General features: G+C 40.8%; 4 protein-coding genes and 1 non-coding gene across 5 annotated transcripts; 3 read left to right on the top strand and 2 right to left on the bottom strand.

The window, feature by feature from the left end:
* Window positions 1–29,414: 29,414 nt before the first annotated feature.
* TRNAN-GUU (transfer RNA asparagine (anticodon GUU)) lies at window positions 29,415–29,488 on the bottom strand. The gene has a single exon. It is a non-coding gene; the product is annotated as a tRNA-Asn (tRNA).
* Window positions 29,489–41,461: 11,973 nt separating this feature from the next.
* LOC130724907 (protein FAR1-RELATED SEQUENCE 5-like) lies at window positions 41,462–42,527 on the top strand. Its single transcript, XM_057576173.1, has 3 exons — window positions 41,462–41,765; window positions 41,871–42,219; window positions 42,308–42,527. Exons 1-3 carry the CDS (start codon window positions 41,462–41,464, stop codon window positions 42,525–42,527), a joined length of 873 nt encoding a protein of 290 aa, XP_057432156.1.
* Window positions 42,528–46,140: 3,613 nt separating this feature from the next.
* LOC130724906 (uncharacterized) lies at window positions 46,141–48,620 on the bottom strand. Its single transcript, XM_057576172.1, has 5 exons — window positions 48,574–48,620; window positions 48,210–48,384; window positions 47,802–47,886; window positions 47,586–47,677; window positions 46,141–47,229 (listed from the first exon to the last, which is right to left on the bottom strand). The coding sequence occupies exons 1-5, from the start codon at window positions 48,618–48,620 to the stop codon at window positions 46,897–46,899; spliced, it is 732 nt and encodes a 243-aa protein (XP_057432155.1). The 3' UTR covers window positions 46,141–46,896.
* Window positions 48,621–48,628: 8 nt separating this feature from the next.
* Window positions 48,629–50,318, top strand: LOC130724905 (protein FAR1-RELATED SEQUENCE 5-like). Its single transcript, XM_057576171.1, has 5 exons — window positions 48,629–48,821; window positions 48,930–49,631; window positions 49,747–49,805; window positions 49,891–49,959; window positions 50,058–50,318. The coding sequence occupies exons 1-5, from the start codon at window positions 48,629–48,631 to the stop codon at window positions 50,316–50,318; spliced, it is 1,284 nt and encodes a 427-aa protein (XP_057432154.1).
* Window positions 50,319–61,470: 11,152 nt separating this feature from the next.
* LOC130722901 (probable E3 ubiquitin-protein ligase RHC2A) lies at window positions 61,471–63,546 on the top strand. The gene has a single exon (XM_057573785.1). The coding sequence runs from the start codon at window positions 61,761–61,763 to the stop codon at window positions 62,949–62,951; it is 1,191 nt and encodes a 396-aa protein (XP_057429768.1). The 5' UTR covers window positions 61,471–61,760; the 3' UTR covers window positions 62,952–63,546.
* The last annotated feature ends 8,543 nt before the right edge of the window (window positions 63,547–72,089 follow it).

Below are 72,089 nucleotides of genomic sequence, written 5' to 3'. Positions count from 1 at the left end.
GATGTTTGAAATGTTGATCAAGAGTTTGGGAAAAGATTAGAACATCGTCAATGTAGACAATAGTGAATTTGGAATAAGGATTGAAGATTTCGTTCATAATCCTTTGGAATTCAGAAGGGGCGTTCTTTAGCCCAAAAGGCATAACATTCCACTCATACTGCCCAAAAGGAACAGTAAAAGCAGTTTTATACCTATCCTTCTCTTGCAATTGGATTTGCCAAAATCCAGATTTCATGTCGAATTTTGAAAAGACCTTAGCATCATGCAGTCTGGCTAAGAGATCTTTCTTGTTGGGGATAGGATATCTAATCCAACAAAGGGCTTGATTGAGAGGTTCGTAGTTAATAACCAGCCTAGGGGTTCCTCGTTCTATCTCAGCTTGTTTGTTGACATAGAAGGCTGCACAGGACCAAGGGCTCTTACTCCTGCGAATAAGTTTCTTTTCAAGGAGATCATTGATTTCCTTTTGGCAGAAATGAAGAAGTTCTTCATTCATTTGAATAGGTCTAGCCTTGGTTGGGATCTGTTTGTCTGAAAATTCCTTTTCATAAGGAAGTTCCACCATATGGCTCTTCCTTTCCCAAAAAGCGTTGGGTAGATCAGAACAGATGCTGGATTGAATATTTTCCAAAATATCCTCAATCCTTGACTTAACAGAAGGTTGTTGCAATTGTTCCTCAATGGTTCTGTAAGAGATTTCTTCCTTGAGGAAGTTGATCTGCTTCTCCTTGTAGGATATGACGTTCAAAGTCTTATCTATGGGAGGTTCAGAGAATTTGAACAAGATAGGTTGTCCAAGATGCTGAACAGTGATGCCGTTTTCGTCAGTATTATAGGGGAAGAGTTTCTTAATGAAAGGGGTCCCTATAATGATTTTTTGACTCAAATTTCTGACTAACAGAAATGGAGTTTCGATTTCAAGACTACCATTTTTGATGATAGCTGAGGGGATTTTATACTTGATCTTTAGTCTAGATCCTTCAGCAGCGCTGAGCTTCTCAGTTGTTTTCTCAAAATATCTGGTGGGAATGAGTCCCTCCGAGATACAACTGGAATCTGCCCCTGTGTCAAAGCGGGCAGGGATTTCGAGAATAAAATCTCCAATGAGGATTTTAACATGGATAAAGAATTTCTGAATGGTGACCTGGTTAATATTCTCCAGAAAGTCTTCGCAATTGTCGTTAGGAGCAGGATTGGAATCAGGTATAGAAGAATCATCTTCTTCATAATTTTTAGTCAGTTTCTCCAAAATAAGTTGCTGACTTTTTTGGATTTGCTTGAGACTTTTGACCTCAGTCTTGAGGGAATTGACTTCAAATTGAAGGTCTTGAATAGTAACGGGCTTGACCGTAGATTTCTCAAGAAGCTTGAAAGTATCTCTAAGATTGAATTTATTGGTGGTTATAGGACTTTTGGGAGGCCTATCTTCAAGAGTAGATCTGAGGCGTTCCAAATAGATTTTCTTTTCCTCAGGATCAGGGATAGAATTAATAGCTCTGAAGAGAAGATCTTGTTCATTGGTCAAAGTGTTGATGGACAAGGTATTGACGGAAGATGATGATTGAGAATCATCATTCTGAATTTGATTTAGGTCTTCAGAGACCTCAGAATCCAAAGGATTAGATTGTTCTTCATCAGAAGTTTGAATGAGAAGATTGTTGATCTTGTCTTCAATTTCAGGTTCAAGATGAAGCTCAGAGATTCTCTTCTTGAGTCTGCAATACCTGCTAATATGGCCCGGCTTGCCACAGTTGTAGCAGGTAACATCTTTTCCTTGAGAGGGTCTAGTCTCAGGAGGATTCTTTGGAATTTGCGAAGATTGGGGTTTTGATCTAGGCTTGGGTTTCCTATGATCATTCTTGCTAGATCTCTTTCTCCATTGTTGTTTGGGAGGAGGATCTTGCTTTCTGGGTTTAGGTTTCTTGGGACAACCTTGAATTCCAAATTGTTCGCAGAAAGTACCCAAATCCCTGCGATTTTGAGACTTCTCCTTAGTGAGTTGCTGTTGGATATTGTCATCCTGACAGATTTTGAGAGCAACTCTTTGAATGATAGCTATGAGCTGTCCATAACTAAGGGTGTGATATGGGATTTCTCCCCCCGGATTTTGGCTTCTAAGTTTCTCACGAACTTTGTCGCCAAAAGATTTAGGAAGACCAGCCAGGAATTTCTCTTTCCAGAAGGCTTGTTGGCTGTCTTCACGGGTGTAAACTCTGGTTAGGAAGGTATCTTTATACCACCTGAAATCACCCAAAGATTTGCACTTAAGATTGGACAAAATATCACCAGATCTGTCCTTGATGAGGGAAGGATCTCCAACAAAATGTTGGGCTATGGTGAAGATTAAGGAGTTGACGGCATCAGGGATGAATTTTCCATCTTCCATGATAGGATTACCTTCTTCATCAGTCTTGACAGCAGTCAAGATCTGATCCTTCTCGTCTTGAGTGAGATAATTATCCCACCAACCTTTGAGCTGGCCACAGAAACCAGCAACCAAGACTTCAACGATAAGAGATTCAGGACAATTATTGGCGGTAACATAGGCAGTGGCTACCATAGTCATATTTTGGAGGATTTTGGTGATACCATACTCATTTTCACCATCAATGTTCCATTCATAGACATTTTTGGCACTGAAGCTTTTGAAGTTTGAAGATTCTTCTAAAAGAAGATCAGGAGCAGTAGCTCTAGGATAGTAGAGCTTGGTTTCTTTTCTCCACTGATTCTTAGAATTGTGAATGACAGTATTGACAGGAATACTTTTGATAGATTGAACGTCAGATTGTGTATCAGAATCAGACTCAACCTTACCATCTTCAATATTATTTAAAGAAGTAGAGGTATTACGAGTAGAAGTACGAGTTTTTGGAGGAGGAGGAGCAGTAATAGTGGGATTAGAAACTGCTTCCGGAGTAGGTTCCGGAGTCTCAGGAGGTTCCGGAGTCTCAGGAATAACTTGTTTGAGAAGCTGAAGTTGCTCTACCACTTTTTGGAGGAGCTCATTGTCAGATTCCTTTTTTGCTCGAAGAGTTTGAGCCGAGTGTTTGGAACGGCTACTGATTTGAAAAGGTTTGAAAAGGGGTTTCTCAAGTTGACATCCTTTAGGGATATCAAGATTAGAAGAGGAAGGTTCAATCTTGACCTTTTCTTTTCCTTTCTTGGAAGAGGAATCCTGTACTTGGGATTCTCCAAGAATTTGAAGATACTTATTGGTGTAATTGGATTGTTCCATGAGGTCTTTGATGTCTTTTCCAATGACATCCCCTTCTTCTTTTCTAGTCTTGAAGGGAGAAGCTAGGACAGGTGTAGATTGAGCTCCTTTAAGAAGGAAAGGAGTTTTAGGTGGCAGGTTAGAAAGGGTTTCTTTTCCATCTTTATGCTGCCATTTAACCATGTCAATTTGGAAGGGGTAAGATTTCCAATTCTTGTTGGCATAATCTTGAAACCATTCAAAAAAGAAGATGTTTTGCTGGGTTTTTTCAAGGAACCCATAGAATTTTTCTTGGATCTTCTTTCTCTTTTCACCCTGATATTTTGCAAAGAACCATTTTCTTTGCTTAGTCCATCGGTCAGAGTAGAAATCTGCTTTGATACTTTCTTTGTCGATGACAAATTCAGTAGTGATAACTCCAATGAAATCAGAAGTTTCTCCAAGGGTTTCTAGAGAAGAATACGTTGGATATAAGTTGGATTGATGATCTTCATCACCCTTGTCATAGGTAGTCTTGACAGGAGTGGTATTGACATATCCAGCCAAATGGATAGTAGATCCGTCATGTGAGAGGGAAGGTCGAGCGCTAGACTCAGGCTGGTTCCTTCTAGTCATAGAAAAAGATCTTCTGGACATGGCAGATTGGAAATCATTTGAGGAAGTCCTAATAGATCTAGGGATAGAGAAGGAATTTCTCCTATCAAAGATAAGATCTACTTGACCAGATTGGTGTTGGACGATTTCACGAAACTCAGGAGTTTCAACAGGTTGGGCTGGAGTAGCCTTTTCCAAAGACCATTTCTCTGGAAGGGTGATATCACTCCATTGGATGGTTTTGGGCACAATAACATTGGCCTTATCATAATCTGTGAGGAAGAGGGTAGTTTCTCCAGATTTCTCACAATTGGTTCGCAAGAAATAAGATTTGATAGAGTTCATTACCTTGTATTGAACCCTGTAGATCAAAGAGATTGGTATGGAATCTTCTTTCATATCAAGGCCGTGAAGCTTGATATTTAGGAAGAGAACGTCAAGGATGTTTTTGTCTTCCAGACTGACAGTTAGGTCTGGAAAGCAATTGAAAAAGATTGGTCCATTACTCAGGCTGGTTTCAACCGTTCCTAAGAGGGAGTCATGGAATTGATTATGTCTAATATCCCTAAGACAAAGAAGAACAGAGATGTCCAGAGACTTCCTAGTTAGGGGTTTGAGACCAACTTGAACACTACCTATGTGAAGATAGTTGAAGTTCTTGCTGATATGCTCTTTGACGTTTTTCTCAGAAAGCAGATGGATTTCTTCATTATCAGATCTGAGCTTGTAGGTTTGCTCAACGGTTTTGATGATGAAGTTTGATCGTTTGAAAAAGGATCCGTTTGGTTTGTAGATCTCAGCATGAGAGATTTTAGGGATTTCCCAGTTGTCGAGATCTAGATTGATATCTTCAAAATGAATTTCTTCTTTGAAGACAGATTTGGATAATTGATTGGATTGATGAGGATGATCGATAGAAGAAGAAGAGGGTTGGGAAGATTTGAAAGAAAGCTTGGAGGAAAAAGAACGAAGCATCATGAAGATAAATCTTCCTCACCCGTAAGTATCATCGCCATCACCTGGTTCTATAGAAACAGATAATTAAATTAGAAATATAAGTTAGGTTCTGCGTTGTTCTTAATAGTTGAGCAGTATAGATCTGGATCAGACTTAAGCCACCACAAAGAAACTAAACAAGGACATTAAAAATATTCAGAACTTAATATCATGTGTGTAGTATGGCCAATATAGACTTACTGCCACACAGGGACTTACTGCCTTCAACGCCTCCGCTGCAGAGATGATCATAAGTCTGAATAGTAATAATCCTAGAAGGTTTTCAGAAGAGCTTTCAATTTAGTTTGGTTTAAAAGTGTACTACCAGTCCAGATCCCGACCATAGTGCTTAATTATATAAGAACAGAACAGAGAAATAACTTATATCTAACATATTTAGCATGTTCCTACTTCCCCATCAGGCTCTGATACCAAAATATCAGGGTGAAAAGAGAAAGAAGATCCAAGAAAAATTCTATGGGTTCCTTGAAAAAACCCAGCAAAACATCTTCTTTTTTGAATGGTTTCAAGATTATGCCAACAAGAATTGGAAATCTTACCCCTTCCAAATTGACATGGTTAAATGGCAGCATAAAGATGGAAAAGAAACCCTTTCTAACCTGCCACCTATATATATATATATATATATATATATATTAATACATCACTTATCTTAAATGTCATTGGTTTATTTACAATTATAATGATTTAACTCAAACTTTGTCCGGGTGATTTATACCCTTTTAGTTTAATACTATCAAGAGAAACAACTTTTTTTTTTAAAAAAGAAAAACAACTTAGAACATCAATAAATTAAGTAAACTTGGGATTAGTCTCAATATCGATATCAACGAAAATCACGATTAAAAGTAATAGAGGAAGCAGAATTTAATGGGATTAAGTTGAAACCATTGTATCCATGATAGGATTAGGATATCAAACCTTAAAATTAAAATTTATTAATTTGCATTCTAATTACGCATACATTCTTTTTAACCTGGTCATCCATGACTAACATTCAGTTTGTTCTGGGACGACCAGAGAAAGGGTGTCACCGAGCGAGACGACCAGGTAAGGGAATCAGCCGAGTGGGGCCAATTGGGACGACCAGGAGAAGGGAATCACCCGAGTGGACTCGACCACGAGCGGGACGGCGCTCACCCCCAGCCCGAGGACATGGACCCCACCACCTAGGGGTTGACCTAAGCCAACCACCCTACGGAATTAGGGTGGTTGGATGGTGGGCCCCCTAGGCAATCTAAACCGTTGGATCACTGCAAATCGCAGAGGGAGCAGAGGGATCCAACGGCCCTCGACCCACCAGTACGAGCCATGCATGACGTTGCATGGCTCCAACCCTAATACTCCAACTTGTATATAAGGGGGGCAGCTCACTCATTCTAAGGTACGTTATTCTCTCCAATTTCAGCTACCCCTTTACTCGATTCCCCTACTCACTTTGGCATTGGAGTCCCTTGCAGGAGCCCCTCCCGGGTCCGTTCAACAACCCAGCTCACCGGCTTCACTTCTTTGATCAGCAGCCCCGCTCTCGTGATCCGCCCAATCATTTGGCGCCGTCTGTGAGAAGCGAGTAAACTTTTCCTTCACCACGTGCCGTCAGAGACAAGTGCAGCAGCAACGAGCAATGGTAGAAACCCGACAGACCTCTCGCCGTTTCAACCGAACCCCCGAGGGTCATGTGGAGACTCTGGACGAATCCATGAACCACCAACACTCCCCCCGGCCCCAGAGGACTACCCCTCCGACTCCCCCCCGGGGACGATCCCCGGAGGCAGGGATCCTTACCCCCCATGCCGCGCACGAAGCCCTGTGCAGGCTGGAGGCCCGGGTTAGGGCGATGGAGGAGGAACATCCTCTTGAGGAGGGGCAGGAGCGCAATGTCCAGGCCCGCAACACTCGTGACGAGATCCGCGCCCTTCGAGCGCGCCTCCGCCAGCTGGAGGAACTGGAAGATCTCTCTAGACAAGAACCGGCGTTCTCTCAGGAGGGGGAAACGGGAAGGAGGCCACCTCCCCCGTCAGACTACCACAATGGTCATGGCCGAGAACAAACCGCTGAAAGGGCCGTGAATCAACCCCCCCATCACCGCAGGTACCACTCCCCGCGCAGAAGTTACTCCGGACGGAGGAGCCCCGTTTCCACCAGGGAACCCCTCAGGGACCCGGTCCGCCCACATGGCACCCTGGTGACTTTACCTCAGACGATCAATGGTCCACTCTCTCCAGACATCATGGCGACTCCTTTCCCCCCAGGGTGGTCAAGGCCCAAAATGAAGCTCTATGAGGGTGACTCCGACCCGACGGAGCACATCAACTTCTTCGTGGGAGCCATGCAGTACGCCGGGGCTACTAACCCGATCTACTGCCGCTGCTTCCCGATGAGCTTGGGGAAGGGCCCGATGAACTGGTTCCAAAACCTCCCCAACAACTCCATCCACAATTGGGAAGGGGTCATGTCCAACTTCTTGACCCAGTATTCCTCGGTAAGAAACATTCCGAAGTCAGAAGAAACTCTGGCTCTGATCAAGCAAGGCGAGAAGGAATCCCTGAAGGCTTTTCTTAACCGCTTCAACAAAGAAGTAGGAGACATTCCGGACCTCCTCCCTCAGGTCCGCCTGATCTTGGTACGACAAGCACTTAGGCCAGGTCATTTCCTAACTTCTTTGGATGGAAAGAAGGCCCGGACGCTGGAGGAATTCCAGGCCCGATCAGAGAAGTATATTAACATGGAGGAGGCTGCAACATTAAGGTCCACCAATCAAAACCCAGGCCATCGACCCTTTGAGAAAACCCGAGACCCGGGTGAACCTAAGCGCGATCGCGAACAGCGACGGAAGAGCCAGGATGAGAAAAAGCAGAAGCGGAAGAGGTTCGATAGTTACACCCCCTGAACTCTTCCTTCTCCCGCATCTTGCGGGAGAGAGCCTCTACTGACCTCAGGGACAAACCCCCCCCCCCCCGCTACTCACACGGGGGGATAAGCTGGATTCCAAGAGGTTTTGCGAATTTCATGACAGCCCCGCTCACAACACGGACGAATGTCTGAATCTGAAAGACAAGGTGGAAGAGCTGGTTAGAATCGGGAAATTGTCAAAGTATGTTGCCATCTCCTCAGGCAACCCCCCTCGTCCGCATTCGCCACCTACCAGACGATCACCCACCCCACCCAGGGCCCGGGCCAGGACCCCCCCAGGAATCGTGCACGAACACCGCCTCGAGAAAGGAGCCCCCGTCATAAAACCCCCGACCGGCGCAGGAGTCCCGAACGCCGTCGAAGTCCGAATCGGCGCCGCTATCCAGACCGGCGGGACCAAGATGATGTACGACGACGCCACGGGACCAACCTGGTCGACGTCGGCTCGATTGCTGGAGGATGGGAAGCAGGTGGACCATCAAACAACAGTCGGAAGAAAAGCACGCGAGTTATCATGTCAGCCGCTGGGAGACCTCGTCCTAACTCCCTTCGTACGCCGCAGCAGAAAGTTCCCATCACCTTCACAGAAGACGACTACGGCACAGACACCGGCGAGGAGGACGACCCGATCGTCGTAGAAGCCCTCATCGCAAACGGTAAGGTACGGAGAGTACTCATCGATACAGGTAGTTCTGCTGACATTATGTTTTATGATGCTTACAAAATCCTAGGCTTATCTGTGAAAGACCTGATCCCCTATGACCATGACCTGATCGGTTTCACTGGGGACAGAGTTCTACCGTTAGGATATTTTGATGCATACCTCTCCCTAGGAGACCCTAATGTTTGCAGGACTATCAAAGCCCGGTTCTTAGTGGCGAAATGCCCAACAGCCTACAACGCCATCATCGGCAGACCAAGCCTTAATGTCTACCGAGCCATCATCTCCACCCACCACCTGATGCTGAAATACCCGTGGGCCGGTAGGGCAATTTCCGTACGCGGAAACCTAACCATGGCCAGAGGGTGTTATAACTCTAGCTGCAGATTGGCGCGAGAGGATCGCAAGAGGAAAGAGCCCGACCGAGGCAAAAGGGTCGAAAACTTCCATCTTCGAGCAGGAGCGTGCTTGACGGACATCGATCCGCGAGTAGACCAATCCAGAGAGGACCAACGTCTTAAGCCGGACGGGGAAGCACGACCAGTCCAGATCGGTCGTGGCCTCGAGCAAACCACCAAACTGGCGCGAGACCTCCCTCAGGATCTGTCCAACCGACTGGAGACCCTTCTGAGAAGTAACGGACACCTATTTGCGTGGTCGTCCGAAGATATGCCGGGCATCGACCCAGCATTCTGCAGTCACAAGCTATCAGTAGACCGTAGATTCAAACCAGTGGCCCAGAAGAAGAGGCAGATGAGCGCGGAGAAACAGGAAGCAATCAAGGAACAGACAGCGGAACTTCTGAAAGCCGGGATCATTCGCGAAGTTAAGTACACCATTTGGCTTTCGAACGTGGTCCTGGTTAAAAAATCCAACGGGAAGTGGAGGATGTGCGTGGATTACACGGGTCTGAACAAGGCCTGCCCTAAAGATCCCTTCCCCCTCCCCAGCATCGATGCCTTGGTGGACAACTCCTCTGGGTACGAATACTTGTCCCTCATGGACGCATATTCTGGGTACAACCAGATTCCGATGTACAGAGACGATGAAGAGAAGACCGGTTTTATAACCGATCGAGGGACATATTGCTATACTATGCTCCCATTCGGCCTGAAAAACGCAGTGGCCACCTACCAACGAATGATGACCAGAATCTTCGGGGCGCTGATCGGGAAGTCGGTCGAAGTCTACATTGATGACATCATCGTGAAAACACCAAAGGGGGGCGATCATGCAGCCGATCTGGCCGTCGTGTTTGAACGGCTGAAGAAGTACAACATGCGCCTCAACCCCGAAAAATGCACCTTCGGAGTCAAGAGCGGGAAGTTTCTGGGATATATGCTCACCAATCGTGGGATTGAACTAAACCCCGAAAAGTTCCAGGCTATTGTAGAAATGAAAAGCCCTAGGACGGTCAAGGAAGTCCAACAATTGGCGGGGCGGATGGCAGCAATTGGACGGTTTCTCCCGAAGGCTGCCCTACGAGCCTTACCACTCTATGCCCTGCTAAAGAAAGGAGCGAACTTTACTTGGTCAGAAGAGGCCGAACAGGCTTTCTCCCGGCTGAAAGAGGTTCTCACCTCCCCACCGATCCTATCAAGTCCAAAGCCAGGGGAGCCCCTATACTTATACTTAGCTGTCCGAGACAAGGCTGTGAGCTCTGTGCTGGTACGAGAGGAAGCGGGAGCCCAACTACCGGTCTACTTCGTCAGCCGCTCGCTCAAAGGAGCTGAGCTAAGATATCAGATGCTCGAAAAAGTGGCACTCGCCCTCCTAACCACGGCCAGGCGGCTCAGAAGGTACTTCCAGTCTCATAGCATCATTGTCCGCACAGATCAACCGGTCAGGCAAGTCCTCCATAAGCCGGATCTAGCCGGTCGAATGGTGGGTTGGTCGATTGAGCTTTCCGAGCATGATATTCGATATGAGCCCAGACGGGCGATCAAGGCGCAAGTCCTAGCAGATTTCCTGGTCGAACTCACGAGCGAGAAAGACCCGCCGGCGGAAATCTTCTGGGTCGTCCACGTGGATGGCTCGAGCAACAAAGAGGGGGCGGCGCCGGGATCGTCCTACAAAGCAACTCAGGGATGATCGTAGAACAGTCGCTACGCTTTAATTTCCCGGCCACTAACAACCAAGCTGAGTATGAAGCTTGCATCGCCGGTCTGGTGACAGCGCGGGACCTGGGGGCGCAGGACATACTTGTCTGCTGCGACTCCTTACTAGTGGTCTCACAGGCTAACAGGGAGGCGCAGGCCAAGGACCCAATTCTGGAACAATATCTCTCCCACCTGAAGCGGTTGGCTGCCACCTTTCGTAAGGTGGAGTTCCGCCACGTCCCAAGAGCTGAAAATGACCGCGCGGACACCCCAGCAAAGCTGGCTAGCACCGGGAAACCCGGACTGAACAGGACAGTCATTCAGGGCACACTGGCCCTCCCGTACGTCGCGGGCCCCGACCGGTCCACCGGAATCCACACCTTGAGCGTTGGCACGGACGACGATTGGAGGACCCCTATTGTTAAGAACCTCACAACGGGCTGGCTACCACCCGACAAGTCGGAAGCCAAGAAGCTGACTAGGAACGCTTCCTGGTACACCTTGGTGAACGGAGACCTCTTTAAGAGAGGATTTTCCACTCCTCTTCTTAAGTGCTTATCAAAGGAACGAGCAGAGTATGTGCTCGCCGAGATCCACGAGGGCAGCTGTGGCCACCACCCCGGCGGGCGTTCTCTGGCGAGAAAGGTCCTCCGGGCCGGCTACTACTGGCCCACCCTGGAGAAAGACGCAGCCGACCACGTTAAACGCTGTGACCCATGCCAGAAACACGCCGACCACCGCTTAGCCCCACCCGAACGGCTCTCGACTATGGTCTCCCCTTGGCCTTTCCACCAATGGGGAATAGACCTCTTGGGACCTTTTACAACCGCGCCAGGACAGCTGAAACACCTAGTCGTCGCGGTAGACTACTTCACCAAGTGGATTGAAGCAGAACCCCTTGCAACTATCACTTCGGCCCGCATACAACGCTTCTTTTTCAAGAACATCATCAGCCGATTCGGGGTACCTGGAGTACTTATTACCGACAATGGCACACAGTTTGCCTCCCAAGGGTTCAAGGAGCTCGTAGACGGGCTCCACATCAAGCACCACTTCACCTCTGTGGAGCACCCCCAGACGAACGGACAAGCCGAAGCGGCAAACCGAGTAATCCTTAGAGGGCTCAAGAAAAGACTGGACGACGCTAAGGGCAACTGGGCAGAGCAACTCGATCATGTCCTTTGGGCATACCGCACAACGCCGCACTCTACGACTGGGGAGAGCCCCTTTCGCCTAACTTTCGGCACAGAGGCGGTGATCCCAGCAGAGATTGGAGAGCCGAGCGCTCGTACCATGGGCCACGACCCGGGACAGAACGACCAACTCATCAATGAAGACCTGGACTTTCTCGCCGAAAGGAGAGCCGTTGCCAATTGCAGGGAGTTGATCGCGAAGCAGCATGCAGCCATCCGCTACAGCAAGAAGGTCGTCCACCGCATGTTCCTACCAGGGGACTTAGTCCTCCGCAACGCCAGCATCGGAGCCCGAGGAACCGAGCGAGGCAAGCTGGCCGCCAACTGGGAAGGCCCATACAGAATAACTGAAGCAACCGGCACCGGCGCCTACAAACTGGAGAAGCTCTCGGGCGAAAAAATCCCCCGCACTTGGAATGCCGCCAACTTGAACCGCTACTACAGCTAGCGCGGTCAATCAAATGTTTGGAATCGGTTTTCTGTTTTTCTTTCATTTTCTTAAGTCTAGGATCAAGGAGCTACTTTCAATCCTCCTCTTGTAACCGACGGGCATACTTGCGTTATTTAATGAATCAAGCAGGAGCGTTTTGTTTAGTTATTTTCATCGAACCGATCGGAACAAAATAAAAGACCCACCGGGCACGAAAATTAAAGACCCACCGGGCACCAAATTAAAAGACCCACCGGGCACCAAATTAAAAGACCCACCGGGCACGAAAATAAAAGACCCACCGGGCACCAAACTAAAAGACCCACCGGGCACGAAATTAAAAGACCCACCGGGCACAACAAATCAAAAGACCCGTTGGGCACGAAGGGACCCACGGGCATGGAATCTTAAAGCCCTCGGGGCACCATGACCATACGACCGCACAAAAAAAAAATAATGATAAAAAATAAAAAGTCCTACCGGGACAATAACAAGACCCAACCGGGCGCGTCAAATAATATAGATCGAAACTAAAGCAAACCAAGTAGTGCATTCATTAACATTGATTGTCATTACAAACGATTACAATAGCCCCGCACGGCTCAGAACACTTAAAAAAAAAAAAAAATAATTACAACCCCCTCAAGGGGCATTCTCCTCCGGGAAGGTTGGGGTAAACTTCCCCTTGGAATCCACAGTTCCGATCCGGCCGTCGGAGACCACCTTTCGATACCCGACCGGACCGGTCTCCAAGCCCGGGTTAACAACTGAAAGCTGACTCACCGCATTGTTGAAAGAAGCCTTGTTAATCTTGGACACGGTGGTCGTCAGCTTTTTCTTGTCAGCTTCCAAAGAGGCGATCCTGACCTCAAACCCTTTCTTTACGGCCGCACCCTGTTCTCGCTCTTTCAGCAAGGCAGCCTCTACCTCCTTCACACGAGCCGCGCCGGTCTCAGCTTTCCCCTCCGCAGACTTCAGTCGCCCTTCCAGATCTTCACGAGCCTTCTCATCGTCCTGAACCTTTTTCTTCAGCTGCTCATTCTCAAGCTTCAGGCTGTCCAGCGACTTGCTTAGCTCTTCGATGGCAGAGCACCCCTCTTCCAGCTCCTTGTTCATGGAGGATATCAGTTGATCATCCTTCTCAACTTTCTCCCTGAGCTCCTCCAGTTCCGGAATGGTTGACAACTGGAGATACCTGACAGCAGATGCGGTCTTGAGCGAGGCACGGAGAACGTAATTAAGGAGTCCGGCAGGCTCCCGATCGCCCAAGTACTTTTGGTCATTCTCCGTCAGCACGAGTTCGTCGATCTGCGCCAGGTGCTCCCGGCAGTTGCCAGCCCTAGGACCCCAAATGGAAAGCCTTTCAGGTGGGGGTACCACGGTGACGGGCACTGCCTGCTCCGGGTCGGAGCCCTGCACTTCACCATCAGCATGATCTTGATGGTCATCCACTCGGCGCTTCTTCGAGGCCGGGCCCTGGGTACCCTCTTCCTCAGAAACCGATCGTCCTTGCTCCTGGACGGGATCGGAGGTCCCCCCAACTACGGCCCCGCCCCCATCCTCCCGGTCGGGCTGGGGTTGATTTTCAGCATGCCCCTCTTCCCCCTGGACAGCATCAGTCCCTTGTTCCGCCTCCTCGTCTGTGGACTGCCCGTCTTCAACTTGCAGCGCGTCCAGCAAGGTCCTGTCAATGTCCGCCATGCCACTTGCCCAACGATGAAAACAACATTAGCACTCGAAATGGGAAAAAGCAACGGGAAAGGGCATTACAAATAAGTAGCTTACGTAGCAACTTAGCGTTCCTTCGAACGCTGTAGGTACACAGGTCATAGCATCGAAAGGGACGAACCGGGACCTTCTTGTCCCCTTCCATGACATAACGAATGGCGCCCATCAACAACCGCTTGAATTCCAAATCGGCCGCCGATAGAGCCCCCTCGTCCGAGAAACTGAATGAGGTCACCTTTTCCCGATAGTGGGCCGCGTTCCAGGCCAGTGGGAACCGCGCCCGCATCCCACCCGTTGGTCCCGGCTCGAACCACCAGAACGGAGGCGGCGAGGTCGGCGCCACCCGGTAGAATTGGTCCTTGAAGTCTTTATACGAATCGGCAAAGGCTTTGAAGATCGGGAACACCGTCCTCAGAGTTACCATGCCATGACCACCGTGACCCTGGGTATGGGCGACCGCAAAAAGATGAAAAAAGAGGGGCAGGGACGGCACCTGCCCAAAAAGCGCGCAGGCGGTCTCATAACCGCGCACGAAACCCCAGCCCTCGGGGTGAAGCTGGGAGGGCGCCACCATCATATGCCGCAGCACGGAAACCTGAAAGTCGGTTAACGGCATCCTTACCTTCACCTTCTTCATGGTATAAATATGCATGTAGATGCCGAATGGGGGGGTCTGCGGGAGCCTCTCTTTCTTGCCAGGCGCAAAAACGTCATGCCCTGGACCGATCTGCTTCTCGGACAGATAATACTGTCGCCGGAAGTGCCCCTCGTCCTCATTAGCGTAACAAGACTCGATCCCCAGTATCTCCCGACACCAGTCGTCTAAATGCGCTCGGTCACCTTCCAAGTGAGGCCACTTTTCTCGATCGATCTTTTTCTGTTTCGGAGCATCTTTGCTCATCTTCGGCTTGGAGCCTCCCCCGACCGCTTTGCCTTTTTTCTTTTCGGCTCCGGTCATGCTTAAACCTGCACAGGGGAAAGCGACGTTTCAATATCTCAAGTTATTGACCACGACTCAAAGGGGAAAACCAATAGGATCCGCCTTTGTCCCCGGCAGGGAGAGCACACCCAGTGCCGGAGGACCGGCCCACGGACCGTCCCTCCGCCGCACGGGGGGGAAGAGACAACTCTCTCCCACCCGCAAAGACGCACCCTAAGAACCCCTAGAGGACGAGACGAGAAGAAGAAGAAGAAGAAAATAAAATGCGGAAGAAGTCGAGAAGAACTCACCAAGTAACAAGAAGAGGACGATCACCGGGGAATAAGGGACGACCGCCGGGAAGCTGCGCCTTACGACGTCGGAATGGAGAGCTTCAAAGGATGAAAAGATGAGAGCTTGAGGTGCAGAAGAATGGGAAAAACGCAAATGAAACCCCTTCTGCCCCCTTTTTATAAGGGAAGTTAGGAATGGGAAGCGACGCTTCACCAAACCCTACGTCTGTAATGATGACGCTAGGGGAGGCGGGAAAGCTACCACCCAATCAGCTTCCGCCACGTCAGCAAGGGAGATGAAACGACGTAACGCGTGCCATTTCTTGTCAGAAGCATTAATGACGCCGCCAAAACGTCGCTTCATGTTACTGTTACGAAACGTTTGGATTCGGGGCCACCTCGCCGTCCCAAGACCATGGGTGGGCCGGTCGTCCCACTAGGCCTTCCCGGGGTCCATGGGGGGTTCCGACCGTCCTATATCAAAGGGGATGACGATCGTCCCCCACGTCCGTACGTGCAGATTCTGAAGCTCACGCCTCACTCATGCAGTGAGGCAGAGCTGGGAGGCAACTGTTCCGGTAAGGGCTGACAGGGGCCGACCCAAAGGGCGTAGGGAAATCCACGAGGACCTGACCGGAAGCTTCTAGCCCACTACCTCAGTGGACTAGAGCTGGGGGGGCTACTGTTCTGGGACGACCAGGGAAAGGGTGTCACCGAGCGAGACGACCAGGTAAGGGAATCAGCCGAGTGGGGCCAATTGGGACGACCATGAGAAGGGAATCACCCGAGTGGACTCGACCACGAGCGGGACGGCGCTCACCCCCAGCCCGAGGACATGGACCCCACCACCTAGGGGTTGACCTAAGCCAACCACCCTACGGAATTAGGGTGGTTGGATGGTGGGCCCCCTAGGCAATCTAAACCGTTGGATCACTGCAAATCGCAGAGGGAGCAGAGGGATCCAACGGCCCTCGACCCACCAGTACGAGCCATGCATGACGTTGCATGGCTCCAACCCTAATACTCCAACTTGTATATAAGGGGGGCAGCTCACTCATTCTAAGGTACGTTATTCTCTCCAATTTCAGCTACCCCTTTACTCGATTCCCCTACTCACTTTGGCATTGGAGTCCCTTGCAGGAGCCCCTCCCGGGTCCGTTCAACAACCCAGCTCACCGGCTTCACTTCTTTGATCAGCAGCCCCGCTCTCGTGATCCGCCCGATCACAGTTCAAATGTCTATCTATTATTAACAGAAACCATTTCTTGCTAGCTTTTGTTTCGTAACCAATTAGCATTTATAGATAGAAGATCACATTCATTCCTGATGCACCATACTTGCTTTCACATTACTTGATTTCACACTCTAAACTCCGTGATAATGGCTTCAATCTTCTCCCTCAACGACTGCAACAAAAAACATTGTTCTTCTTGGACAGAAAAACAGAACAAACAATTTGAAATGGCATTAGCTTTGTATGATGAAGATTCATCAGATCGCTGGAAAAATATAGCCAAAGCAGTTGATGGAAAATCAGAAGAGGAAGTGAAGACGCACTATGCGATTCTTCTCGAAGATATTAATAACATAGAGTGTGGACATATTCCAATCCCCAACTATGGTGAGCCTATGGAAAATACTATTGATGTGCAGAGGTAACATTACTACATGGTTTTATTTCAGTACTACAGTACTATACTACTACAGTACTACTATTCTCATTTACTATTTTTATAATCCATACATATACATTTTCATTAATAATTTCTTTTTTCGTTCTGCCATTCTTTAATTTAAGAATTAATTTGTTTGAAGAAAGCAAAAGCATGCAATATGTGAGTTTATTGGCTGACTCCATTTTTTTTCATAAATACAAACTAAAATTAGACGTTATTAGATAAACTGAAAAAAAACTAAGGAAGATAGGCTCTTATAGGGTTTTGAACCCTTGGAGAGTGAAGCCGCCGAATAGGGGGTGGCCGGCTGCTAGCCGGCAGCGGGACAACCAACGACATTGGCCAGAGTGGCGCGATGAGGGCTCCTATCCTTGACTGGCGCGGTCAGATCCATGCGATGTTGCTCGTACATGACAGAATATCAGGTCAAGTTCATGGCGTAATGTGGTTGTGGGAACGAAGAACACTACGTGGCAGGAAAACTCGTAGGGATGTGGTTTTGTGACAACATCTTCGTGTTCTTTGGCTTTATCATTGTAGGCTTTACTACAGGCGCGATCATAAGAGGGTTCGAATGAACATGTCTATGGATTAGAGTCCTTCTCAGTTTTTATTGATGACTTGGGTGAAAGGGTGACGGTGCAAATGATTTGATCCATATTCTCAACAGCAGGGCGCTTACAACATGTATTTGTTAAGAAGTGACGCAGACAATGAAGGAAATTTGAAGTTGGGTCGTGTGCTTCATCACGAATCGGGAGGCACAAGATGTCATTCAATGGCATGTGGTTGGAAGGGACCCTGTATCAAGGGAGTTCAAGTAGTGGTTATTCCTATTGGCCTAATCAAAATTAGGAGCTGAGATATGAGGTACGACCTAAGAGGTACCATGAGCGCAAGGATAGCCACAAGCAAGACCAACACCAGAAGAACTATCTTTCAAAGGAGGTGATGAAGTAACAGCTTCGACACAAGGATCTCAAGAAGAATTGAGTTCGTACGAGCGTGGAGTTTCTCATTTTTGCACTGGTGATGATGAGATGAGTTGGGTGGAGAGGTGTGCATATGCATCCTTGAGTGGTGTTCAAAGCATTGAATGTCTTAATGACTATTTTTGCTCCAATAGGTTATCCAACTTTGAAGCTTAAACTTATGGGCACCAAGGAATTTGTTTTGGAATTTGAGACAAAGGATATGAAATTCACTCTTTAGAGGCTTGAAGTTTTTTGCAGGAGCGTATTTCACGGGTTAAGCTGTGTCATCAGTGGCGGAGGGAGGGGGTGGCCATAGGGGTCATGGCCCCACCCTGAATAAATAGTTTATTTATAACCATAGTATGTAATTTTATAAAGGATTATTATGTGTGTTGCTTTTATCCCCTTACTGGATAATTTTTTGAAGTAATTGATGATGACTTATTGGATTTTCAACCAAATACGCTGGCATTTTCGTAGAACTTAATAATTAGCTACCTCAATGTGATGTTATTTAAAACCTTCCTCAGCTTATAACAAAATGAAATGTTTAGTTGGCTGTAGCCAGTGGCGGAGGTAGCATTTTAATTTTAGGGTGGCCGAGATTAAAAAATAATTTAGAGTAAAATTTAAAACCTTCACATAAATATAATATGTACAATCAATTTAAGAGCAATTTTCATATCCCTCTTTTATCTCATTTTCTCTTCTCATTTGTCTTCTTTTTTCATCATATTACTTATCAATTATCATATTCCTCACTTTCTTCTATTTATACATTGATCTATTTAAAAATGGAAGTAGAACTAGTGCAAACAAAATATTTTCCGAATACAATATCTAAACTCTATAAATCTTTCATGATAATTGCTACAGCCAACTAAACATTTCATTTTGTTATAAGCTGAGGAAGGTTTTAAATAACATCACATTGAGGTAGCTAATTATTAAGTTCTACGAAAATGCCAGCGTATTTGGTTGAAAATCCAATAAGTCATCATCAATTACTTCAAAAAATTATCCAGTAAGGGGATAAAAGCAACACACATAATAATCCTTTTTAAAATTACATACTATGGTTATAAATAAACTATTTATTCAGGGTGGGGCCATGACCCCTATGGGCCACCCCCTCCCTCCGCCACTGGCTGTAGCAATTATCATGAAAGATTTATAGAGTTTAGATATTGTATTAGGAAAATATTTTGTTTGCACTAGTTCTACTTCCATTTTTAAATAGATCAATGTATAAATAGAAGAAAGTGAGGAATATGATAAGTAATATGATGAAAAAAGAAGACAAATGAGAAGAGAAAATGAGATAAAAGAGGGATATGAAAATTGCTCTTAAATTGATTGTACATATTATATTTATGTTAAGGTTTTAAATTTTACTCTAAATTATTTTTTAATCTCGGCCACCCTAAAATTAAAATGCTACCTCCGCCACTGTGTGTCATGCTCTTACTATGGGCTCTTTCCATTTGATATGGGTGATTGGTAGCATCATGTGCTTGGTGCAATGCAATACCTACTAGTTACTGATCAGTGGGTCTAGACCATGAAACTCGTGATCAGTCCTCTCGCACACTACAATTGGGTGTTGAGAAACATAGCTAGATGGAGATCGATCAAGCTCACGATTGGGTGGAAGAATCATTTCCTATTGGCGAAGGAACTGGTGAGCAACGAGTTATAGGAACAAAGGTGGCTAATGGTCAAGCTCAAGGTGGAATAGAGGAGCCGAAAGAGGGTCAATCTCAGACACCGGGTGTAGAAGAGTCTTTGGAAACGACGTCTATTTCATCTTTGAGGGTTAGTGGGTCGCGACATGGTTACGCGAAAGGGAGCCACAATAAGAAGGACAAGCCGCTAAAGGATTTCCTAGGCTCGGTTCTAGTTAAGGATGGTGTAACACCCCGATTTCGGTGGCGTCACTTTAGTAACCAAAAGAAAATACTTTAAGCGGAAAAACGTGAATTATTTTTTTTCGACAAGATAACTAAAGACAGAAAGCAATAAAACTCCCCAACAAAAGATAAAAGGAACTACTATACAACTATATATACATGCCTCGCTAAACACTACCACGTCACGAGTAACCTCCAGTGACGGGTGACAGAAAAAGAGTAACGCCCGAAGGCAATATGTACAGTCCGAGATAAAGATACTGTGTCCGCAACACTAAACTACAAAATCTGAGAGCAAGTTGGCCCAGCGGCCTAAGAAAGACCCCCTAAATCCAACCAGCTCTCTGTGATCTCCATAGGAAACCACACAAAAGCTACCGGTAGGAAAACTACCCTGTCCCCAAAAACGGAAACATGACGGTCAGAGCATCGACACTACTCCTACACTATCCCTACCCGAGGAGCCCACACTAGCACTCAATCCTACACGCTAGCGCGATCGTCATCCGAATCTGCATCCAGGACGACTAGGTCGACGTACTCAACACTGCCCTCTCTGTCCACCCTAATGCGCTCCTGCACTGGACTCTCGGGCTCGGGGCCCGGAACGAGATCCGCGACGACAGCAGCAGCAGTAGACGGACTAGACTCCGTCGAAGCCCCACCTACTGGCACCTCCTCAGAGGGGTCCTCATCATCTGAAGGGGATGGTGGCGGTGGAGGTACTCCCAAGCCGGGTCCACAGTGTACTCCTGGAGGCAGGTTGAAGCTCACTATGTGCCTCCTCATCACTCCCTCCGTCAAGCGTCCAAATCGGTCGACACGGTCCTCCATGATCCGACCGGTGTAGGTCGCACGGTGGCCCTCGGGATCGACCACCCATGCACCTGGGTCGTCTTGATCAAGCATCTCGTACCTGGTCCCCCCCGACGGGCTGACCATGGTAAACCAATCCCCCATACTCATCTGACAAATGGCGTAGTCCGCCCAAACACACACAGCAGACGCGAGGGTCAACTCCAAAGAATTATATAATTAATAAAACCAGATATAATTATAGGATAATAAATACTCGCCTCTCAGGCTTATAAGTTTTGGGATAGCTTCCTAGGGTTGCATGTATCACAATGAATATAAAGAGCCATAAAAACAAGTAGCATGCCTCAAAAATAGGATAAACAGTTACCAATCACACTCAGCAACTAAGTCAGCATGTATGTTGCATGAAATGCAATGCTGGGTAACAAAATGCATTCCGGAAGAAGGATGGACATCAACGAGGCGGCCCTAACACCAGCCACGGTGGGTACCTTCCTGCTCGCGTGTCTCTTACACCACACAAAAGTAGTCAGATCAGCAGTGAACCCGTAGGTCTGCCATTCCGTCTGCTACTGAGGACCACCGTAGTGTCCTAAATATGGAAATCCGGGTCTTATGACCATTTTGGAATCCACCGAGGTCCGGTATCACGCCGTGTATTAACCTCAAAATGAGTGCATGAATGCAAGTGATTAGCCAAACAACGTCTCCGACCTCACCCGACACGTCGCCACGTGTTCTAGATAACTTAAAGTCTCTAAAAGAATACCCTAAGGTAAATGTCGATTCTGCGACAAAATACAATTAATCATAAACAAAAGAGTGCAACCACTCACGACAACTCTTCGAGTCATCAATGCTCTCACGAAGTCTCTCGCTTCTGTGGAGTCTTACACATTCACAAAGTCTCACGCTTCAGTGAAGTTTTATGCTTTCACAAGGTCTCACGCCTCAGTGAATTTACACACTTGCACGAAGTCTCACGCTTCAATGAAGTTTCATGCTGTTCACGAGGTCTCACGCCTCAGTGAAGATCCATGCTTTCCACAAGGTCTCACGCCTCAGTGGAGTATCACGCATTCACAAGGTCTCACACCTCCGTGAAGCTTCTCGGCTCATCCCTTGGATGGCTAAACAAACTGCTCCCAGAGCGAATGAGTATCAACATACCCAGAACTCGAAATCTTCTCAACACTTGGATCCGACGACACTTCTCGTTTTCCAAAACTAAACTTCAATCCAAAGCTTGCATCCGAGATTGTTATCTTTATTTAAAGGTTTAGAGGTTGTTTAATATCTTATGAATTTTCTTTATAAAAATAGCTCTTTTTAGTCTTATCGTATTCCCTATGAGTTTCAAAGTTCCCATAAACCCAAGTAATTCCCTGAGAAGGTCTCGATCCATTGGAGCATGACAAGGTCCGAACTCCGTTCGTCCTTTTAAAACTCTCTCAAAATCTCATAAAAATTCGGCATGACCTGCCCGTAAACCTCACTCTTCAGAATCTCAGGTACAAGTGGAATAGCATAAATTAAACAGCTCAGTCAAAAGCATAAACAGCATATTCCAACACATCCTAAGTTAACCATGTAGCACATAGCATGTGAATCATTTAGCACACAATATCATGGCCTCAAGTACTCAACAAGGTCGGCCGAAGCCTCAGAGAACAATTCAGACATTTAGCAATTAAGTGCATAACACATAGATCAAGTCGAACTTGTCGACACCTAAAGCATTATCTAGTAATTCAGAGAGTAGCCCTCACCGGTGGGTCTTCCAGCTTCTTCCTCAAGATGTTCTCCAAACTCTTCTCCTTGATTTCTGGGAATCTCCTCAAACGAACCTTAAGCAAAAATCACAGAAATCAACACCAAGAGTCAGAAACTCAGCAATCAAAGAGTCCTAGGGTTACACAGTACACTACTACCTCCTTGGTACGACAATCTAACGCGTTAAGACAAGTTTTCGAAAAATCGGATTCTCCTCCCCCCTTGATATAGCTCTCGGCCACTTTCCTTAATTGGGAGGGTCGATTTTTCTTCGATCAAACTTGGTTCCTAGGTTAACATAAGCCGTAACTAAGACGGTTCTAGGCTCGGAAAAATTTTCGGATCGAAAACTGATATAGGGGCAGTTTGATCATTATTTTTAGCTCAGAATTTCAAAATTGGATTTTTGAAAAACAAATTGGATGGGGACGTCCACAACGACGTTTATGACGACAAATCCTACTAGCACTAAGCCAAGTCGATAGATTAGAGCGTAAAGGTTGCGACTTTGCCGAAAAATGGGTATTTAGGGTAGAAATTGATCCCGGCGGCATTTCGTCGACATTTGACAAAATCTAATCCGCAGAACACGCTCAGGAGCATGCAGGGAAGAAGTTTAGACGCTGAAATCAGCTGATTTGAACAGTTTTTCAAAAACCTCAAAATTTTGAACTCAGAAAGTCGCAGGAGAAATGGACAGAAACGACGATTCGAAGGAGAGTATAGATTACCTACCTCGAGGTCTTCGATTAGTGACGATCGGTGAAGCAAACGGGCAAGAAACGACGAAGATCCGGATCTCTCTCTCTCTCTCTAGGAACTCGCGGTTTTGGGGGTGGGGAAAATGGGTTTTTTTCTCAAAAATCTAATTTTCAAGCTATTTATAGGTTTTGGAAAAAACGGAAAAATGATTTTTTTGCGATTCCGATTTTTCCTGCGCGTTCCTCTGCGCATTCTAAGATAGGTTCTGGCGACAGAATTCCAGAACTCAAAATAGGATTCTTGGAATTAAACCAAAAGATCCAAAATCGGCATAAGTCGGTGTAAGTCGGTTTATCCCGAAAAACTACTTTTTGCAGTGATCGTCGGATGAGAAAACTTCCTTCTGAAGAAAGATTAGGAATGATGAGAGAAGTAGGAGAACGCGGGTGGAATCTTCATTTGAGTTTCCGGATAGAAAAAGTCTTCATCGTCTGTCGATCTTAGGTTTTTCGAACTATCAGGGATTCCGTTTCGGCAAACTTCCGAGAATTGGAATTTGACGTTCGTACTTTCCAGGATTTCGCATCGAAATGGTTGTTTAAGGACGGAAAAGAGAAGTTCTAACATTTCTCTGAGGATTTTTGGAATTAGTTTCCATCGTGTCCTAAAGCGTAAATTAACTATTCACTAATACCTTCGACCTAGGATTAAGCGTATGTTAGTTGTGCTATAACTCTTTCGGTTTTTTTTTCGATACATTCTTGGACTTTTCCTGAACCTCTTTCCTTCCCAAATTTATCTTAATCAAATAACTCTTTTATTTTATTCACTTATCCAAAGCGTTAAAACTTGGGCCTTACAGATGGGGTTACTACTAGGGAGAAGATAGTTTGATTAGTGGGTAAGGAATTAGGGCTAACACCCTAGAAGCTTAGAGACACTTATGCTTAAGGGTTCAAAATCCCATATTAGGCGAGATCACCCTAATTTGTCTTGAGGATATGCATGTGTTATGGGGTTGTCTAATGGGTTTTTGGCATTTTGATTTGTTTGTTTCGCGAGTTTTGTACATACTTTTATTTTGATCATTAATAAAGTTTTGTTTTCAAAAATAAAAATATTCCCCGCACAAGCACACATATATAGTGTATGTAAATATATATTGAAAGAAAAAAATTATATTTTATCAAAAAAAGCTTAGAAACCCTTCTCAAGGGATAAAATTAATGGGAGGCAAAATCTTCTAAAAAGAAGAACATAAAACATCCAAGAACAATTAGAACATAAACAAAGGTCCACTAGAAAAACACCAACAACCACAAGGCCCAATCAAAAAGACTTGCAAAAGCTGCAAAAGATAGAAATCCCCAAAAAGCTGCGAAATAAGCACCCAAATCAACACCACCAAGTCTCTACGAAGAGAACATCACCCTAAGTTCTTCCTCCAACCCGTGAATATCTTCTAAGTCACTGCCATCATATTCAGGACCCAAGACTTTTCCTAGAAGCCATGATTTCTTAGCTCTAGTAAAATATTTATCAAAAGATCCAGCGCCTAAGAGCGAAGGAGATAATATCTATAAAGGAGAAAAAACAGATACTGATCATTTTCCTCTCGGGCAAAAACAAAAGCACAACACTAGTAGAGGATGGGGATATGGTGAAATTGAGGTCTTGGCTGTGGCTCAAATCTTTGATGCAAAGTTTCAAATCATCTTTCTACGAGTGGGACAAGGAGCCTCTGATCTGTATGATGGGGAGCTAAGGTTTACATTAATTATATCTTCCTTGGCCTTAAGGGATGTCCTACAAATGGGCTGGTGTTATTGTATAGTGATGAGCTATTAGTATAGCTCACTGCTCCTTTATTTTGGAAACCTTCTGCATGCTATGTCTGTTATGATTTTCGTTTTTTCCTTGGCTGCCTGTGGTTCTTAATGCTATTAGAACATGGGGGTCATGAACAATGTAAACTTTCTTCTTGCACACCTTGTGCTGTTTTAATGCATCTTTTCTTTGGCTTGTCAAAAAAAAAAAAACTAGTAGAGGAGACCACCACAGACCGGAAGGCAGCCCCTTCTTTTGCTTCTTTTGTCGCCCACGAGACCTCGGAAAACCTCCTATTAAACTCTGAAAACCCATTTGCATGCATGACATGACCTTTTTCCTGGGGTGGCCACTAGGATTATAACTGGAATCCTCTAAAGAAAGAGGATCAGAAGCTTCGCCTATAGAAAGAGCTTCTAACCGATGATATATATATATATATATATATATATATATATATATATATATTTTTTTTTTTTTCTAAACGTTATTTAAAAGGTTAAATGTATTCATTTAACGTCATTTTCAAGAACATTAATTTTCTTGTTTTTTAGATAAGATTATGAGAAAAAAAAACTTACTATGTGAAAAAATATATAACTTGTTTTATGAATAACTTCTAAAAAAAATATATTGTGAAATATGAGAGAATGTAGTACTTATTTTATATTCATTTAGCTTAAATCATGAACATATTTAGAGTTAATGGTTAAATTAGTTTTTGATTTTATATAAGCGAGTTTGGTTTTTGTCGCTCGGCTAAAAAATATGTTTAATGGCGGGTTTTTTTTATAATTACTGGTTGTTTTTTACCGCCACTGAACGTTATTTTTCCGTTGAATAACTAAAATCAAACTTGTTTACAAAATCAGAGACTAATTTAGCTATTTTCATTTTGAAAAATAATTTATGAAACTAATTTTCACTTTGAAAAATAATTTTCATTTTGAAACTAATTTTCATTTTGAAAAATAATTTATGTTATTTGAAAAAATCATGATTTTTATGGTTATAATATGTACAATTTGTTTTTTTCTTTTTTACATTCATTTTGAAACTTTTATCTCCCTCACGGAATAAAATTTGAAATACAGGGCTCAAAATTATGATGCTCCTATTCCAGCAAGCGGACAAAAGAAGAATAAGGAGGAGATGCCAGAAAGCTTCACGTTCAGATGTCTTCAACCATGAGGGTGATCGGACGATATTGAATTTATAATAAAGAGACTTTGTGTGACTTTACACATTGTCTTTATTTTTTATATATTTTATGCATTCAATTTCATGCCACTTTTATCTTTATATTTCTATGTTATGTTGGATTAAATCGATGAATCTTGTTGAATGGGCCTCATCTTGAAATAGACATCCTTCTTCCTTGTGAGGAGTTCGACCAAGTTTTCTCTAACTTTTGGGTAAACTCGTTTATCTCCTTCTCATAATGTTCCAGGGCCAATGGGCCATGCTCATGGCTAGTTGTTGGTTCGAGGAAGCTTCAACATCCTCCATTGTCATTTCGAGTGGCATAGTTTGAAGGTTCTTCACAACTACTTGAAGGGTTTCATAACCTTCATCCTGATGGTTGAGAGGAGTAAGGTCGACAACCATCAACATCTCAAATGGGAGACTTCGAATGGCCTCCAACCATGATAGAACAAGGCTCCAAATATTTAGTCTAAACTTGAATTTGCCAACATCCACTTTTATAGGTTCTTTAGACTATGTTTGGATTGATGAAACATAATGAAGCGGGGCGGAATGAAATAAAAATTTCATTCCAGTGTTTGGATATTTTATGACGGAGCAAAACAAAATTACCACTGCATTGTTTGGATAATGGACGGAGCGGAATAAGTTATAATTCTTGTTATTCTTATACTACCATTATTTTAAAATAAAAGACAAGCTGAAAAAGCAATTGAAAATTGATGTCCAATATTCAATATCTTATGATTCGGTGTGTCTAACAACTGAGGTTCTCTACTGTCCTGATGCTATTGCTGAGTGCCTTTGTTCACAATTGAGGAAGAGCACACTTACAAATTATAGTGGAGAAAAAAATGAGAAACGATTTGATGTAGAACTCAACATCTTTACAAACTATATATGACAATTCGGTGTCTGCCTTGGTTAAAGCCAGACGAAAAACTTGAAATGGTAAAAGAGTTGTCTAGTGCCCAGAAGATCCGCAGCATGTGTGGTTTTATTTAAATGAAAACCGGTTGGCTTGTACTTGCATTAGCATGATTATTACGTGATGGGAGAAAATTAGGGTCACCAACTAGGAAAAGTTATGTATGATCGTATGGAGGTGACCATGGGTAGAATAGTATTTTCATAATTTAAGTAAGTACGATCAGTTTTTCTTTCCATTCCTTTCCATCCAATTTTGGGGGAAGTAGATCTGAAGGAAAGTAATGGAGCATGATGGATCTTGGACCACTACTTACCACTCCCTTCCATCATATTTTAAATAAAACAAACAATGGATCACTCCCTCCTTCCCCACCCCTCCACTCCACTCCATCCCCTCCCTCAATCCAAACAAAGCCTGTCTTTTCTTCAAACTTGAGCATTGTTCTCTGAATCAAATCCCAAAAGCAAAGGTAAGAATTTTCCCAATCACCATAAGTATTATGATATTTACTTCCCTTCCTTTTCTCAAGAGTGGAGAACTTATGATCAGATGGTGATTCTATTTGACAATCTCGAACTAAATGATCAAAGATTTGATGAAGTTTAGTTATATCAAAGTCCAAATTCTTTTTGAAAGAGATTTTATCCTTATTTTCATAAGGCCTTAGAGAAGCACATGCATATGGGGTCTAAGCTTTTATTAAGCCACATGTGCCTTTCTATTTTCATCCCCATCATCACTGATATTTCCAAACTCGGGTTCATCATAGCCTAAAAGGGATATCCTTTCTTTTTAGGATGCTTCTTGAATCCTTGTATTTCAGCATTTATTTTCTCTATGGTGCGAACTCTTTCATCCAAATGTGTGGCTGGCTAATAAGTTTCTTTCAAATTTTGAATTCACCCTCAATCTTCAATTTACCGTTACATGAAAGAATCTTGTTTTCACATCACTTCTTTTAGCCATCTATGTCTTGATTTCTGAAAAATTTATTATTCATTCATATTGGATAATCTCCAATATTCAGTCCCCATCTATTTCCTCAAGCTAATTTCTTCTTTGTTCAATCCTCTTCTTTTGCCTTCTCGTCCTTCTCATTTCTCTTCCACACCAATTATCTTCTCTTGTTGTTTATATCCCCAAACACCACTCGGTTCCACAGTTTCTGTTTTAGTGCTCTCAGTTTCTCCTTAAGCTCAAATGCTCCCCACCCATGTGCAATTGGATCCCTAGCCACTCATTTTCCAAAAAAAAATTGAATCTATGATACTAAAACAAAAAATTGATCAGGACTCTGAATGACTTTGAGCCCCAATCCTGTTTAGCTACCGAACAGTGATCACAGTTCTCTCTATTAAGAACCTCTTGAATGTAACCTGGCCAATGGGAGAGCCAATCATTTGACACTAGGGCTCGGTCCAACTTGCTCATTGCTGGGTGTTTGGCCTAATCCATGTAAATCTTCTTTCAACCAAGGGAATATCTACAAGCTCCACTGAGTTAATGAAACTGTTAAAACCATCAATTTAGACACCACAACAAAATGTTGCTTCTACTTCTCCATAATCTTCTTTTTTCTTCCAAATCACTTGGAGCGTAAATATTAACAATGCGACATTAAGTTCTCTTCTAAATTTTTGAAATCACTTTCGGTTATTCTTCTTTCGTTAACCCTCCACGACTACCATCCAACCTCCACATCCACCTCTACCTCCACCCCCTTTCCCTCTCTTCCAATTTTAGCAATATATTGTTTACTTTTTTTGGAACGAATTTAATTATGTATTTAGCATTAGTCAATTTTAGCAATATTTTTACGTGGGACATGGACTAATTTCAAACTTAACGTATTATACAAGGACCCAACCTTTATTTAACTTTAAATATAAATTACACAAACTAGGGCCGACCCAACACTAAATGAGGCCTAAAACGAACTTTAAAGTGAAACATTTTTATCTATTTTTTTTTATTTAACATATCTTATTTACAAAAATATGGGGTCTTTTCTTTTTTATTTGAGGCCTTATTTACAAAAATATGAAGCCTTTTTTCACTTAGTAAAATTTTATTTTAGAGGCCCAAAGCTCTTGCTTGGGTCGCTTGGCCCTTGGGCCGGCCCTGACACAAATTTAGAATCCTAATGGTTTTTGTCAACAGGTAATTTACATATGTGGACATCCTTTTTAGGACCAATAGGATGTGAAACACCAACTTTGTATTTGAACTATTAAAGGAAATACGAAGTTAACCTAGGTCATTTATTTTTTGGTATATAACACGAAAGTAAATTAAATATGTCGATTATAAGTTTCAAAAAAATATGTCGATTATAGTTTTTTTTAATTATTCTTCATATAAAATATAAGGTTAAATTTTTTGGAAAAAATGCCTGCCATAATTACGGGAAAGCTCCAATAACACTGCAGTTACAACACTGTCTGCAATTATATTTCAAAAAATACAAAGGAATGAAGATTTACTTTCAAAAGGAATAAAGATTTTAATATATATATATAATAAAAACACCAAAAACGCTAGAAGGAGGGTTCGAACCTCCGACCTTGTGGTTAACAGCCACACGCTCTAACCAGCTGAGCTATTCCAGCTTGTTGTTTAAGCGCGTCAATTAACTATTAAAACCAACTATTATTGCGGAGATTCCAAAATGCAACCGAAAACATATACACATATCGTAGTTTGGAGATGCATTTTTCTATAATTTATTCTAAATATGCTTCTAATGTCAGAATTTAATCCTAAAAGAAAGAGATCATCATTCATACATGCTACTATTGCACCACAGTTTGTGCTTTCTTCTCCAAATACCATTGTTTTAGCCTTCAAATTCTGTAGAGTGTAGTTAGTTTCAGAGTCTCTTACTAATGCTAGTTCTGTATAGTAACTTGAGTGAACTGCCATTCTTATTTTTAATGATTAAGGGTCCATGCCTCCAAATTAGTGAAACAATTTATTAATGTCTTTTATTTGAGTAAACATATCTGTCATATGCCGAGTTTGGATTACCTCTTGTCTCTCATGTCTTTATTGCAGTAGTTACTTCAAACTATTATTAAATTAATATTGATCTCGCACTATGTACGGATAGAATAAGAGTACAAATAAATGAATACAATGATTATAAAAAAAATGAATGAAATGATACATTAAAGTCAAATAAAAGTTAGTAAATTAGCAAGCGCTAATTAATTATTGGTAAAAACATTCTTATAAATTTCAAAAAAAAAATCAAATAAACCACATTCAACTGTATTCGTTGTTGTTGACCACACATTATATCTTTACTATTAATCATAAAAAGATTTAACTTAATTTTTTCCTGTTTGTAACTCTCGCACGAAGCTGCAATGTTGTAGTTAACGCCCCTACCGCTCATGCCCCACAATTGTGGGTCACTTACTCGCTTCCCTTTTCCTGCGGGGCAATCACAGTAGGTCCATGAAACAGCAAGCACCTATTTATGGACCTACATCCGAGCATACATCAAACATACATGTACATACATTAGACTTATTTTTAAAAAATGAACGAATGTAATACGAGTACTTGTTAGCATACATCAAACATTTTCATATTTCTTCTCTCGTTTTTCTTTTTTAAATACGTATATCACCTATTTAATTTTTTTTCCAATCCTAGTTACATTGTAATTCATTTTTTTTTTTCTAATTTTATATGCTTTGAAAATCAATATACCATGAGTAACAATATACCAAAACCATTTTAATTTTCCAAATGTATATACGAAAACATAAAATATAAAATTCTTGAGTTAACTTTCAAATCAATCAATTTTTTAACATTTTTTATATAAAAAATCATAATCATTAAAAAAAACTTTGTCAGCATACACCTTAATGGTAGAAAAGTCACAATTGACTTTTATTAATTATTCTAATGTAATTAATTAAAATCATTAAATGTCAAATTAATGTTGTAGTTATTTTCGAAAAATGTCAGAAATGACTTTTGTTAATTATATGACTATCATTTATAACTATTAAATGCAATATTAATACATTAATTATTTTCGAAAATATGGAATTATTTGATATTTAAATGGAAAATTCTGTGGTGCCTCCCTATTTTTAAGGGTGTGGTGCCTCCAACCCTTTTAGCAAATAATATGCTGCCATGTGTATTAGTATTTTCAAATTTTCTTTTTCTGTTCAAATTTGAATTATTTTTTAGAAAATCAAAAATGTTTTATATTTTATTTTCGGAGGGGCCTTTTAGCAATTGTTTGAAAGTTGTATATTATCTTTTAACCATCATTGAGAATTTTTACCAAGCTTATTTGTATTATGAGTTCAACCCATTTTCTTCTTCTTCTTCCTTGAACCCTAAATAGTATCAGCTTCTTCACCTTCCAGCTTCTTCATCGTTCGTTTTTCGCACACGAGGACCATTGTCGTTCGAGCTTTTGTATCTTCCATCAACAATCAAATAGCAAGGTTCGTTTCTTTTCGTTCGTATAAGTTCTCGGGTCATTATATTGTGTGTTTCTGAATCTGGGTTTAGTGTGTTTTGGTTCTAAAATCGCATTTTCCTAATCTATTATTCGCTGTTGTTGTTTGATTTCAAATTCAGGGATTCTTATATTTGTGGGTTTTGAATCTGGGTTTAGGGTTTAAATCGCATTTTGGGTATTGTGCTTTTGGGTTTAGGCTTTAGAATCGGTGGGTTTAGGGTTTAAAAAATCGGAATGAAATTTTTTTCGTTTAAGGTTTACAAAATTGATTTCGTTGTTTTCGAAAATCAGGTTTTGTTTACTTAAATCTTTGTGTTGTACTTATTGATATGTAAATAAGTAACACAAGAAAGGGGGGTTTGAATTGTGTTCTTAAAAATTACTTGTTAAAACTTTAGTTTATGAAAAGAAGATAAGTTCTTAAGAAAATTGTTCTGGTGACTTTTCAAAAACTGTTTAGTGCAGCGGAAGTAAGTAAATAAAGCAGAACGATCAGCACACAGGAATTTATACTGGTTCACCCTAAACGATTGGGCTACGTCCAGTACTTGGCCACCACCAAGATTTTCACTAGCAAGTATCAAGGACTTCTCCAATACAAGTATTAGACAGGACTTCTCCAAGTATTATCACGGACTTCTCCAAGTATTGTACAGGACTCCTCCTAGTATTATCACGGACTTCTCCAAGTATTGTACAGGACTCCTCCTACAATCAACAAGATTGTTTGGCTCTACAAGAAATCTCTTCTCAAAAGAGTTGGTGTAGACAATTTATGGCACCGGAACTCTCAAGTGTTTTGGGTTCTGAAAGGACGTTGGAACACACAAGAGTTCAGAATCTAAGAGAGAAGTAAGAGAAGAGGTTTGACTCTTTTAAGGTTTGGTATTCTCTCTTGATTTAGCAGAGGTATGAGATCGGATTTGACTCTTAGGAAATCTGCTGTGAGCTTTTAATGCTTTGAAGAATGTTTGGAGTAACTGCTCTAAGTTCTTTCTTTTCTTGCAATAAATTTTTCTCTTCTTATCTTCTTCAATCTTCAGATATGTCCTTTATATATGATCTTGCTAGTTGTGTAGCCGTTGAGACACAAAATCTGGCCGTTGTTTGTAGCCGTTGTGAGTGTCATCTAACCATTGATTCAAATCTCCGGTTGGTAGCTTCATTAAATGCATGCTGCTGTTCAAAGCTATCCTTTAGCCAAAAAGGTGTACTTTGTCAGCTAGTAGGTGGTGATAGCTTTGGGCTACTTTGCAGAAGAGAGACATTTTGGAAAAGTGATGTTGACGTGTTGTCCTTTTTCCTCTTCATTGGTCATCGAGACTTCTCTCTTCAAAGGTAAATCAGTTTGCACGTGACCAGATTAGTTTCCTTCTGACTAAAGCATGGGGCAAATAGTTGAGATACAATTTTGACTTTCCCGCTCAAAGGCTTCTTCTGAAATTCTGAGGTATGACGTGGCATGAAACGATACAGAATAAGTGTCTTCCTTGTTTACTAGACGATGCGGTCATATCTTGCGTAAACTTCTTTTTCCTTATAAGGCTTAGACATATTCGTTGAAGCATGTGACATTATAATATATATTTCCTGAAAAATGTCATTAACATCTGGAATTAGATTTTAGTAGAGAAAAGTATTTATAAAAATTGTTAGGATCAAAATAAGATTGAAACACGTTGTAACACGTTTGAACTTAACAATCTCCCCCTTTTTGATAATGACAATTTTTATTGAAAAGGATAATGATCAAGAGTAAAAAGAATTTATGCTCCCCCTAAATTGGGTAAGATAAAAGTTTTAAAAAAAAACTTATTCAAATCATATTACTCCCCCTGAGTTGTATAAAACTTTGGTGTTAGGTTAAGGAAACAACCTTGAACTTGATCTTAAACTTTTCTATAATTCCTAATTCCTATTTTCTCCCCCTTTGGCATTATTAAAAACAAAGGGAAAAGAAATTAGTAGAAAGGTATAATATGCATAGTAAACATGGCAAACGTTAGTTATAAAACGATAAGCATGATGGAACGATAAAATATGCATAATCAGTGAACAATTGTCTGAAAACATAAAAGTAAATGCGAATTGTTCAGGATAGAGAGTTGGCCATTAGCCAAAGCGTGTCAGCAGCTGATCGATTTTCTGGGCAAGAGTCATGAACTGCTGGTTGATGTGGTCACGGTGGTCTTGAAAGTCTTCTCTGGTGACAAATTGAGTCGCCAAGACTTGAGCACTTGAGCTTCCACCTTCAGTCTTGAAATTAGCTTGAAGTCCCTCAGATTCATCTTCTTCTTTTCCATCAGCAGAACTGTTCAGTTGTGACTCTGTATCATCTGCTTCTTCAAGCATCTTCTCCTTTCCTTTTTCAGTGTTGGCTTTCTCAGAATGAGAAACAACTTCAGGAATGTGAGTGGGTAGGAGTACAAACACCCAAGTTCCAAATTTCAGTGAGAGCGCGGAGGTCCGATTCATGAGAGAATATGGCAGAGTACCAACATATCCCTCAGAGACACTCAATTTCCAGAACTCTGGATCAGGAACTTTGCAAGCGTGAAGTTGGAACAAGTAGTTGTCACCCTCTTGTCGTTTCCATGTAGCAGTGAGCTGATTGCTTGAAGACTTGTCAATCTTTCTTGCCAGAAGGTTCAGGTAGCTTTTGAACGATCCCTTGGTAGTCCTCAAGGTGCGTCTGCGTTGGATAGCAGAGGACACTAGCGTCTGAAGGCGCCTCTTTCTTGCTTGAGAAAAATAGAGAACAGTACCGGATCTGCTTGCCTTCTTAGTGCTTGCTTTCGTGAACGGTTTGAGAGTAGAAGTCATATGCTCATCGGCAATCAATGACTTAGGCAAAGATTGAACAAGTTGGAATGCAGAGGCATTCTCTTGTGCAACGGCAGTTTGGTCAGTGATGAAAGCAGTGTTCATGGTAGAGTTTGGTTGAGATGTGAGTGGTTCATTTGTTGTTTCAGTCAAGGGTTCATTGAGGTTTGCGTTTGGTGGGAGTTTTGGCAATGGTTCAGTGTGGTGTTGTGAATGTGTTGGAGAGCAGTGTTGTGTTTGAGTATTGTCAACAAACAGTGAATCCAGAAATTCTTTGTTGGACATTTCAGAAGGAATTTCTTGATAAGGTAAGAGAGAGTTTGCTAACCTTGTGTGAAGAACAATGTCCTCATCAAAGAAGGGCTCCTCAGGTTCAGCAGAGAAATTCTTCCTTTTCTGACATGCAGGTTGTGGTTCAACAGTAACTTGAGATTCTTCAAATTGCTTCCTCAATCTCTTTAGCTTTTTGGGTTCAGCATTCTTGACAGGCGGAGAACCTTTCCCTGATCTGGTTCTTGAAGCGATGGGGTTGGATTGAGAATGCAATGGTTCACCACTCTTCACAATCTTGATTCGAACAAACTGTTCTTCCTCGTCCTCAGGGAACGGTGCGATGCGGAGAGCTGCAGGAACGATTCTCTTGGACGGTTCCTTCTTTGACACATCGGACAGTTCTGTCAGATTTTTCTTCCTTGTCTGGACAGTCTGTTCATCAGATACCTTTTCTTTTCCTCTGGTGTTTTTCCTTGTTCTGGGCAAGTATTCTTCAGGAACATCAGAGGCATCAAAGGGAATGTTCATTTTGCTCACATCTCCCAGTCTGATCGGTGAAGGAAAGATCACATCTTCATTCAAGCGATCCTCTGATTCCAGAAACTCTTTGATAACACCTTTCTTTTCGAAAATAACGGTCAACAGCGAGCCAAAAGGAAGGTATCCTTGGCTTTTCTCCAGATAGTTGATCAAGTAGTTCCACATCAAGTGTGCAGGGTTAATTTTCACTCTTTTCAAGATCTTGTACAATGCGTACCTTGCATGCGCATTTACATAATTTCTTGCACCATCCTTTGGTAAGACAACCTTGCTAATCACAGCATTGTTGAACTTTACATCATCAATGAGATTGCCCACTTCCACAGTCAGTGGTTCCTCTTGGTTCTTCCAAATGCACTTCCAGTCATTAACTTTCGCAAACCAATTTGGGGAATATTTTTCACCAACTTCCAACTTCACATTCAGTGCTTCAGCCATGTCGTTGAGAGTCACTGAGATGATCTTGTCATTTACTTTGGACTTAATGACTTGTCTGTGATTTATCACAACGGCACAGTCATAAAATTCCTTTACCAAAGGCACATACACTTCGCGCTGAGCCATGGTGCACACCGTCTCCCAGTCCTGATGAAGTAAGTCTGCAAGCCCAGCCATCTTCACGAAGGCAAACACCTTCAGATCAAAGTACCTTGGGGACACAAGAGAGTTGTCACCCAGTTTCTCAGTTTTCACGGCTCCAACCTCCTTGAGTTGAACAGAGCGTTGGCGGTTGATCCTCTCTGATCTCCTCTGGATGATCTCTATTTCTTCAGCAGAGTAAGGTGTTTTACCACCTTTCTTGGATGGGGCCTTAGATTTGGAAGGGACTTTGGAAGGGGTAGCAAGAACTCCGGCCATTTGGGAATGAGAGGAAGTTTCAGAGAAGGCTTAGGGTTTCTTTACTTGGAAGAGAGAGAGAGAGTAAATGTCAAATGAAGTGAGGTGAAAGAGAGAGAAGGAAATCTTTTGGATATATTTGATTTGGAATAAGGAATGGCAGTTTTGGGTGGTGTGCAGATGGCGGTTTTCTTTTCATGAGAGGGAAACTATTAAACAATTGAGCAGTTGAGACCACGCGCGTTAAAAGTAAGAGAGATAACTGCTTCGCATTTAATGTGATGAGACCTTTCAAAGTTCACTATTGTAGCACGTGCAAGAGTAATGATGCATTGAACTAAACAATGTCTTTGCCAGCTGTTAACCAAACGATATAGATTTCCTGAGAGCAACTTCATCGAACGGAGAGTTGTTGAACGATTTGATCTACTGGTTGAACAGTGAGGAGACAGAACAGTGCGGATGTTCTTCGAAGAACGAAACCTGCAAAATAGAAACCTTTGTTTCCATACCTTTTATTGAGCAGAGTGCATATTTATCCTTGTTCTTAGATCTGAGAATCTGCCTTCTAAAAGAGGTTTCGTGAGTATGTCAGCAAGTTGATCTTCTGTGTGTATATGAGATATATCAATGTTTCCCTTTGCCACAAGATCTCTAATGAAATGATGTTTGATCTCAATGTGCTTTGTTCTTGAATGCTGAACTGGATTCTTGGCAATATTGATGGCACTTGTGTTATCACATAAAAGAGGTATCTTGTTTTCATGAATGTTGTAATCCTCAAGTTGATGCTTTATCCATAGGAGTTGTGTACAACAAGAACTTGCTGCCACATATTCAGCTTCAGCAGTGGATAAGGAAATAGTGCTTTGACGTTTACTTGTCCAGGATACTAAACAGTTTCCCAGAAAGTGACATCCTCCACTAGTGCTTTTCCGTTCAACTCGATCACCAGCATAATCCGCATCACAAAATCCTTTCAACCTGAAATCTTCACCTTTCTCATATAATAGACCAAGATTAGCAGTACCAATTAAATATCTAAAGATTCGCTTAACAGCACTAAGATGAGATTGCTGTGGGTTTACCTGAAACCTTGCACATAGACAAACACTAAACATTATGTCTGGTCTGCTGGACGTTAAATAAAGAAGTGAACCAATCATCCCTCTGTACGATGTTGGGTCAACTGGTGAGCTTTCATCACTTTTGTCCAGAACAGTGTTGGGATACATAGGAGTACTCATCTCATTTGACTTGTGCATGTTGTATTTCTTGAGCATATCCTTTATGTACTTGGACTGATGTATGAAGATCTTGTCTTTCTCTTGCTTGATTTGAAGTCCCAGAAAGAATTTCAGTTCTCCCATCATACTCATTTCAAATTCACTTTGCATGAGAGTAGAAAATTCTTTACACAGTTTATCGCTAGTTGCACCGAAGATGATATCATCAACATACAATTGTACAAGGATGTAGTCGTCCTTCAATTGCTTCCTGAAGAGGGTGTTGTCAATCTTTCCTCTTGAAAAACCATTCTTCATGAGAAAGTTGCTTAGACGATCATACCAAGCCCTTGGGGCTTGTTTTAAACCGTACAGAGCTTTCTTCAACCTGTACACGTAGTCTGGAGTGGATGGTTCTTCAAAGCCTGGAGGTTGCTTCACATAGACTTCCTCTTCAATTACTCCGTTCAGAAAGGCGCTTTTGACATCCATTTGATATAGCTTGATGGAATGTTGACATGCAAAAGCTAGGAGTATCCTTATTGCTTCAATTCTTGCAACTGGTGCGAACGTTTCAGTGTAGTCAATTCCTTCTTGTTGGTTGTAACCTTGTGCTACTAGTCTCGCTTTGTTTCTAGTGACTTTCCCATTTTCATCCATCTTGTTTCTGAAGACCCATTTAGTACCAATGATAGATTTTCCAGTTGGTCTTGGAACTAGGGTCCATACTTGACTTCTTTCAAATTGATTTAGTTCTTCTTGCATAGCCAGAATCCATCCTTCATCTTGTAGAGCCTCTTCAACGTTCTTTGGTTCAATCTCTGAGATGAATGCGCTGTTTGATTCTTCTCTGAATGCTGATCTGGTCTTTACTCTTTCTGATACACTTCCAATGATTTGCTCTGGTGGATGATCACTTCTGTACTTTCACTCCTTTGGAAGTGAGATTCCGCTTGAAGTCATGACTTGGTCGGACTGTTCAGGAATAGTACCAGGAGGTGACGGAGATTGATCTTCATGAACTGATTCTGATGGTTGAGCTCTTGTTGTGTCGTCATCTGCTTCATCATGATCTGATAGGTCTAGATTGAGAAAATCTCTTTCTAAACGATCAACGGCCTTGATTGAACTATCATCGAACTTGACATTGATAGATTCTTCAACAACTTTTGTTCTTGAGTTGTAAACTCTATAGGCTTTGGAGTGAGAAGAATATCCAAGGAGAATTCCTTGATCAGACTTATTGTCAAATTTTCCGATGTTGTCCTTGGTGTTGAGAATGTAACACTTGCATCCAAATGGATGAAAGTACGATACAGTTGGCTTTCTATCTTTCCATAGTTCATATGGAGTCTTTTTCAACATGGGTCGCATAGATATTCTATTCTGAATGTAGCATGCAGTTTCAATAGCTTCAGCCCAGAAATACTTTGGTAGGGAAGTTTCACTGAGCATTGTCCTTGCCATTTCTTGAAGTGATCTGTTCTTCCGTTCAGCTACACCGTTTTGCTGTGGTGTCCTTGGAGCTGAGAACTGATGGCTGATACCTTCTTGTGCACAGAATTTTTCAAAATCTTCATTCACAAACTCTCCTCCTCTGTCACTGCGAATGGCAACAGTACCTTCTCCAACAATGAATCCTTTTTGATTTCCACCAAAGGTTACAAATCCACCATCAGATCTAACTTGAATCTTGGGGAACATAGACTTTTCTCCCGTCATATGACGCGAGCATCCACTGTCCAGGTACCATTGTTGGCGTTTCCTTCGTTCTGTTAAGTAAATCTCATCATCTTCATCATCATCTGATCCATCTACTGAAGCCATGAGAGCGAATAGAGATTCTTCATCTTCTTCTTCCTCGTCATCTTCAGAGTTGTTTTCAGAATCATCCCAGCCAGTTACTAGAGCTTTCTTCTTCTTGTAGAATGGTTTCCTGACAGGCTTTTTAGCTAGTCTAGGACAGTCTGGTTTGATGTGACCTGGCTTTTTGCATTCGAAACATGTAATGTTGCTTTTGTCTGCAGTTGAGGTGCTTTCACCTTTGTGTGGAAAGGATTTCTTTTTCTGACTTGATTCTCTTTTGTTGTCCTTCTTCAGGCCTTTTCCTCTTTGTTGTTTGATCCACATCTTTTTGAACTTTCTGTTGAACAGTGCTTGCTCATCATCGGACAGTTCTTCTGAGGAATCTTCTTCATCAGACATTTCTTTCGTCTGACTGTTTTTGGAGATGTTAGCTTTGAAGGCGATGCTTTTCTGCTTCTTTAGGCTTTCATCTTGAGAAAGTTCAATCTCATGAACCTTCAGAGATCCCAGGAGATCTTCAAGTTTTAGTGTGCTAAGATCTCTTGCTTCTTGGATAGCAGTAACTTTGGGTCTCCATCTTTTAGGAAGGCACCTCAGTATTTTTGTGATTTGATCAATGTGTGCGTATGTGCGATCGAGATTTCGAAGACCATTGATAATGGTTTGAAATCTTGCGAACATTTCATCAATGGTTTCATTTTCCTTCATTTTGAAGGTTTCATATTCAGCCACTAGTAAACTTACTTTGGCTTGACGTACATTTGCTGTACCTTCATAGGCAAGCCCTAGAGCTTCCCATACTTCTTTGGCAGTTGCGAGTCCATCAACTTTGTCCAACTGAGCTTTGCTTAAGGCACATAAGAGAAATAGTTTTGCCTTTGAATTGAGTTGATAGTCTTTGCGTTGAGCTTCTGTCAGCTGATCTTTCTTGATGGGTTCACCAGCGTCATCTTTATAGACGATGTTGCCATTTTCAATGATATCCCACAACTTGTAGCTTGAGGATTCTATGAAAAGTTGCATGTGCGTCTTCCAGTAGGGATATTCGGTTCCATCAAAGAAAGGAGGCTTGTTGGTGGATGAGCCCGTAGCGATAGCTTGATCTTCTGCCATGGATCTTTACTCTACACCTGTTAAGATGTTAGTTCTAGAGCCTAAGCTCTGATGCCAATTGATATGTAAATAAGTAACACAAGAAAGGGGGGGTTTGAATTGTGTTCTTAAAAATTACTTGTTAAAACTTTAGTTTATGAAAAGAAGATAAGTTCTTAAGAAAATTGTTCTGGTGACTTTTCAAAAACTGTTTAGTGCAGCGGAAGTAAGTAAATAAAGCAGAACGATCAGCACACAGGAATTTATACTGGTTCACCCTAAACGATTGGGCTACGTCCAGTACTTGGCCACCACCAAGATTTTCACTAGCAAGTATCAAGGACTTCTCCAATACAAGTATTAGACATGACTTCTCCAAGTATTATCACGGACTTCTCCAAGTATTGTACAGGACTCCTCCTAGTATTATCACGGACTTCTCCAAGTATTGTACAGGACTCCTCCTACAATCAACAAGATTGTTTGGCTCTACAAGAAATCTCTTCTCAAAAGAGTTGGTGTAGACAATTTATGGCACTGGAACTCTCAAGTGTTTTGGGTTCTGAAAGGACGTTGGAACACACAAGAGTTCAGAATCTAAGAGAGAAGTAAGAGAAGAGGTTTGACTCTTTTAAGGTTTGGTATTCTCTCTTGATTTAGCAGAGGTATGAGATCGGATTTGACTCTTAGGAAATCTGCTGTGAGCTTTTAATGCTTTGAAGAATGTTTGGAGTAACTGCTCTGAGTTCTTTCTTTTCTTGCAATAAATTTTTCTCTTCTTATCTTCTTCAATCTTCAGATATGTCCTTTATATATGATCTTGCTAGTTGTGTAGCCGTTGAGACACAAAATCTGGCCGTTGTTTGTAGCTGTTGTGAGTGTCATCTAACCATTGATTCAAATCTCCGGTTGGTAGCTTCATTAAATGCATGCTGCTGTTCAAAGCTATCCTTTAGCCAAAAAGGTGTACTTTGTCAGCTAGTAGGTGGTGATAGCTTTGGGCTACTTTGCAGAAGAGAGACATTTTGGAAAAGTGATGTTGACGTGTTGTCCTTTTTCCTCTTCATTGGTCATCGAGACTTCTCTCTTCAAAGGTAAATCAGTTTGCACGTGACCAGATTAGTTTCCTTCTGACTAAAGCATGGGGCAAATAGTTGAGATACAATTTTGACTTTCCCGCTCAAAGGCTTCTTCTGAAATTCTGAGGTATGACGTGGCATGAAACGATACAGAATAAGTGTCTTCCTTGTTTACTGGACGATGCGGTCATATCTTGCGTAAACTTCTTTTTCCTTATAAGGCTTAGACATATTCGTTGAAGCATGTGACCTTATAATATATATTTCCTGAAAAATGTCATTAACATCTGGAATTAGATTTTAGTAGAGAAAAGTATTTATAAAAATTGTTAGGATCAAAATAAGATTGAAACACGTTGTAACACGTTTGAACTTAACACTTATTTATTGGTTTCGTTGCATAGGTTTGCTGCTATGGCAGATGTGAATGAATATTTCTCTATTGACTTGTCTAATGATGGAGGTATGAGTGAGGATGATGATTCTGAGGCTGTGGCTGATGATGGAAATAATGAGAATTCTAATCCAGATCGTTGCAAATTAATCCCTGACTTGACAGCTGATGAGATAAGGGAGCTGGTGTTTTGTTCTGAGAAGGATGCTGTTGAATTTTACCAACACTATGCCCATTTCAAAGGTTTTGGTGCAAGGAAAGATGATGTTCGTCGTGATCGAAAGGGTAATATTATTAGTCATCAACTGGTGTGTAATAGGGAAGGTGAGAGACATGAGAAGCATGTGAATAAGGTTAGCTGAGTCAAAGAAGCAAAGCCTATTACCAGAGTGGCTTGCCCAGCAAAGTTCCGTGTCCGTTTTCATGCAGACTCAAGCAAGTGGAAGGTTGTGCTATTTGAACCAGAACACAATCATGGGTTGACACCTGCATCCCACGTTCATTTAATGCCCTCATTCAGGGGATTGACTGATGGTGACAAGGCTCAAGTAGATAGTCTAAAGTTGTATGGGGTGAGAAGTTGCAACATAATGAGGCTTTTGATGGGTCAGAAAGGTGGGCATGAATCGGTGGGTTTTCTGAAAAAGGACTTATATAATCATGTTGATAAGAAGAAAAGGATAAGTTTAGGTGCTGGAGATGCAGCTAGTGCATTGAGTTATTTGCAGCGTAAGGGGGAGAAGGATCCCATGTTTTTTTTTCAAATTCACAAGATCAGGTGAAGAAAATCTTGAAAACTTGTTTTGGTGCGATGGAACAAGTCGCCTTGATTACCAAGCGTTTGGAGATGTCATTGTTTTTTACAGCACCTACAAGAAGAACAAGTACAACAAACCGGTTGTTATCTTTTCTGGTTACAATCATCACAAGGAGACTACAATTTTTGCATGTGCCTTGGTTTGTGATGAGACCATTGAGACTTACAAATGGGTCCTGAAAGCCTTGGATGAAGCTATGTTTGGAAAGCAACCCAAAGTTGTTGTGACTGATGGAGACAAATCTATGCATAGGCATGGCATCGGGTAGGGTCGGGTGCGGGTTTCACCCTGCCCAAACCCGAACCCGAAATGACAAACCCGAACCCGAACCCAAACAAGTTTCGGGTACACGCCCGCACCCGATGGGTTTCGGGTTTCCACACCCAAACCCGAAACCCGTTGAGAACATGTACAGTTTATTTTTTTAACCAACATGTACAGCTCAATAAACTACATTTTGGAAAAGAAAAAAAAGCTAATAAGTAATTGTTCTCATTTCCCACCCTTGGTTCATAAATGGGCATGCAACAAAGTTAACAATGACTAATATAGGACCTGGATAATTGGATATGAGTAAGATAGCAATGACCCAAAACCGACAAGTGATGGTTCACAACAAAGTTTATGAACTTTTACAATTAAAAGTAGATACCTAAGGTTCAATACCAAATAGCAACGCAATTCATGGTTCACAAACATCTCAATTACATTAAAAACCCACAAGTCAAATGGAAAGGGAATTAAACTCAATAGTCAACAATTCAAAGTCTTCAACAACAAGCACAAATTCAACATAAAAATACCCAAAGAACATCTCTCAATGGCTTAATCCAACTATCCAAGGTTAAAACAACAATCTTCAACAACATCCTCTTCCAAATTAAAACAGCAGCAAGTCAGCAACTCACAAACATAGACACATGTTGTATTCACGTTAAGCTCATTAGTAATTGTTTAAAAAAATATTAAAATAAATTGTTTTAATTAAAGTTAACCACAATACTAACCATATTTTGCATCAAAGCATAGATGCAACAACTATTCACCTTGAGTATAGCCTTCCATTAGTTCAGCTGTAATAAGAAATGAAGCATTAAATAAAACATTAAAGCTTAAAATATTTAAAGCAAATGAAGTATTAAATACCTTCGTCATCGGAATTCATTTCATTTAATACAGTAGCATATTCTTGTGCAGCACTAGAAGTCAAATTACCTATAAATATCTCACATAGAATACCGAAGAATGATTAGTTGACAATATATAAACATTATTCTATATTAAATATGATATTGAATTAATAGCTTGAAACTTTACCATCATTCTCAATAGACCATAGCCAACTCCTAGCACACATCAAGGCCTCTACAGTTGTCCAATTAAGTCGACTACGATGAGGGCTCAATATTCGACCACTAGTGCTGAATGCTGATTCAGAAGCTACTGAAGTGATAGGAATAGCTAACACATCTCTTGAAATTTTTTCAAGTGTTGGATACATGTTTCCATTTACCTTCCACCAATTTAGAATGTCAAAATCTGGATAAGTTTTAATAACTTTCTCACCCAAATAATGATCCAACTCAGTTTTGGGAGTTGAATAATCACTTTCTTCCGTCTCAATATACTGTTCATATTCTTCATCACCATGGCTAACATTACCATCATTTCTACTAATTAATGGAGATCTTTCACTAGAATTTCCAAGATGCTGATAATCATGAAGCAGATCATAACAGAATTTTCGGATTCTTTACACTTGTGCATTTGAGTCTTGTGCATATTCCAAATTGGAACTTAAGCAATGACATCTTGTACCTAGGATCCAGAACTGTAGCAACTCCCATAATATCATGAATAACACTCCAATAAATGTCAAATTTTACCATCATATTTGTTGCCATTTGCTTAATCAATTGATTGGAGGACTTCTTCCATGCAGTAATTCCCAACTTAATCTTACAAATCTTAGTAAAATAAATGTTGGCAGTTGGATATTGCGTACTTGAAATCATGTCAGTTATTTCATTAAAAAGCTCTAAGCACCCACAAATCTTAGAAAAATAAATGTTGGCAATTGGATATTGCGTACCTGAAATCATGTCAGTTATTTCATTAAACAACTCTAGGCACCCACAAACATCCTTTGCAAATTTCCATTGTGAATCACTTGGCAAACAATCGTATAGAGAATCACGTTGACTTAGCCGAATAAATACATCCTTGTATGGAATAGCAATCTCAAGCATCTTAAAAGTTGAGTTCCATCTGGTTGGACAATCTAAAGCTAAACTTTTAGTGCAAGTAATTCTCAATTGTCTAGCTGTTTCTTCAAATCTTTCCTTCCTTTTTGGTGTACCACTCCAATACACTACACTATCCCGAATATTTTCCACCCCCTCTTTCACCACTTGTAGCCCGTCCTTAACAATTAAGTTTAGGATGTGCGCACAACAACGCATATGAAGCAAAGACCCATCCCTTATCAAAGAGTCCAACCGCAACTTATCCTTAACAAGGCTAATCATTTTATCATTTGTGTTGTAGTTATCCAAAGTAATGGTAGACAATTTTGAGTCAATATTCCAGTCCATCAAGCAATCAACAAGTACTTTACAAAGTCTCTCAGCAGTGTGAGGGGCTGGAACATAAATGAACCTACAATAACAATATTAACAATTTATCAACTTATCATAAAAAACAAAAAATAGAATAAAGTTAAAATCTAAACTTTATTACCTCAAAATTAGACTTTGTAAAGTCCAAGTGCCATCAATGTAGTGAGCTGTGACCACCATATACCCCCTTTTTTGGTTGCTTGCAGTCCACATATCTGTGGTAATGACAACTCTTCCCGTATGACTGTCTAACATCTTCATAGCACATGTTCTCTCAATATCATAGACTTTCAAAACCTCCTTCTTGATAGTGTTTCGAGAAGGAACTTGAAATAATGGTTGGAGAGAACTCAATACTTTCCTAAAACCAATATGATCCACTATTGATAGTGGATAATCATGCATGATTATTGCATTTGCAATCAACTTCTTTGTATTTTCAGGATCATAATTTCCAAATCCTATCTCTTGCTTACCTTGTACGGTTTTAGGTATGATGAATGTTTGCCCTTTGTTATGGCTTCTCGTCTTAACCGCTCTTTCAACACACTTATTTAAATGGGTGTGTGTTGAAAGATTTTTTCACCACTCTACGTTTGAATCTCTCAAGACTCAATTGTAGTATAGTAAAGGGTTTTGTCGTATCCACAAGGAGGTGTAATACTTATGTCGTTCAATAGTTAACAACTTAAATGAGGGTTAACAGAGATATTAGGGGTTTGTTTAAGAACATGAAAATATAAATAAAGCAGATAAAGTAGTTGGATTCACCAAGGTAGATAGTTTTGCTGGGATTAGAGTTTCGTTGTTTGACCTCTACGTATTCTATTGATTCACATACAAATATCGTTCTATGCAATTGATTCCTCCCACCATTTCTTATCTTACTACCCAGTCCCCTGGTGTAGAAGATTATCATCTCCCTATATTAACCTTCAATCCCTTGATCGATTAACAATAGTGAGTAGCATTAAGCATGGATGTTTGAATAGACTAATGATCTAACCCTATCCCTAGACCTTAGAATCATTAGATGATTTTACCTAATTCAGATTTAAATAGTTAGTTCCCACCATCCTATTAAATATAAATTCATGTTCTAGGTGATCAATCCAAAACAAGCATGAAGCACAAGGTAAAAATCATTGAATCATGGAAAAGAAACATATGATTAACTCTAGTTCAGACTCAAGATCATGTGAGTTCCCTACACAAGTTTGAATCAGTCAAAATACCCAAGGGGATCAACCTAAGATATAGCTTGAAGCATAAGAGAAAACCATTGATTCTTTAACATAGAAACATGAAATTTGCATGAAAGGAAATCAAATAGATTACATGAGCATTAAAACAACTAGTTCTAATCCCAACAAATGAGAAATTAGCTATCCACTTCCATGGATAGCTTTACAATGATAAAAGAGAAGAAGAGCGATGAAAAACCGACTCGTGACGGTTCCCCGGCGATGAAATCAGCTCCAAAGCTTTCTCTCTAGTCTCCTAGGTCACCCTTGATGATCTCCTTTTAGTTCTCCCTTTCCCCAAGTGATGGGTTTGTGTATTTATCTCTGATTTTCGTGAACTCCCTGTTTTGTGCTGAACTTTGAGTTTTATAGCATTGCAGATCTGTTACAGGGTGCTTAGCACTCCACTTTAGGTGCTTAGCGCCCTGTTTCTTCATGCTGAAGGATTCCCCACTGCTAGATGATGCTTAGCACTCCATTTTAAACGCTTAGCACCCTGTTACTTCATGTTGAAGGAGTCTCCATTGCCAGATGATGCTTAGCACCCTGGAACACATGCTAAGCATGATTGGAACAACAAGGTTAATTTCTTGATATTTCAAAGTTCTTGAGTGGGATTCTTCAAGGCTAAGTGGATTTCTTCATTTACAAGCTTTCTTTCATCCAAATCATGTACTTTCTCAATTACTCTTCAACCTACAACTCAAATTGAGATTGAAATCATTTTCTACATAATCTACTTAAAAGAGAGTTACTTATAAGAATTTTTTCATTATTACAATAGATAAGTGCCTAAAGTATGATGGAAAACATGGTGAATTTGGCACTTATCAGTGTGCAAGTGATTTGTTCCATTCTTTGAATTGCCACTAAGCTTTTTATTACAATACATGCATTTCGCCTTGACTTCCCCGTTCTTCTCAATAATCCTTTCAAATTCATCCCACACCTTGCTTCTGTGCCTCTTTGGTGGAGGTTCTAGTGCTATATCCGTATTACCATCTTCAGTTGTAGGATTAGAGGATCCTTCCAAAATTGGTTGACATGCACTTTCACTAGTAGGATTAGAGGACCCTTCCATATTTGTGTTCACTTCCTCCATTTTTTCCTATAACATAAATGCCAGAATCAGCAAAGATTAATTAAGATTGGCAAAATCTACACAATATAAAATAAGTTCCAAAAAATGCTCATGTTGCATGCCCATTAGTTTTGACCATAATGAGAATGCTATAAATGCATATGAAGCAAGTGATAATTCAATTTTGTCTCCTCTCAAAAAGTGGGGAATTAGAGGCCAAACATTTCATTGCCACTGTGATACCTAGATTTCTATAAACTTCATTTACGCATTAAACTTGTAGCCAAACATTATATCAACCATGATAGGGCTTATAACATTATAACTTTGCTAGATGAGTTAACCTTTGCATATATCACATTAACAAAAAAAAAAAACCAAACCTTGTATCTCAGATACCGTGCCTCATTGTTTCCCAAATGTTTCTTAATGAAAAAATCTGTCAAGAAACCAGCAAGACCTTCTAAGACCCACTCTGCAAGACTCAAATAAATATTCACCAATTGTTAGAGGCAGCATGATTTCTGCAACACTTGCAAAGAAACAAATTAAAACAACAAAACACCAATTAAGAATTACAATATCCTCTGTTATGTTACCATCATTGGGTGCCTCGGGAGTGATATACACTCCAACCCACTGTCTTGCAAGGGCATATGCAAGCTTGACCCTTGTATCAATAGTCTGCCACAACAACAATATGAGTTATTATCCACTGAACATTAAGATGGAAAAGGAGCAAAATCATAAATGGAAAAGCCCATTGAGAAAGAAAAACAGTTTATTATTCACTCACAAAGAAGAATCCCAACCTAATTGATTAACCCAAAGGAGCATCACAAATTACAACAAAACTGATAATGAAGAGAAAAGATACGCAACACAATACCCATACACGAAAAACCCACAAATATTCATCTCATCCCACTTCAATTTGCAGCTACCATACACGAAAAACCCAAAGAAAAGAAACAAAAAAATAAACAGGGGAAGCAAAAACTCAATACCTTCGTCGATGTGAGGTGCAGCCGGAGAAGAAATGAGCAGCAAGAGAAGAAAGGAAGAACGAAGGAGCAGCCGGAGAAGAAAGGATGAAGGAAGGAGTAGCCGGAGAAGAAAGGAACCTTGGAACTTGAATTGGAAACACAACGGGATTGAATCTTGGAGCCTTGGACTGAAAACCTAATTCATTTCCTAACTAATATATATATATAAGGCTATTTATGTAAATTGAGGCATATAATCGGGTTTCGGGTAGGGTTCGGGTGCGGGTTTAACCAAACCCAAACCCGAACCCGAACATAGGTTTTATAATCGGGTAAAACCCGAACCCGAACTTAAACCCAGTCAACTCGGGTTTCACCGTCAAACCTGGTCGGGTCGGGTCGGGTACCCGCGGGTTCGGGCCCCACTGCCATGCCTATCTATGCGTGAAGCAGTAAAGGTTGTGTTTCCTAATGCTACTCATAGGCTTTGTGAATGGCATATTCAGCAAAACTGTCTTGAGAAAATTAAGATTCCAGATTTCTTGAATGAATTTAAGACTTTGATTTATGGGAATTTCACTCCAGAACGTTTTGAAACTAAATGGCTGCAAGTGATTGAAAAGTATGGTATTGGTGAGGAAAAATGGATTAAATAGACGTATGAAACTAGGCAGATGTGGGCAACTACGTTTATGCGAGAGAAATTTTTTGCCGGTATTAGGACTACCTCCCTATGTGAAGGCATTAACTCATTTATTAAGAGGTATGTGCAGTGCAAAAATAGCATCCTTGATTTCATTTATAACTTTGAGAGAGCTGTGGAGGAGTATATGCATAATGAGTTAGCCTCTGATTTCAAGTCAAGTTATGGTGAGCCTGTCTTGATTACTGCTTTGAGTCACATTGAACAAGGAGCAGCAAAGTTGTTGACATTGAATATGTTTAGGGAAGTGAGACATATGATTCAACGAGCACTTAACCTTAATCTTGTTGAACGATCAGAGATTGGTACCACAGTGATGATAAAGTTTAGCATTTGTCGTCATCCAAACACCCAGTTCTTGGTCATTTATGACAAGAATCAGAACATGTTTGATTGTGATTGTGGGTTTTCTGAATATGTTGGCATACCTTGTTCTCACATTATATGTGCTATGAGAACTGAGAACATGAATGAATTCCCTGCTAATCTTGTTTCTAAAAGGTGGCTGAAGACTACAAAGGCTGATTCATTACAATCTATCCCTGCTATGGAGGTTGATACTGATAGAATGAAAACGCCGCGTAGAGGTGCAATTTCTGCTGCATGCAACTTTCTGAGTGAATATGGTGCTGATGACTCTTCTGATTTCTCAAATGTTATCGAGGACATATACAAGCTTGTCAAGAAATTTCAGAAACGTCGCCATCCCAATTCTGCTGCAACCAATTTATTTGTCATTGGTGACCCAGCTGTTGTCAAAACAAAGGCTGTGCTCTAATTGCAGAAAGGGTGGCCACACAATTAGGACATGTCCTACATTATTTGAGGGTAATGAAGTTGGAGAAAGTTTTGCAGATGCTGAAGAAGATGAAGATTCATCTGTTGAAATTGATGGTGATAACACTGCTGATACTGTAAGTTGTTTGTATAATTTTTGTATTGGATTATTTTGCAGCCAATTACCATGTGTATGACATTAATATTTTAAATTGTATACAGCCAGTGCCATCATTAGGAGGAGATAATGGAGGGCCCAGTTCAATGAGTACAGTCAAAGCCAAAAGAAAGGCATGTTATATGTCATATTTACTATGTTGTATAAATTTGAGTGGCATGTTCTGTTGTAAAATTGTTGTTTATGGTTTATATTTGGCTGTGAATTTTAGGTGGGAGATAGAAGAACCCAAAAGGATGTTAAACGCAACACTGGAAGTTCCCAAGCTATGGTGTCACCAACTATTGAGCAACCTCAAGCTGATATTGAAGCCCCTCCAATGAGTTTCCCCAATTCCCTGCGAGCCAGATTTTACAATCTTTCCATCCTTTTGCTTCATACCAGCAATCGCCTTATGGCACTCAGTAGAAGACTGAATATTGGATGTGGCTCTGAATTTTGCTTGGAATTGCTATTGCATTGTGTTGCTTAAACCATTAATGGACCTGTTTTTTTTTTATGTAATTTTTGCTGGGAACTAATATGGTTATGTTATTGAAGTCCTGACTGATTTTGAAGTATTTTTTGTTTATGAAGTCTTGAACTTATTATGATGGAATGTTGGACCAATGAATTTTATTGCCGAATTATTAACTCATAGTTTTTGAGTTCTTTCATATTTGGACCATGCTTAGTTTAAAATATTTCAGGTACCATCTTTGTGCCATATTTATGCAATCCACAGGAGGTTATTTACCACTGGGATACCACTCATTATTACTAACAAAAAGTTAAATAGTATATTTAATACGGTTAATGCGGTTTGGTTGCTATTGAGTGGTTAACCAAATAAAAAAATAATTAAAAACTGATTATACGAGGATTCGAACCTAGGACATGTGGGAAATATAGGATGTTACTAACCACTGAGCTAGAAGTAATTATTGATATGAAACTGTAAACATATATATTTAATTGAGTTAATGCGAGTATTTAATTGAGTTAAGATTAAAAAACTTAAACTTAAGCTCGTGCGAGACTCTTATTGCTCCGCCGATCTCCATAATCAGGTCAAACTTAAACTTAAGTAAGACCGAAGCTTCATATTAGGCCTTTATCCGTCTTAAGCTTTGTCGAGACTCTTATTGCTCTGCCGCTCTCCATATTAGGTCAAACTTAAACTTAAGTAAGACCGAAGCTTCATATTAGGTCTTTATCTGTCTTAAGCTTTGTCGAGACTCTTATTGCTCCGCCGCTCTCCATATTAGGTCAAACTTAAACTTAAGTAAGACTGAAGCTTCATATTAGGTCTTTATCCATCTTAAGCTTTGTCGAGACTCTTATTGCTCAGCCGATCTCCATAATCAGGTCAAACTTAAACTTCAGTAAGACCGAAGCTTCATATTAGGCCTTTATCCGTCTTAAGCTTTGCCGAGACTCTTATTGCTCTGCCACTCTCCATATTAGGTCAAACTTAAACTTAAGTAAGACCGAAGCTTCATATTAGGTCTTTATCCGTCTTAAGCTTTGTCGAGACTCTTATTGCTCCGCCGCTCTCCATATTAGGTCAAACTTAAACTTAAGTAAGACCGAAGCTTCATATTAGGCCTTTATCCGTTTTAAGCTCGTGCGAGACTCTTATTGCTCCGCCGCTCTCCATATTAGGTCAAACCTAAACTTAAGTAAGACTGAAGCTTCATATTAGGTCTTTATCCGTCTTAAGCTTTGCCGAGACTCTTATTACTCCGCCGCTCTCCATATTAGGTCAAACTTAAGCTTGTACGATTAAATATTATTTATATAGTATTTATTAATAAATAATGTTAATAAATAATTTTTATACCTATTTATAAATATTATTTCTAAAATAAGTTAAATATAAAAAATTAAAAAACATTTAATTTCCTAACCTTGGTGCCATAAAGCTTCGAAAATGGAAGGTGAGGAGATGGTGAAATTAAGCACTTTCGGTGGCTCCAAAATTGGAATATGGAGAGGCCGCATGCTTGATAGGGTTATGAGAGGGGGAGTAATGAGGAAAATTGATTGCAACTTTGTTGTTTGAGCTTCCAGCCTCAAAACTCGTAAAGGGGTTTAGGGTTTCAATCAATTCCCCCTAGTACTATAAAATTGCTTCAATTATGAATGGGATTTAGAGTCTAATAAGCAGTGGAAGATTTACGGTCCAAAATCATCTGATTGATGTCTACCGTGAAAACGAAAGGAGCCCAGTTGTTCGACGAAGCCACCGGAAGCGAAATCATCGAGAAGTGGATTGCATCTCCGTCAATTCGCCGGACTTGGATTTCACCGTCCCAAATCAGAACGCTAACCCTTCTTTGGTACTCATATCTTCGAGGTAATCAGTGTTACTCATCTAAAACTCTGTTTCTGTTCTATCGTGTTTATTTATTAGGTTTCATAGCTTTTTGACATTCATATCTTATTTGCAGTAATCAAGATTCTGGGCTGCAGCTGAACATGAATCTTCCATATTATGGTGATCAACAAGAAGATGACAAGAAAAAAAGGTATGTTTTGAAGTAAAATGAATTACTTTTCACTTAAATCGCTTAAATTGCTCCAGTTGAATTTTCCGTATCTTATTCCCTTGCTTACCATAGTAGTATGACAAATTAAATTTGATATAATGGATTCAAATTAGGAAACCCTTGAATCCCTGCTTAAATTACAGCTGTGAAACCTATTCTGGATAGAGGTTTAATTTTTTTTTTATATTTTACAATGCAGGGAGTGGTTGATGAAGAGAAATTTAATACGATGGAGGCAAACATGGAAGCTATTATGGCTAGTATTGGGTGGTTGACACAGACAATGATAAAGTCCAAATGTGTCCAGATTCTTCCCACAGAAGGAACACAGTTAGATCCATCTTCATCAGTTGAACCAATTCCTGAAGCGATAGAGAAAATCATGCAAAAGTTTGTTGCACCAACGGTTGAACTCCCAACACCTATTGCTGACCTACCAACACCAAATACTGAAATCCAAACTGAAACCGTTGAGATCGCACCAACATCTACAGAAAATCACAGTTCACTTGTTAGGAAGCTTTTCAGCCCACCTGTTACGTCACAGGACACAAATCCAGGAAACCAAATTAGCAATGATGACTTTCAATCCCCCAAAAACCTGAAAATAGTTACCCCTCATTATGTTCCACCGGTAAGTTATGTTTTTTCAAAATTTAAACCCATTAATTGAGAACTTTACTTGTTAAATTGACTGTCATACATGTGTATCTTGTAGTTCCTGAACAAGATATTCAAGAATGAGAACACATTCCAACTATCTTATGCTGAGACGGCTGTGGCATCTTATATCTTTAAGAAGGCCAATAAAGAGGACATGGCTTGGTAAAATGACTAAGTTTTTATTTACGTAGTTAAATTATTTTTTGATACTCAGTAGAAGAGCTAATTTAATATGCATGTTATGTTCATGGCAGGAAAGAGGCCTTGGTGAAGCCTGAAATCCCTTTCTCGGATGGAACCCGTGGTGTGCTGCAGTGCCTGAAACCAAAAGGAGAGTTGGTGACGGATTTGCTTAATTTGCTCGCTTGCTTGTTGACCAAGAAGGAGAGGTCTTTTAATCAAAATCCACCCATATGGTTTTTCCCAACAAATGTTTCGGTAATATCATCTGCTCATTCTTAATGGCAAGTTCTGTTTAATTAAAATGAAATATAAAGTTCACTGAAGTTGTTCTTTTCCACTGTAGCAAGCTATATTGTCATGGACTACAAACCCTACCTCTATGAAGATTTTAATTAAGGAAAATTTCATGGGGAAAGTAGACCTTCTTGAAAAGGTAACTCAATAATTGTGTAACATATTATTTCATTCAAAATGTAGCTTGTTTGAGCTTTATCTACATGGTTGCTTTCTGCCAGATATTTGTTTCTGTTAACGACGGCAAAAGGCACTGGTACCTTATAGTCCTGGACTTTAAGAATGAGCAAGTAGTGTATCTCGACAGCTATCCGGAAGAAGGCAGGATGCTTGCCAGAATTAGGCGTACCAAACTACTGGTATAACCTTATAATGAATTTACTTTTTTTATTACATGATTTGTGTTATTAATTTTGTTACTAACAGAAAACTTGTTGCTCGTAGTGTATTTATTTGGAAGAACTTCTGCAAGACCAGTCATTTTATCTCATCGATGATAGCCCTAAGCCTATTGTGTTTGAATTCAAAATGGTTATCCCAGAAGGGCTTAGGGTTCAAAAGAAAGATTCGTAAGTTACATATAACAATTTAATTCTTTTATATTTTTGAAACCATTTAACTTACTCATTGAAAATTGTTTTCTGTCATGTAGAAACGACTGTGGAGTTTTTGTTGCAACTTGGATGAACCAGATGGGGATAAATGGATACAAGATAGAGGTTGATAACTTCACAAGATTGAAACTTGTTGTGGACCTTGTTCTCCATTCACATAATTTGCTTCAAGGAGTTATGCTATCAAAATCATTGGTGTACTACAACAGGATATCAGAAGCTGGAAACAAGAAGAAAGGGGTGCCAAAAACTTGCTGATTTTGTAATCTTGGTTATTGTTAGACACAATCTATGTTTTTTATTCTGTGCTTTATCTTTGTGTATGCGCAAACGTGGACGCATTGAATCCTTTTTCAGGGCACTTGTAGTTGCCAAATTTTGTTGATCAGGTTAAGGCACTAGTTGCCAAATTTTGCGGGTTAAGGCACTAATTTGCCAAATTTTGTGGGCAAGGTATTGCCTTGTGCTTTTATAAATTTTTATGCGTTGGTTGTCTTATATCATGTTTATTATTTAATTTAGATCATGTTTTCTTCAAATGCAATAATAGTTATAGCTTAAACAAGAACACAAGAGCGCAACTTAGTATTATATTTGGACCATTTTCTATTGAAAATAGAAACATGATTCATAGCAATAGAAAGATCAACCTAACTTAGACAAGAGCAACCTTATTTGGACCCATTTTCACTTAAAAACAGTTGAAAACATGTTTCATAGCGATAGTAACATCTTTTGTCATAGTAAATCATAGTCAAGTTTGACAAGAGCACTACTTACTCACTATTTTATTTGGACCATTTTTCACTTAATATAGCAAATGTTCTTGGTTCTTTTGTATGCTCTTTTGTCATAGTTTTATCATAGTCATTTTTGGAGTTCACTTTTAGGTTTCTCATCATCTACTTACACAGTTTCATTAAATTACTATGTAGACTAAAAATGTAAATTTAGATAAGTTAATATTTTAAAAAGAGTACTCATGTGAGCACTTCTCATAAAAGAGTTAATAATTCAAAAAGAGTACACACACATGTGACCACTTCTCATAAAAGGTTTTACATATCCAAGCTTGTGTAAATCACTTAAACAAAATAAGTAGCACAGCAACTACCAAAGAGGCAACAACAACGATGAAATACATTTGTTCCCTTCTCTTGTAGTCAGAGATCAAAGCTTCTGCCCTCTTTAATCCTTCAAAGCAATCATCAACTTGACCAGGAGTCACAACAGCAGTCATGGGGGCTTCAACAACTTGCCCATGCCCAGGGGGATAAAGCCAATCATAATAGCCACAAGCCTGCGTATATTTAAGTTCATAAGTTATAAATTCCTTGTTGTCAATTGAATACATAACAAAAACTCAATATTTACCTTCAAAGGACATTGAAAATATCTTCGTCCATAATTACTATTAGATCATGAAGTCCTTAGGGCTGGGGTAAGGCCACAAGTACAGAGCCTTCCATCAGCAATCCCATTTCTTCTTTGTGTTGAAGAGAATGATTGAGATGCCATATTGAAGGTATGAAAAACGGTAGAAAGGGGGGGGTTTGAATAACGTTTTCAGTACAAAACTTCCACCTTAAGGACTTTAACAAATCTTTCAAGAACTTAAGTGCTAAAGATAAGAGATAGAGAAGCACACAAGGATTTTATCCTGGTTCACTTGATAAATCACTCAAGCTACTCCAGTCCACCCGTTAAGGTGATTTCTTCCTTCTTAGAATGAAGGCAATCCACTAATCAGGTAAGAGTTACAACTGCACTTGAAACCTACAAGTGACTAACAATTACACTGACTTAGCTCACACTAAGATTCACTCTCTTAGTCTTCTCTAGGATCCGATCAACCTTGATCTCCTAAAGGAACTAAACAAACTGTTTATCAAAGAAATGTTTACAAGAGATTTGCTTCTAAAAAGCTAATAGTAAACTCAATGAATTTCAGATGAAAGAAAGCTTAGAATATTTTTAATATGTCTTGCGTATGTGAATGCTTCTTCTTGCCGCTTCTTTCAATCTTCAGCCTCTATATATACTCCAAGGATTAGGGTTGAGCGTTGCATGGGAAATGCTACCATTGGAGGGCAGTTCTGGAAAATCCAGCTTCTGCTGTGGCTGAGAACGTTAGGTAGGTCGTCAGGAAGGTACACTTGCTTTTGTACTTGGATAGCGACTTGACCTTTTAACCTAGGAGACTTCTGATCAGAGGAATGCTTCGTATTGGAACTTGTGAAGCCGGTTGATCAGAGTCAGAGGGAAAGCACAGATTCTCTGACCATTGTATCTTCTGATTCTGAACTCAGAGGGAAGAACATGGCCTTCAGAGTTTCTTGCTTCTGGACTTCAGAGTTTCCACTATTCAGCTTCTGGATCTTCAGAGTCTTCTACACCATCAGAACATCTGAACCTTCAGTGTTTCTTGGTTATCAGAACTTCTGGATCTTCAGAGCTTCTAGCGACTGAGTCCACATCAGAGTTTGTATAGCTTCAGAACTTCTGAAGCTTTTCCACTGTTCATACTGAACATGGTGAATGCGAAGGCGTTGCTTGGGTTACCCTTTATACACAGTGCTTCTGATTTGTGTGAGATTGAGTTGAGGTCAGAGCCTGTAAATAGCACACTCAGAAAAACACGTTAGAGTACCACAATTGTTCATATCAAAAGATTAACTTGTAATCATCAAAACATAGAGTTGTACTACTCGATCAAAACTTGATCTTACACATATATTATACACTACAGAAATATACTAATAAGTCAATAATTGAAACCTTAATAACATATAAAGACATTGATTAACTAAGATCCATAAAAGACCAAGTTGCACAAAACATATCCAAAAAGGTCTAACAAGCCAGGGGCATCAAGCCAGTCCAAAAGTTGCACAAAACAAAGGCAAAACATACAAGGTCCAAACTGAAAACATTAATAGGAAATCAACAAAACATGAAACTCACTACGGCTGCCCAAGGGTAATGCTAACATTAACCAAATTGTTGTGAGTGCTAACTGGCCTAAAGTGCACAACATCCCTATACTTCAACTCATGATCCTTCACATATTGATACCAATCCTTTGCAATGTGGATTGGAGTATCAATCTTCCTTGGATTCCTTCTTTTCAGCAGACAACTATAAGTTCTACCCCTAGGGGTTTGTAGAACGATATTCTCCCAGTTTGCCCTAATATGATTCTCCACATACAACTTAGGCAATGCCTGAAAATAAAAAAATAAACATTGTATTAGATTGTAAGATATCACATACAACAAATGAAATTTTAAAAACAAGTAGCACTACAATTTAAAAACAAGTACTTACCATTGTCTGGCCTCCACCAGAATCAGAGCTGCTAATGACCTTATCAAAATTATGAATAACCCTTTCCACACCATCATCCTCCTCACCATCACTCAATTGCATAATTCCATCATCCTCCTCCTCATCACTTAATTGCACAATTCCATCATCCTCCTCATCATCACTTGATATCACAATTACATCATTCTCTTCAATGTTATCCACATCCATAAACTGCCCACCAACATCAGCTACTGGAATCTCCCCACCAACATCAGCCACTGGAACTGGAACTTCCACACCATCTTCATCCTTATCACCAACATCAGCCACTGGAACTGCAACTTCCCCACCAACTTCAACCTTACCACCGACATCAGCCACTGGAACTTCCCCACCAACTTCATCCATATCACCAACATCAGACACAACCACCTCTTCACCATTCTTACCTGAACTCCCAACATCAGGTTGCCTTACAGAAGGGCCAGCACCATAGCTTATTTGATTCATCATTCTATCAAATATCCTGATAGAAAACTTGTTCTTCCCACAATAGGAGAAATCTACCCAATGATTTCGTTTCAAATCATACCTTTTTACAAACTTGTCCACAGCATCAATGAGCAAACCTCCATTATTACCCACAACCAACTGAAATGTGAACTCCCCCCCTACAAGATCCCTAACCACAACATGATATCCCAGCATAGATTTGTATTGTGCAATAAACTCTAATGGAACTTCCACGTCATCCTAATGTTTTTTCAATAAAACTTATTAAAATTGATGTTTAAACCATATAACTATACCAACATAAATGGAAGGAGCTAAAAATTACAAGGTTTAACTTTATCACAGTATTGAAACCAGGTGTGTAAGGGCCATAAGCACTTGTTTGACTCATCTCTTCAAAAACACAAATAATCAGTTCAAAGCACAGATTAAGAATGTGAACACAGACGTTTAAAATTCTATATCAACATAAAAATATGGTTCAATCCCACCAAAAAGGACACTCATGTGATAAACAAGGTTCCATAACAAATCTACAGACCATAAATAACATAAAAATCAAACCTTTAATGCAGACAAAGAAAGGGGAACGACATGCATGTGATATACAAGGTTGATTTTCAAATCTACAGCCTATTCGGAATCATTGTGATTACAAGTTATGAAAAATAACCGTAAACATCAAAACTTTAACTCAGACAAAGATATGAGAACGATATCAAAACACAAACCCTGAGAAAAAAAAACCATTCTTTCATTAAGATCCAAACCCCATAAGAGAATACTCGAAGATTAAAACTACGAAAAGAAAAGATGAAGAACATACCGTGATGTTGAAATCGCGAAGATCGCCGGCGCCTTCTTCTCTCACGTCGTCGCGTTCCACCGCCGGTCACCGTCAATCACTCTCGTAGTCTCCGCCACTCAGCCTCTCGCACTTCTCTTTCTCTGGTATGTTATGCTTTGGGAAGGATGAAGATGGTGTTGAGAAATGATGAAAATAATGAAGTGTATCAGTTATCAAAGCAGAGGGAACATCAATAGTCACATCAATTCAAATGAGGGAATTACTTTTACTGTGGTAAATAATTAACTGAGGGACCTGTTAGCAAATTAATAAATATTTTATTCTTATAAAACCATATTTTCTGAAAATCATTTCCTATTATTTTAATTCATTTCAGAAAAGAAAAGAAAAGTCAACTCATTTAATACATATCACATTCTTACTGGTCCAACTATGCGGAGGTACCACACCTGCAACTGGGAGGAGGCACCACAGAAGAGACCTATTTAAATTACAAAAAAAATAAGAAAATATAAACATGACATCATCTACCTACTAATTATAGTATGAGAGATAAAGCTTATGAAGAAAGACATAAAATAAGGGGGTGACACTTGTCGGAGTTGCCACTTTTGAGTTTCGAAAATAGTATAATATAGGATAAGATAGAATAGGATTAAATGAATGGTTCAGTTACATCAAATTAAATTTTTCTAATTAGTCTAAAAAATTAAACTTGTATTTAACTAAATTTAAAAATAAAAAAAACTATTCTAATTTTCTAATTTTTAAAAACTATTGCAATGGATCATTGGAGTTGGATGGGGTCTACTGATGGTCTCTACTCGGTCCATGAAGGGTATCGTTGGTTGCGGGAGAGAGAAAACTTGGAGGAGGATCACAGTGACTCGTGGGTTTGGGTTTGGAAATTGGTTGTCCTGGAGAAGCTTCGGTTCTTCATTTGGTCGGTGCTCCACGACGTGCGAATTGTTAATACTTGGGTTCGTTTTTAAATTCAGGGTTCTAATGCTATTCGATTCCTTGTTGGCATCTGGGGTTATGGAAGTGGCAGAATAATTCAGTTTTGGACCCCTTCCCTTGGACGTTAGAAGGCGCTTGGCGCAAGCTCCGGCATGATCACGATGAACTCATGCAGTTTGCTGATACAAATATGGCAAATGATTGAGGGTTTTTTATCAATCTTTGGAAGCCTCCGCCACACGATTTCATTAAATTAAACACCGATGGTAGCTTCTGCGACGTGGCCAGTTGTATGGGCGAAGGTGGTCTGTTGCGTGATAGCGATGACAGTTTGATTCTTGGTTTCAGGAGTCATAATAGTGATGGTAATTTGTTCCTTGCCGAAGCGCTAGCATTACGAGATGGGTTGCAAATTGCTTGAAAGAGTGGTCACCAGTGTATTCTTTGTGAAGTGGATTGTGTGGGGTTTATAGAGGTCTTGATAGATAAAGCTCGGTGGCAGTTTCATGAACATGCAGGGGTCTTGATGGAAATTCATGAGCTTCTGAACAGATCCTGGAGGTGCAGCCTGAATTGGATTAGTAGAGATGTAAACGGTCCAACAGATTGGCTCGCGCGTCATGGAGCGTTATCATCCTTGTCGGGAGTTAGAGAGCTGACTACTTCTCCTCCAGAGTTAGAGTATCTCCTCTTGAAAGATAGGCTGGCTTTGCACTAGTCTTCCTGTTTTTGCTTTTGTTTTCTGTTTATCTTTCAGTGTACCAAAAAAAATAGATATAATAAAAAATGTCGAATACATTTGATGGTAGAAAAGTCACAATTGACTTTTATTAATTATTTTAATATCATTAATAACTATTAAATGTTATATTGATTCCATAGTTATTTTTCAAATATGGAATTGTTGAATATTGAATTTACTGAAAAATCAATAAAATACAAATATGACATCATTTGCCTACTAATAATAGTATGAGAGGGAAAGTTACTTCAGAAATGCAAAGCATGAGGGGGTGACACTTGTCGGAGTGGCCACTTTTTTATTTTGAAAATAATATATAGTATAGGATAGTAAGATTAGTTAAGTAACCATTTTTTCTTAGCCATTTGATATAAAAATGGATGACTTATCTTCTTGCAGGATAGTCTATTGCTGTGGTTAAGTCGTCGGTGCTGTTGGTCAATCCGTATTTGGAGACAGTGGAAACTCTTCGTCATGTTGTTCCGCCTCAAGTAGAGGTTCAGTTCCATTATGTTCTTCAGGAAGTCAACTTTGTGAACGGATAATTTATCAAATACTGCTCATGTTTTTGGTTTTGCGACTCAAATTTTGATGTTTCCACTAACGAAATGCCACCATCTTTTGTGTAGGACGTCGATGAGGCATTAGCCTCTCTTTACGTTCATGTTGCTTAGCGTTGTTTCGCTCTCAAGGCCATGCCCCCTCCATGTTAAAAAAACGGAAAAATAAATTATTAAATTAAAAAGATTTTGAAATGTTCAATAAATGATTAGAATCTGGCCACGTCTCAGTGCAGACCGCAATGAAAGTATGAAACCATAACAAAGCTGAGTCCCCACGGCTGGCTCCACTCACGAAACGGCTCATTCACCCGGCTCACAAAACGACGTTTTCATCACCAACCAAAGTGTCGTTTCACTCCTAACCAACCGCACAACGCCACGTGTCTCACAATAAAAAAGCGTTGGCGTCACGCTAAGCAAAATGACCAACGCGGTTTCGCTGTTATCTTCGTTCCACGCGACACATGTTTCTGCCGTCGCCCTCGTTTTCTCTGTCCCCCTCTCTCTCTCTGGAAAATCTCAAACCCTCTCTAACATTATTCGATTTTTGAATTTCTCTTACCCGATTCACTCGCTGCTACAACAACACCATCAACAAGAAGAAGAAAAAAAAGTAACAGCAGAATCAACAACACACCTTGATCTATTGATCTCATTCATTTCAGAATTTTTTATTTGAAGAAAAAAGTGATTGTCTCGATTTTCGAGATTTTGATCATTCGGGATCTAGATAGATGATGTCTTCTGGGACATCTTCATATTGGTGCTACAGGTGCAGTCGCTTTGTGAGGGTGTTTAGACAGGACACGGTGGCATGCCCTGATTGCGAGAGTGGATTTATTGAAGAGGTTGACCATCCAGCGGCGCGTTCTGTCCACGCGGATTCCCGCCGCCGGAGGTTTCCTGCTGCGGCGATGTACATGATCGGCCAACGTCCCGGTTCTGATCAGACTTCGCGTCCCTCTGGTTTGCGCCGAACGCGCCGTAACGGTGGTGAACGGTCGCCGTTTAATCCGGTGATTGTCCTCCGCGGCGCCGCCGCCGCCGCGGAGGAAGGGGAGAGTCGAGGGTTTGAGCTGTTTTATGATGATGGGTCTGGTTCTGGTCTTAGGCCTCTGCCGCCGAGCATGTCTGAGTTTCTTCTGGGATCTGGGTTTGATAGGCTTCTGGAGCAGCTTTCTCAGATTGAGATTAATGGTATTGGGAGGTATGAGCATCCTCCGGCGTCGAAAGCGGCTATCGATTCGCTACCGACGATTGAGATTGATTCGGGTCATTTGGCTATGGAATCTCATTGTGCTGTTTGCAAGGAGGCTTTTGAGATGGGAGCTTCGGTGAGGGAAATGCCTTGTAAGCATATATATCATCCTGAATGTATTTTGCCGTGGCTCGCGCTTCATAATTCTTGCCCTGTTTGTCGCCATGAGTTGCCTGTTGATGCTGCTCCGAGTCCACAACCGGCACCGGTAACAGGGCAATCTGTTCCTGTGAGTGAGGAGGAGAATGTGGGGTTGACGATTTGGAGGTTGCCTGGTGGTGGTTTTGCTGTGGGGAGATTTTCTGGTGGGAGGAGAGGGGCTGAGAGGGAGCTTCCTGTTGTATACACTGAAATGGATGGTGGGTTTAACAATGGGGGTGGTGAGCCGAGGAGGATTTCTTGGTCTTCTAGAGGGAGTAGAGGGAGGGAGAGTGGAGGGTTTGGGTTTGGTTTGGGGAGGATGTTTCGAAATTTGTTTGGTTGCTTCAGAGGTGGTAGTGGTGGTGGTGGTGATGGAGGAGTTGGAACAGCAACGCAGCGCTCTACTTCTACTAGAGAGTCTCGGTCATTGAGGGCGAGTTCATCTCGTTCTAGTACTAGGGATCCTTCACCGCGATCACGCAGGACTTGGTCTATGGATGTCAATAGTGGAATGAGAGCATGGTAATTTGGGGGAGAGGCTAAAAATCTAAACTTTGTTTTTGGGATTCCTCATCTGAGGCGAGGGAAGTTCTGTTTAAGGGTCATATATGTTGATGAATGAATGTACATAATGGGATTGAGGCCAGGATGCTATGCAATTGTAATGTTTTCTGCTGGACATGTCTGTGGTAGATCGAAGATCGATACAATGTTGTCATGTTGGATGAGGAATTGTCTCCGTAGAACTCATCATTCATTCTCTATTAGCAATAACCAATTGAGACTAAGAAGAAGCAAGCAGAAGCAAAGGCAGAAACCAATAGAGGGGAAACCAAACATACTGATATCCTGTAATTTGTGGGGGAGGGGGGAACATGGCGACCGGTAGTACCTTCATTTTACTTTGATAATGAACTGAAGCAACTTCATATTGTTTTCTGTTTTTGGGTTTCCTCTTTCTAGTCATTGAACAGACTTCATTTAGCTTCAGTTTATATGTTCATTCAAATTCAGGTCATTTTCTTTCTTTCCCTTTGAAAGAAAACACAAGTTCAATTTTCGAATGCATGCTATGCATAAACCCTTGAATTAAATTGATTGTTGCTGATGACTTATTTCAATTGATGCTGAGCTACCTCGCTTTACCACACCACATTTGTGTTATTTTCCTATTTGCGCAAACCAACCGATTCTTCTCAGATCATTTTTGTGGGTTCAGTTGTGTTTTATTTATTTTTGTGGCTTCAATTTTCAACTTTTTCATGATCTAATATCTTAAGAACATTGAGTGGCTGAGTCTACACAATTTGAGCACACGAGTACTAGGAGGGTAGAATGGCAACTGAGCAAGTTTCTATTCACTTTAGACCCTGATCTCCTTTACCCTTGTTATAAAAATTAGGCTTAATTCCACTTTGAGCCCCTGATGTTTCATAAATGTGCGATCTGCACCCCCCGTGTATAAAACGTGCGGTCAAGGTCCCTAACGTTTCTAAAACGTGCGATTAACGCCCTTCCGTCCAAATCCGTTTGGTTCCTCAGTTGACCAAACGGAAAATGCTGACGTGGCATTATTTAATTAATTAAAAATTTATTTTTCAAATAAAATTATTTCAACATTATTTCAAAACATAAAAATAAAAATTATTTCAAAGCAAAAATTTATCCAGAAGCTTCTCTTCATCTTCAACATCTAACTCATTTTCTTCAACTTCTCTAATCAAAACAAAAAACTCAAACCCAGATTTGTTAATGCATTGAAAAGAAGTACTACTTCAAGCCCAAGTACAAGAAACAAAAAGACACCAAATAGATCAAGCAGCTAATACATATCAAAGAATCAAAAAGCCTAGAAAGACTGCATCCACAGCAAGAAAAACACGCACCACCAGCTAAGAGAATAGACAACAATAAGGATCAGCAATAGCAAATAAGGGTGGGAATATCCCTGTGCAAATATTGCAGCAACGAGCACCATCTGAGAAGGATATGAGCAGCGAATAAACACCCTTAATCTCCAAGGCTATAGTGATCCCAAACAGTGCAGAGGATTGGACATCCACTCATATTGAGAAAAATGGAAATCTTTTACTTTCCCCCTTAGCCATAGCCAAGATCTATATTGGATTGAATCAAGAGATCCCGACCAGTTTAGCACCTTTTCTTCAAAAATCACACTATTTCTAGTGTGCCAAATTAGCCAAATAGTGGAAAGCCAAATTATGCCCAGACCGTACCTTCTGTCCCTCCCAGAAGATAAAATCCCCAATCAACACCCAACCAACCTGCAACCTCCTCCCTCTCCCACCCACCTACAACCGCCACCCTTAACCCATACCTCACCCCAATCAACACCCAACCAACATGCAACCTCAACAAACCCGCCCCCACCCACCTACAACCGCCACCCAACCAACCAGAGGAGAGAGCGAGATCGAGAGAGAGAGAGAGAGGGCGAGATCCAGAGGAGAGAGCGAGATCCAGAGCGAGATTGAGAGAGAGAACGAGTCTGAGAGATTTGGGGTTGTGGGGTGAGGTCAGGTTGAGGAAGCCATGGAAGCCATGGAAGGAGGAAGGAGAAAGATGAAAAAAGAAGAAAGAAGAAGAAGCATGAATGAGGGAGAGAGAGGGTCGAGTGATGACAGATTTTTCATTTTTATTATTATTAAGTTTTAATATTTTATTTTTTTTGTTAGAAATTAAATAAATGCCACGTCAGCATTCCGTTTGGTCAACAGACGGAACCTAACGGAAGGACGTTAATCGCACATTTTAGAAACGTTAGGGACCTTGACCGCACGTTTTATACACGAGGGGTGCAGATCGCACATTTATGAAACATCAGGGGCCCAAAGTGGAATTAAGCCTAAAAATTAAGTTTTGTTTGAAATTGCAATTTTAGAACTCATGGAAAGGTTTCAATAGCAATTGTGTTGATGGTAGTTTATCTTTTCTTTCTTTAGGAGTACCTAGAAGTCATTGCAACGTGCACAACTGTTATATATGATTGTAACCAGCTGAAAATAAACATATGGACCATCGATGTGCATGGATTTGAATGCCATTGTTGCTATTTGTTATGGACATACATGGTACTTGGTTTTGCAAAATAAAGGAGCCTATATGGGTGCCTGAGTTGTACACGTTCTGATAGCACTATTATTGGCGAGTATGGTTGAGTTCTTGTGGGGGCTATCTTCCAAACAATTGGCTACTTGGCGTGTAACTAGGGACCAGAAAAAGTGTACAGAGCTAGAAAGATATTTTGAGGGTAATGAAGAAGAAGAAAATAATTGCACGTGCTGTGCTGGGTGGATAATTCTGCCCCCGCACGCCATTCAAGTGTCAATTATTTCAGCACATGTATTTTTCAGGCAGATCTAACGTCATTTGACGGGAATTTGAATCTTTACATGACATTATCAAATTTTACATCTCTCTTATTCGGATGATAGGACTTAGCACTCTCTCGTGTCAAATTTCTCTTATGTTTTTTTCATTAGGATTCTTTCATCTTACGTGAAATATGGTGTCTATATCAAAAGGGAATAGGCTTCCAAATATTTGCATATATATATATATAGGGGATGTATCTTATGAGAAAGATGATCTTATGTAAGAAAATGAGAATAAATCACGACCGTTAGATTTAATCATGAATGATATAAATTAAAACATTAAGTCATGTGACGTTTTTAAAAAGTCACATGACTTTTTTAAATGATCACATTGCCATTAATTTGATTTAATATGAACCATTCATGATTAGATCTAACGGTCGTGATTTATTCTCATTTTCTTACATAAGATCATCTTTCTCATAAGATACATCCTCTATATATATATATATATATATATATATATATATATATATATATCTATATCTCAATATCGGGGATCCAAATCGATATTGAGAGATATTGACATAAAATATCAACATGAGAGAACATAAGAATGTGGTCCGGTTTATTTATTTTGTAATTTTGTGTCTCTTTCTCTTTATAAAGTAAGAGATAAACATAAAATTTTAACATGAGAAAGTATAATATGAATTCCCCGCAACTATTTTCTCTTTGCATCAATAGCAAAAGATCCAAATTTACATGATGGATTATGGTCCCTTTTTTTCATACCAATCTATATGGAAGTATAAACTAATTTGTTCAAAAGCAAGATGAAGAGCAACAACATCCTCAAGACCAAGAAATGAGAGTGGGAAATGACATCCACATTAACAATATTGGAGAAGACCACAGGCTTCCCATGGAGTAGTTACTTTTTGATGATGAAACTAGGGCTATGTCACAACGTCAGTAATTCTAATGAACCCCCACATCAGACTATGCCCACTGAGTCCCAAACTTAGGAGCTCTTCATCATATAGTCCCTCGTCTGATGCACTGCCTCCAATGAGCACGACTCAAGGCCAAATCAAAACGCTTAGTATCTTCAACAAGACCCACACTACTGTATGCGCAATGAGCCTCGGATGTAGGAGCCCATCATCTCAAAGTACCCCATTCGAGGCACCGCATGCCTCTGATGAGCGCAACACCATGGCTAAGTGACAATACTTAGTACCTTCAAAGAGACCCACGCCGAAATACGCTCACCGTGCCTCGGACGTAGAGGCACCTCATCCTCAAATGTTCGATGCAGTACTTCCAATGAGCGTGGTATCCATACTAGCTAGGACACTGCGTTTAATACATCTTAGCAACATTCACAAGGACTAACTTGTCCCTTGAACAAAAGCTACATCCGAAGTTCAGCATCGGACGTGCATGATCCTTCGGTTGTTTCAATTTCTATTTCGCTATATATCTTTTCACGGAGAGCAGGGGCGGACCCACGTGTAGGCTGGGTGTGGTTATAGCCACACCGGATTTTTTGAGTTTTTTTTAATATCGTATATAGCGGCGGTTCTGGATCCGCCGCTAAGAGTTTTATGTTAATGTATGGCGACGGCCGAAAGCGCCGCCATATCTTAATAAGTAAAAAATCAAAATTCACGCTTAACATCAAATTAGAACACGGTTTTTCTTTCTTTCTTTCTTTCTTCCTTTGCTGCTTTTCGACATTCATCAACTTAAAACCCTTTTCCCCAAAATTTTAAACCCCACCAATCTTCACCTTCCTAAATTTCTCATTGCATTGAGAACCCTGATTACTGCATCAATCAACCACAATTCAAGAGTGTAACACCCCGATTTCGGTGGCGTCACTTTAGTAACCAAAGAAATAACTTAAGCGGAAAAACGTGAATTATTTTTTTTTTTTGATAATGTAAGTAAAGACAGAAAGAGATGAAACTCTGAAACGAAGATAACAGAACTAATATACAATATGATTACAGCCCCCACTGTAAGTTGTAAACCACGTCACGAGTAAACCTCCAGTGACGGAAAGTAAAAGAGAGTAACGCCCGTAGGCAAAAGTACAAACCAAGGTAAAAATACTGTGTCCGCAACACTAAACCTCAAAATCTGAGAACAAGTTGGCCCAGCGGCCTAAGAAAAGACCCCCTAAATCCAACCAGCTCTCTGTGATCTCCATAGGAAACCACACAAAAACTACCGGTAGGAAACTACCCTGTCCCCAAAACTGAAGCATGACGGTCAGAGCATCGACACTACTCCTACACTAATCCCATCTCGAGTAAGTTGCTCGGTGGCCAGCGGGGTCGACCACCCCTGAACCGTAGTCCTCCTGATCAAGCTTCTTCAACCTAGTTTCCCCTGAAGGGTGAACCATCGTGAACCGGTCCGCCATGGACATCTGACAAAGGCGTAGTCCGCCCAAACACACACAGAAGACGCGAGGGTCAACTCCAAAGAATTATATAAATATTAAAGCCAGATATATATATATGGGATAATAATTATTAGCCTCTCAGGCTTAGAGTTTAGGGATAACATCCTAGGGTTGCATATATCACAATGAATATAAAGATAATAATAACAATTAGCATGTCTCAAGTAGGATAAACAGGTACCAATCACACTCAGCAACTAAGTCAGCATGTATGTTGCATGAAATGCAATGCTGGGTAACAAAATGCATTCCGGAAGAAGGATGGACACCATCGAGTCAGCCCTAACACCGGCCAAAGTGGGACCATTCCGCTCGGGCGTCTCTTACACCACACAAAAGTAGTCAGATCAGCAGTGAACCCGTAGGTCTGCCATTCCGTCTGCTACTGAGGACCATCGTAGTGTCCTAAATATGGAAATCCGGGTCTTATGACCATTTTGGAATCCACCGAGGTCCGGTAATCCGCCGTGTATTAACCTCAAAATGAGTGCATGAATGCAAGTGATTAGCCAAACAACGTCTCCGACCTCACTCGACACGTCGTCACGTGTTCTAGCTAACTTATTGTCTCTAAAAAGCCTACCCTAAGGCAAACGTCGATTCTGCGACAAAATGAATTAATCAAAAGAAGAAGAATGTACTTTGGAACTCATGGTTCCCGGCTAAACTTTAGATAGCCAATCAATAAACTGCTCATCGAGCGAAAAGGTACCGAAGTACTTGGAAACTTATAGTCTCCGGCTAAACTTTAGATAGCCAAACAATAAACTGCTCATCGAGCGAAAAGAGTATCAACATACTCGAAAACTTGTAAGTTCCTCAAAACTTGGACTCGACGACACTTATCATATCTTCAAGACTAATATTCAGGCTCTAAGCTCTTATCTAAAGTTGTTATCATTGTTCAAGGGGTTTAGAGATTGATTAATGTCTTATGAATTTTCTTTGAGAAAATAGATTTCGTTTAGTCTTATGATACTTCCTATGAGTTTCAGGGATCCCATAATCCCAATTAATTTCTGAGAAGGTCTCGATCCATTAAAATATAACAAGGTCCGAACTTCGTTCGTCCTTTCAAACTCTCTCAAAATCTCATACAAATTCGGCATGACTTGCCCGTAATCCTCACTTTCCAGAAACATAGGCACGAGTGGAATAACATCAATGAAACAGCTCAACCAATAGGCATAAACAGCATATTCCAACACATCCTAAGTTAACCATTTAGCACATAACATGTGAATCATTTAGCACACAATATCATGGCATCAAGTACTCAACAAGTTCGGCCGAAGCCTCAGAAAACAATTCAGACATTTAGCAATTAAGTGCATAACACATAAATCAAGTCGAACTTGTCGACACCTAAAGCATTATCTAGTAATTCAGAGAGTAGCCCTCACCGGTGGGTCTTCCAGCTTCCTCCTCAAAATGTTCTTCAAGCTCTTCTCCTTGATTTCTGGGAATCTCCTCAAACGAACCTTAAGCAAAAATCACAGAAATCAACACCAAGAGTCAGAAACTCAGCAATCAAAGAGTCCTAGGGTTACACAGTACACTACTACCTCCGTGGTACGACAATCTAACGCGTTAAGACAAGTTTTCGAAAAATCGGATTCTCCTCCCCCTTGATATAGCTCTCGGCCACTTCCTTTAATTGGGAGGGTCGATTTTTCTTCGATCAAACTTGGTTCCTAGGTTAACATAAGCCGTAACTAAGACGGTTCTAGGCTCGGAAAAATTTTCGGATCGAAAACTGATATAGGGGTAGTTTGGTCATTATTTTTAGCTCAAAATTTCAAAATTGGATTTTTGAAAAACAAATTGGATGGGGACGTCCACAACAACGTTTATGACGACAAATCCTACTAGCACTAAGCCAAGTCGATAGATTAGAGCGTAAAGGTTGCGACTTTGCCGAAAAATGGGTATTTAGGGTAGAAATTGATCCCGGCGGCATTTCGTCGACATTTGACAAAATCTAATCCGCAGAACACGCTCAGGAGCATGCAGGGAAGAAGTTTAGACGCTGAAATCAGCTGATTTGAACAGTTTTTCAAAAACCTCAAAATTTTGAACTCAGAAAGTCGCAGGAGAAGTGGACAGAAACGACGATTCGAAGGAGAGTATAGTTTACCTACCTCGAGGTCTTCGATTGGTGACGATCGGTGAAGCAAACGGGAAAGAAACGACGAAGATCCGGATCTCTCTCTCTCTCTAGGAGCTCGCTGTTTTGGGGAGGGGAAATGGGTATTTTTTTGCAAAAAATCTAATTTTCAAGCTATTTATAGGTTTTGGAAAAAGCGGAAAAAAGATTTTTTTGCAATTCCGATTTTTCCTGCGCGTTCCTCTGCGCATTCTAAGATAGGTTCTGGCGACAAAATTCCAGAACTCAAAACAGGATTCTTGGAATTAAACCAAAAGATCCAAAATCGGCATAAGTCGGTGTAAGTCGGATTATCCCGAAAAACTACTTTTTGCAGTGATCGTCGGATGAGAAAACTTCCTTCTGAAGAAAGATTAGGAATGACGAGAGAAATAGGAGAACGCGGGTGGAATCTTCTTTTGCAGCTCCAAATAGAAAAAGTCTTCATCGTCTGTCGATCTTAGGTTTTCCCGAACTATCAGGGATTCCGTTTCGGCAAACTTCCGAGAATTGGAATTTGACGTTCGTACTTTCCAGGATTTCGCATCGAAATAATTGTTTAAGGACGGAAAAGAGAAGTTCTAACATTTCTCTGAGGATTTTTGGAATTAGTTTCCATCGTGTCCTAAAGCGTAAATTAACTATTCGCTAATACCTTTGACCTAGGATTAAGCGTATGTTAGTCGTGCTATAACTCTTATCGGTTTTTCGATAAATTCTTGGACTTTTCCTGAACCTTTTTCTTTCCCAAATTTATCTTAATCAAATAACTCTTTTATTTTATCCACTTATCCAAAACGTTAAAACTTGGGCCTTACATTACTACCCTCCAAAAAGAAAGTTTCGTCCTCGAAACTTATGGGTCAGTAAAAAGTTCTGGATACTGTTCCTTGATCTTTTCCTTCAGCTCCCACGTCGCATCGCCGGTGTCCTTGTTCCAAATAACCTTCACTAACTCGATCTCTTTTCCCCTCAACTGCTTTATCCTTGTGTCACCAATGCTGATTGGCGGTGTCTCGAAAGACAAGTTATCCTTCAACTCAATGTCATCCAGCTCGATAACATGTGTCGGATCAGCAATATACTTCCTCAGTTGTGACACATGGAATACATCGTGAATGTTTGATAGAAAAGGCGGTAGTGCGATCTGATAAGCTACCGGTCCTACACGACGAGTAATCTGATAAGGTCCAATGAACTTTGGCGTCAGCTTTCTTGACTTGATTGCTCGACCAACTCCTGTAGTCTGGTTAACTCGCAGAAACACATGATCTCCTTCTTCGAATTCCAGGGTTCTGCGCCTTTGATCTGCATAGCTCTTCTGTCTACTCTGAGAAGTCTTCATCTTCTCTCTGATCTGTTTAATCTTCTCAGTTGTCTGTTGCAGAAGTTCTGGTCCTACTAACAAATTCTCTCCATCTTGATACCAACATAAAGGTGTTCTACACTTGCGGCCATACAATGCCTCATACGGTGCCATACCTATGGTCGTATGAAAACTGTTGTTATATGTGAATTCAATCAGTGGCAATAGGGTATCCCAACTGCCCTTGTTGTCTAACACGCAAGCTCGTAGCAAATCCTCCAATGATTGGATAGTTCTCTCAGTTTGCCCATCAGTCTGTGGATGGTAAGCAGAACTTAATCTCAGCATTGTTCCCAAAGCCTCATGAAGAGCTCCCCACAAATGTGAAGTAAACTTCG

This window comes from Lotus japonicus, chromosome 6, assembly GCF_012489685.1.
Source record: "Lotus japonicus ecotype B-129 chromosome 6, LjGifu_v1.2".
Lineage (NCBI taxonomy): Eukaryota > Viridiplantae > Streptophyta > Magnoliopsida > Fabales > Fabaceae > Lotus > Lotus japonicus.
Note: the sequence above shows the minus strand (reverse complement) of the source record. Positions and strands in the feature narration are given on the sequence as shown.

Coding starts and splice junctions, on each gene's coding strand:
- LOC130724905 (XM_057576171.1), top strand. CDS start 48,629: ATGCGTGAAGCAGTAAAGGTTGTGTTTCCTAATGCTACTCATAGGCTT. Junction 49,632..49,746: donor AACCAATTTATTTGTCATTG/GTGACCCAGCTG, acceptor AAAGTTTTGCAG/ATGCTGAAGAAGATGAAGAT. Junction 49,960..50,057: donor CAGTCAAAGCCAAAAGAAAG/GCATGTTATATG, acceptor TGTGAATTTTAG/GTGGGAGATAGAAGAACCCA.
- LOC130724906 (XM_057576172.1), bottom strand. CDS start 48,620: ATGGCAGTGGGGCCCGAACCCGCGGGTACCCGACCCGACCCGACCAG. Junction 47,887..48,209: donor TGCACCTCACATCGACGAAG/GTATTGAGTTTT, acceptor TTGTTGTGGCAG/ACTATTGATACAAGGGTCAA. Junction 47,230..47,585: donor CACGGTATCTGAGATACAAG/GTTTGGTTTTTT, acceptor TTTATGTTATAG/GAAAAAATGGAGGAAGTGAA.
- LOC130724907 (XM_057576173.1), top strand. CDS start 41,462: ATGGCAGATGTGAATGAATATTTCTCTATTGACTTGTCTAATGATGGA. Junction 41,766..41,870: donor ACTGGTGTGTAATAGGGAAG/GTGAGAGACATG, acceptor GTTTTCATGCAG/ACTCAAGCAAGTGGAAGGTT. Junction 42,220..42,307: donor TTTCAAATTCACAAGATCAG/GTGAAGAAAATC, acceptor TGTTTTTTACAG/CACCTACAAGAAGAACAAGT.
- LOC130722901 (XM_057573785.1), top strand. CDS start 61,761: ATGATGTCTTCTGGGACATCTTCATATTGGTGCTACAGGTGCAGTCGC.